This window comes from Tripterygium wilfordii, chromosome 5, assembly GCF_013401445.1.
Source record: "Tripterygium wilfordii isolate XIE 37 chromosome 5, ASM1340144v1, whole genome shotgun sequence".
Taxonomy (NCBI): domain Eukaryota; kingdom Viridiplantae; phylum Streptophyta; class Magnoliopsida; order Celastrales; family Celastraceae; genus Tripterygium; species Tripterygium wilfordii.
Genome location: NC_052236.1, coordinates 2,913,046 through 2,985,134, shown reverse-complemented (window position 1 = coordinate 2,985,134; position 72,089 = coordinate 2,913,046). Strand labels below are relative to the sequence as shown.

Sequence of the window (72,089 nt, the reverse complement as noted above, 5' to 3'; positions counted from 1 at the left end):
TTTGCCAACTTTCCACTAAGGCACTTAATCAAGTTGAATGAATCAAACATTGAGGCTATTGGTTGTGGTCTTCATGGAGATACAACTCTTTTCAATCATATGAGACAAACCTTGTCCTCTCTATCATTAGTGATATATTCTTGTTTGACATTTTCACTCAAGACATGTGCTACCAAGAAAGTTAGGTTGGTGCAATCAAACAAGATCCTTGACTAAGGGATCACTTTTGAAGTCTTTGATTCAAAATGAAGGGACAAGATGACACAGTATAATCTACATCCATGGTTGAGAATTAAAGAGAGTTTGAATGGTCAAGATTTGAAGACATACATTAATCAAAGGGTTGTGCTTATGACAACACTTATGGAAGAAAGGTACAACTTGACTTCTCTTAAGCTTCCAACGTCTATATGCTCTATGGTGGAGATTTGTTTGCTCAAATCATCAATGACCAAGATTAGGAGCTGCAATGGATGGTAGAGATCAACTCTTGAAGTTTGATCCAATGGCTGCAAGCATAGGAGAGAATTGTCTTTAAAAGAGGATCTTCCCTTTCATACAACTTGGAGAAGCCAAAATTACATTGAAGAAATTCTTGCTCTCAAAACTTTCAAGCTAGTTTGTGCCATTGAATCCAAGCTTCTACCCAAGCCACTCTAAAGGCTTCCTCACTATTTTGCTTTTGCAAAGAGGGAGTGCTTCTTATTTGGCTTCTTATTTTCAGATTCGAAAATCCTCATTATTCTTCATTTTCTATCCAACCCGTGAGGTGATATTGTGATTCTTGAGTGTTCCTCAACCCCATTTGCTTAGTGCAAACCTTGAGTGAACCATTTATACCGAACACTTGTAAAAGTCCCTTCATTGGGCAAAAACCTTGTTGAGGTTGAGTTTAAGGGAGTGCTTGAAACCCTTGGTTGTAAAGTTTGAAGATTATCTTGAAATCTTCAGTTTTAAGGGTGACCTAAAAACCCTTGTGAGTTTTGTGGAGCTCTTGAGAAAACCACATCCTTAGTGGAGGTTGGAAAATCCTAGGTTGGTGAACCTAGGTAGTAGATGTAGGAGAAGAGTCTCCGAACTACTATAAATTGCTGTGTGGACTATCTTGATTGCATTGCTTGCTTGTTGATTGATTAAGTGTTTTGATTGCAGAATTTTCTGAACCACTAGTCTGTCCGTGCACTGTTCACATAGCTAAACTTTGAATTTTAATCTGAATTTTTGATATAGTATTCATTAGGGTGTTGTGATACTGCATACCAAATTTCATTGAATTCTGACTTGATTTGCTAGGTGAAATTTGAGTTGTAAAATCTGTGCGCAGTGTGTTGTTTGAAAAAATCTGTTTTTGCAATTTCTTGATTATTTGATAATTGATCATTCACCATATTGTATCACATCTTGCATTGAAATGAATGTTGATTAGGATAATCATTAGAGTTCAAATTTGTGTGCTAATTGTTAATTGACATTGATTTCCTTTTAAATTATAAAAAGAGATTCCTATCGGAATTTGGGGACACAATTCACCCCCCCCTCTTGTGTTAAGTACGATCCATCAGTTTTCTGCGTCTAAAATCAGTTCTATATCTACCATTCTTCACATGTGTCCTAGATGTTGCATTAAAATCATATTTGCATCTTTCAAGCATTGTTTCCTTTGGCTGGACAACACTATAACCTATACCAATTTTATCAAGAAATGGTTTTTGACTTGACAATAATAAATTCAGTTTTTCAAAACTGGTATTGAACTTCTGAAAGCATTCTTTTAGTCTTTTATTTTCAATTTTTAAGCTTGCAAGTTCTTCTATTAAAGCTACATTATCAGGAAGTAAAATCTCACATTTATGATTCCTAAGCATTTTTAATTCATCATTCAATTCTTCTAACTTCATTTTCAGCTTAGTGATTTCATTTAGAATCTCAGCTTCTTTACTTATATCACATGCATTTTCTTTCTTCAAAATTTTATTAACAGATATCAATTTTTCATTTTGCTTGCAAACATCTTGAAATGAATTAAATAGTTCTTCAAAGCTAGGATCATTATCATCATCATAGTCACTTATCTCATTTTCATTGCAATGTGATTCTTCTTTTGCTACAAGGCAGAGATTTGCTTTGATGTCTTCATCATCTGAAGATTTTGATTTTGATGAGTCCCAAGTTGATTTTAAAGCCTTCTTGAATTCTTCTTTCTCTTCTCCTTGTGTTGTGGCTTCTTCAATTTTGGACAGTCAGGTTTGATGTGTCCAACTTGTCCACATTTGTAGCTGATTGTTTCCTCTCTTTCTTTATTTCTATCACTTGCCTTTTCTCTTCTGAAATTTCTTTTTCCGTACTTCATGAATTTTATGATGTTCCTTGCTAGTGAGCAATGTTTTCTTTATTTTCATCTTCACTGAGACTTCTTGAACCATGAGCAGCAGTCAGTGCTATTGATTTTTTGACTATTGGATTGCTGTAGCTTTAGCATCTCATTCTTTTGGTAGTGACCTTAGTATCTTCTGTACCTGTTCAGCACTAGAATAGACTTTGCCAAGACCATTTAAATCATTCACAATGTTAATCAATCTACCATACATATTAGAAACACTTTCACCTGATTCCATTTTGAACAATTCATAGTCATGCACAAGCATGTTTATTTTGGAATCTTTTACCTGATCAGTGCCTTCATGTTTTACCTCCAACATTCTCCAAATGTGTTTAGCAGATTCACGAGCACAACATTCCAACCTAGAAACAAAAAATAATGGTCAACCATGTTGAACACAAGAAAAATCTCCAATAAACACCTCTTGCCAAAAGGAGGAGGAACCATTGACCAAAATAAGGGAAAATCATCAGAAAATGCCTCTTTAGCCAATAAGTGAGCACAATTATTTGAAGAGCAACGAACATATTGAATTGCCCACCTCTTCAAAGACTACAATAGATGATTGACCTCCTAAATCATATTACTCCAACTTCTTAAGAAACCATAACCTCCATGTATTGCTTGGACTATGATAGCAGAGTCCCTTTCGAATTCAACCTACTTGTGCTCTAATAACGAAACAAGCTTAACTGTTTCCAATAAAGCTGTGGCCTCAACATCATTCAGATGGAGATCATTGGACCATGACCTCAATAAGGTAATAATAAACCTACCTTGATCATCTCTAATTATACACCCTACCCCAATAGTGGAATTTTGAGAACTAATTGCAACATCTCAAATAGCTTTGACGTAGCCCATCTTAGGGGTAGACCAAATCGTAGAACTAGGACCATTGACATCCCGAGACTGATAATGACATCCATCAATAGTGGGTACTTCTCATGCTTGGATATATGCTAGAACTAATTGCTTGACCATAGTATATACTTGCATTGGATGAGTAAACGCCCTATCATGGATGAAAGAATTCCTCTTATGCCATAGTCCACGAAAAATGGTTGCATGAATGCCTAGATATGCTCATGACAATGCTGAATCATCGATTGCCATAATACAAAAAGATGAAAATGGGACCTGTAATTTTTGTAAAGCAGATAGACCACAACTAATGACATCCCTAGTGAGTAGTAACCGGACATTGCCACAATATATGAATAACAAATTCTGGCATAGTAAGACAGATGGGACACATATATTCGTTCAATGTACCTCTGTTCATTAAGTTCAACTTTGTAGGTAGTCCATCATGTAAAGCCCGCCGAAGGAAAATCTTCCTGGAGTTATGAATATCCATCTTCCATAAATGTTCCCATATGGAAAAATTCGATTGACTTGTAGAAGTCGAAGGAGTGGACTGAAACAATATCTCCATATATTTATGATATCCATTCCTTATGGTTTACATACCATCTTGCGTACCTGTCCAAAATAAACGATCTGGTACAAAAGGATGAGGGACTGGTTGCTTGGGTATCATCTTTGCCTCCTCTGGTTGAAAAAGGCTCTGCATCAAGGAAACATTCAACCAAGAAATATTAGGGTCACATAAATCATGCACACTACTCTAGGGTCGTAAACCAACTTCATGTGTCACATCTGTAAAAAGAAAAGGATTTGATAGCTATTTATCTCCCCATATGCGCACTGTCTTACCATCCTCTAGCCTCCATCAAAGTCTCTCTTGAATGAGACTCTTAACAGATAAAAAAACTTTGCCATACATAGAATGACTGTACTCCACTGGTTGCTCCAAAATAATCTGTTTACTGGAAGTATTTGGCTTTAAATAGATGTGTAACAACCCTCTTTTACGGTGTCACATGGCACGGTAAATTGTCCAAAAGTCAACTAAACTCATCAAAGTTTATCAAACAACCAAGTCCCCAATCAGTTTTCATTCAACCCAATGATTCTCAAAAGAAATATTAAAAAACAATTTTCATTGAGTAAGAAAATTTTCAAAGCAAAATAGGGTAAGGTTGGTTAGCTAAAAAACAAAAATGCTTGTATTTAGGCATAAAAAGTGTATTAACGGTGAAAATATGTAAGGGTGGACAAAAAAGATAAACAAACAAATCAAACAAGGCCTACTTTCATTTCTCCAAATCAACATGATCATCATAAGAAAATTTCATAAAGACACAAATTTACAAAAAGTATTCTTAGTAAGCAATCAAAACAAGGAATATGAGATATATTGCAAGAAAACATTAGTACGAAAGAAATTATGGAGTCAAATAAATCCCTCTCAAAAAGAATGAATGGCTCCAAATCTCATCGGGTATAAGTCTCCACAATTATGTACGTGATGAACAACACCATGCAATTTATCGACTTTACATGCAAGTTAATGATTCACGAAAAATTTAATCTCCAAACAAAAAATTCAAACAAACTGTCCTCAGAGTAATCAAGGGGCACAAATTAATTTCATCATTGTAAAGGAGCGAGTAACCCAAAAACACGAAAACAAGAACACTAACTATTGTCGTAGGGAATCCCGATGGTACATAACACGTACCACAAGCCTTTAAACCCAAGCCATCCCTAGTGGGCAAGTTATAGTCTCGTGAGGGCTTACCAGGACGATATCCACAAACATCACAATCTTTTATTTTTTTAATTTTTTTTTGAAAATGAAGAACGAGACCCCCACCCCCACACTTCAATCATGCAATGTTCTTAGTGCATTGAATAAAGAAAATGTGTTGAGTTAGAGTATCACAACCTAGAAACAAAGACATTCGGGAAGGAATTTTCAAGTAGACTTTAGTACTGAGTAGTCGTTACAAAACTGTCAATTTCTCCTTCATTTAAGTTCGGATTGACGAACCGTAAAAGTTTGTAAAAACTAAACATTCATAGCTTTCTTAACATATAGAGCTTGTATGATGGTTCATCTTAAGCTCCTCCCAGAAAATTTTTGAATTCAACACATCGGCATAGTAGTTTTTTCTTCAGTAATTGTTGCGTCATTAATCAAATTCAATTCAATGTGGGATGAGTACTCTTCTATAACGAAGTAGAAACAATATAAAATAAAAGGAATGAAGTTAACTAGGTTGGGCTTCCTTACAGCAAGCATTTTATTTAACGTCTAGGCGAGACATAACTCTTCATGTAGCAAGGTTGGTGAACTTGGAAACCCACTTTTAGTTCATTGGGTTGTAGCAATTATCTTCTTCTAGCCACACTCACATCAATCTCTGATGTATGCCTTCTGACTCTCATAGTTGCACGAGCAATAAGGTCCTCAAGAAGATCGGAATATCCTTCTTCTTCTTTTTTTCTTCTAAAAATCACTTGTTGAATTTTAGCTTGTGATGCTTTCACAATGGAGGGGAACAACTTGTTCGTAGATAAATGAAAGGAATCAAAGGCGAGAGTATGCTTATCTCTCTCGTATGGAATGACTCTATGTACATTCACTTACTCAACCTTAGTTGGATGTCCTCCTTTTGTCACAATTTATTCTTTAATAGTAAGTACATTCTCCATCGATTTCTCATCTTGTTCTACCTTGGGCTTGAAGATCATTGTATCTTCATTGTTCATCATTGTTAGAGTACCTTCGTATATATCAATTTTCATCTTTGCAGTCTTCATAAATGGTCCCCCAACCTCTATTCGACTCTCTATGATTTTCCCTACTTGTGCTTCTAGTTTCTAATGATTGATCGCCAAATGTCACACCATGTCCTCCAATGTGAAGGATGTTGAATTGAGTTGATTCTGTGTGTTCTTCCAAGACCCGTTTGTGGAGTGGTTATGAAACTTGATAATGAATTACAAGTTTACTGATTTACTTTGGTTTATCATTGGAGTACTCATGATATTATTCATAAGGTAAAAGAAGCCCAGATCTAGGCATGCATGTCAATTTTGGAGACTTGTGGAGAACTATAGAAGTGAATATAACACAATAGAGAACGATTGTGTATTAAATATATATATATATATATAATAATAATAATAATAATAATTGATCATTTGAATTGTAAAATATAATGGTTTGTGAGTTGATAAAGAAAAGTGTGGTGTTTATGATTGTTGTAGTTATGAATTACATTATTTTCGTACAACTATATCAGTTAAGAGATGGTATGTTAATTAGACCAATGTAAGTTTGGTTTTTATACTTTCAATCATATGAAAACTTAGTGCATCATGGTCGGGATATATGTGAAAATTTAAGAGAAAACGTTATAGTTGTATTGTTAAAATTATATCTTTTTATGTATAGAAAATATGGAAATTTTTGTCCCATGTAAATTAAGAGGTTCCAAATGTTAAATATAAGTAGAGAAATGGACAAATATGACTAGGTATCGGTTTAAAAATAAGAAAAAAATTTCTGGAAAATATGGTATGTCAAATTGGAACTAAAGGAATTACTTGATTAGGAACTGAGGACGTCGGACCAAGTCTCGTGTACAATAAGAAGAGAGGGAAAGCACCTGCTGAAAATTGAGAGAATCGGCAAAGCTGAGGGTTGCTGTTGCTACAACATTTAAATGTTTTTAAGCGAATTATTTACTATTTGCTATGTTTAAGTGAGGGTTGCCTATGCTACAACATTTAAAAATGTTTTGCCGCGATATATAATTTAATTGTTGTGCCTATTTGACGTGGTGAATTCTATATAAATAAAGAAATTATTTATTTATGGAAAATACGTTTTATTTGGGCTTAAATGCCAATTTGTGGTTTGTAATGAATTTTGGAAAAATACCTATGGACAGTTTATATAGATTGTAAATTTGAATTGTGTGACATGGTTTGCCAAATAAATGATGAATGGAGATTGCCATGAATTTTCGAGAAAAGAAATTTTATTTTGAGATGATACAATTTGTTAGAAATGTTCATGTGATTTCAAACTCCCTGTGCTGAAAGAATATGATTATATTTGTTAGGACCTTAGGCTTAATACAAGAGCGGGTGAATTGTATAAAGTAAGTCTTTTTAAAACTCTTTTTGGTTCCTGTGATTGCTAGACTAGGTTTTCTTCTGGAAACTAATTGATGCTATCACGCCCCTCTCTCCTAAGGTATACCGAAGTGTAGCTATACCCACATGAACGTGGCCGATAGGAGACCCTATCCCCTGAACCAACCCTTAATCTAATAGAAAAATGTAATAAAACATATAAAGTGATACAACTCCTGAAACATGATGTGGAAACAGTCCCTCTAAAATACCATATATACACCCACCGAAACCATCGGAGTATCTATACAATAGTGGAAATAAGAAAACATATCTACCCGAGTTTAGACTGAGTAAATAGGTAATATATACAAAATACAATACCCAAAGTCCTCACCTCGGCTAAAGAACAACTCGAGACTACACACCAGCTCATGCGTCCCGCCGCTGACCGTCATCACCTATATCCAACTCACCTAAAAGGAAAATAAGAAGAGGGGTGAGCCAAGAAGCTCAGTAGGACATAGAAAGGGAACATTGATATCCAAAATAAAGAAATCAAAGAATATGATACAGAATATGAAGTTCAATAAATATATAACAATCAGTAATCTAACCAGGTAACATAACAGCCAATAAGGCTATACAACACTGTAACCACAAACACCGGTATTCGATAATCCATAATCCACCCCTACCCCTGGACCCACCCTAATTCCTGTAGGGTGTCTCCCAGTCCAGGTCCACACCGAAACTGGATGAGGATCGGATATCCCGATAGCAAGCCTACACCAGAGAGTGTCCCCTGCAATGCACCTCACTCCAAACGGTCTACAGGTACGTACCCGATCTATTGTATAATCCATCATAATCCAATATATTGGGCTCCTATATGGGCCCCACAGTCTACATCAACCACCTCCAATCACCCCACTCCTAAAAACATACCAACAATGATAATCAACAGAGAATACGTATAAAACATACAAACAAGTCGTATTTCCACCCCCGGAAAGCGACAAAATCATAATATAATAAGAGTTCGTGAAACTGGAACTCTAGAATCACACGCGAGAGACATGGAAACCCCTACCTAGAAATCAGAATGCAAATACCAAGCACGCATCCCCAACTAACCCCTAAATCCAAAAGTCAACCCGCTCCAAACCTCAACCGGGATCACCGTCTACATCAAAAAACACGATATACGAAAATACAGTTAAAATACGTTCGGTCAACTATGGTCAACGGTCAAAGTCAATGATCAACAGTGGTAACCAGGGTCAACCAGTGTCAAATCGGGTCAAACAGTGAAAACTGGGTCAGACCGGCCAACACACCAATCAACCGAGTCAACTCGCTCAGACTCGATCAACTCGTACAGACTCGACCAAACTCAATCGAAACTTGGCCAACATCACCGCCGGCGATCCGGCCATCCAAACCTACCAAATCTTACACCAAATCGAAGAGCTCGAAGATATGAACTCATACATACCAAAATTGGGTCACACCGTCGCCGAAATCGACCGGATCGACCACGAAAAGTTCATGGTGGCCGGAGCTTCAAAAAAGATTTCTCCCAAACCGAAGCTCCGTTCAACTTGATTCAAGTTGGGTTATGCTCGTCTCGTCCATACGCTCCTTTTGGGACCAAGGTCAACCATCACCGTCATCGAAAACGAGAGATCACTGTTGAACCCGTGATGTAGAGATAGAAAATGTGGGAGAGAGAGAGTTGCGTAAGATGAGGGTATTTTTGCAATATTTTTTTATTTTTTTTCTTTCTTTTATACAATCTTTTACTTTCAAAAATACCCCTCTTTCAAAAACACCCCTTAATAACATGTTCAATTAACTTCAAAAATTCATAATAAATCCAATTTAAATCCGATTTGAGTAATTCTTGCGCCAAAACTTTTCTTTTTAAATCCCCCATTTATTGAAAATATTTTCATATTTTTATCTTGATTTACTTTTTATTCTCCTCAAATCCCGATTCATGAACATCGAGGTTCACTCCACCTCGATCAATGCGTCAAAGTACTATGAACAGTATATAATCGGGTCAGGATATTACAAATGCTAAAATTATTCTAACAGAGAATATTCAAATAATGTTCACGCAATTTGATCAAACAAGTAAGCATAGGAAGAGCAGAGCAATAACAGATAGTAAAACACAATCAAACAATGTAAAGGCTGTAAAAAGTAAGGGTAGAGAGAGTGCAAAGGATTTTAGAGTGGTTCAGCCAGAAATGGACCTACTCCACTACTCAAGATCCTCCTTGAGATTTGAAAATCCACTATGACAGCTTGTTGATGCAGAGACAAGCCCACCTCTTTACACAGCTGGTTTAGGCTCAAGTACCAACCACACTTTTACAAATATGTTTTTTTGATATGGTTAGAGGTTTAGAAACTAAATTTTGTGTGTAAAGAAACTCTAACAAAGAGTAGGAAACAGTAGGCTAGAGATATGAATAACAAGAATTGCTTGGAAGCTCGTATGAAGTTTCTCTGTCTTGTTTTAGGCAGCCTTTGAGAAGATTATATAGGACTAGGGTTTCTCTCTTGACAGTTTGAATCATGTCCTTGATTGTAGGAGTTGAAATCATCCTAATTTATCTCCATTCCCTTCCTATCATTTCTTCTTTCCTTTCTTGTCTTCAAGGAATCAAATTTTCTTTCTTTGTCTTCCAAGAATCTTCTTTCCTTTTCTTCTAGGAAATCATCTTTGATTTACAATTTCTTCCTTGACTTCCAGAAAATATTTCTTTTGATTTCTCTATCAGCTCATATCTTTCATTTTGCTTTGATCTTGCCATAATCAGTGTTTCCAGCTTTACTGTGATTCTTATTGCTTTCACACTTCTAAAATCTACACCAATTTCATGGCCTATTATTTGAGCTTAGTCAGCAAATGTTGAGGTCAGCAAAGATCTTCCACGTCATGTGCTGTCATAGTAGATTTATATAGTCCTGAAACTTGACAGCTTGTAAGCTTATAAGTAAGCTTCATGTCTTTGATAAAAGTTAGTCAAAACTATGTATAGAGTATGCAAGAAAACATTTGACATTATGAAGACATAATAAACTTAATCATATAACATTAACAACCCAAGAAATACGATCATAGATACATACTAAGCATAACAAATAAGTATATTTTGTATCAAAACATACCTGAACATTCTCCCCTTTTTGATAATGACAAAATATACAATGAACCATTTTTCTCCCCCCTTTTGGAATAATCAAAAAGATAGTTCTAAAGCTCCCCCTCAATTGATGCATGAATTTCTAAGGAATACAAAGCATCCCTAATCGTTTCTTAAGGAGAGAAATCTTTCAGCATTCAAAGGTTTCGTAAAAATATCTGCAAGTTGATGATCAGTGTCAATATATTCTATGTTTACATCCCATTTGGTAACATGATCTATAAGAAAATTGTGTCTAACATCTATGTGTTTGGCCTTAGAGTGATGTACAGGGTTGTTTAAAAGATTTATGGCACTTGTGTTGTCATATTGCATAGGAATTTTAGTGTAATTCAGTCCAAAATCTTCTAATTGTTGCCTCATCCGTAAAAATTATGTGCAACAACTTCCTAAAGCTACATATTCTGCTTCAGTTATGGATAGAGCTACACTACATTGCTTTTTAGAACACCATGAGACTAACATGTTCCCTAAAAATTGACATGTACCAGAAGTGCTTTTTCTATCAATTTTACAGCCTGTATAGTCTGCATCAGAAAAACCATGTAAATCTAGGGTAGATCTTCTACATCCTATAATCCTAGGGTTGGAGTTTCTCTAAGATATCTAAAATTTCTTTTTACAGCAACAAAATGAGTTTGTTTAGGGCATGATTGGAATCTAGCACATAAACAAACACTGAAAAGTATATTTGGTCTACTAGTTGTCAAATATAATAATGATCCTATTATAAATCAATATAGTTTAGAGTTTACCTCATTTCCTTCTGAGCCTTTGTCAAGCTTTGTAGAAACTGACATTGGAGTAGGAACAGGCTTTGCCTTGTCCATTCCAAATCTGAAAGGGAGATCCTTAATGTATTTGGCCTAACTTATATGTGTGTCCTTAGGAGTCTGTTTTACTTGTAATCTGAGAAAGAAGTTAAGCTCTCCCATCATACTCATCTCAAACTTCCCCTACATTCTTATAGCAAATTCCTTGCACAAGGATTCTTTAGTGGCACCAAAAATCACATTATCTACATACATTTGCACAATGAGCATGTCTTCAGTTTCAGTTTTGATAAACAATGTGTTATCTATTTTTCTACATGAAAAACCACTTTCAATCAAGAATTTTGATAGCCTCTCATACCAGGCTCTGGGAGCCTGTTTTAGTCTATAAAGGGCTTTGTTCAATTTGAAAACATAGTCAGGATGTTTTAAATTTTCAAAACCTGGTGGTTGTTTAACATAAACTTCTTCATTTAATTTTCCATTTAAAACTGCACTTTTGACATCCATTTGAAATAATTTAAAACCTTTATAACATGCAAAGGCAATTAAGAGTCTTATTGCTTCTACCTTAGCTACAGGTGCATAGGTATCATCAAAATCAATACCTTCTTCTTGATTATATCCCTGAGCAACTAATCTTGCCTTATTTCTTACAACCTCTCCACTTTCATTCATTTTATTTCTATATACCCATCTAGTTCCAATTATTGTTTTATTTTCTGGTTGTGGGATTGAGTTCCATACCTTATTTCTCTCAAATTGACTTAGCTATTCCTGCATTGCTATTAACCAATAGTATCTTGTAATGCTTCAGATATATTCTTAGGTTCTATTTGTGAAATGAGTGTAAAAGAATCAGAATTATCAGATATGGAAATTAGTGCAAGAGAATTGAAAGCATCAGATAGAGAGGACCTTGTTGTTATTCCTTGAGCTAGATCACCAATAATGTGCTCTTGAGAGTGATACTGTGCATACCTTGGCCTTTTAATATTGTTTGTTGCTGAGATTGAATCTCTGATGTTGTTCTCCAATTTCTGCTTATGTGAATCTTCTGTATGACGTATATTTTGTACAATCTGAAGTTCTTCATCATCAGTATCCTCTTGTTCTTGTGTGTCACATGTCAACATTTGATTTTTCATTTACTTGACGCAGCAATTCTTCAATACCTGTTTCTTTCTCAACTTTTTGCTCACAAGTGTTGATTAGAGTAGAAAGTTCATCAAATTTAACATGTATTGACTCTTCAATAGTTCTTAATCTTTTATTGTACACTCTATAAGCTCTACTGGTTAATAAGTATCCAACAAAAATTCCTTCATCAGATTTACTATCAAATTTGTCTAAGTTATCCTTGGTATTTAGAATAAAACAGTTGCAGCCAAAAACTTTAAAATAATCTACTTTATGGGGTCTACCATGCCACAATTCATTTGGTGTTTTCTTCAATATAGGCCTAATAGTTTATCTATTTGATACATAACATGCAGTGCTCATTGCCCCTGCCCCAAAAGAACTTCGGTAAATTATATTCTAGCATCATAGTCCTACCTAATTCCTGAAGAGTCCTATTTTTCTTTCAACTACTCCATTTTGGTATGGAGTTCTAGGAGCTGAAAAGTCATGGATGATTCCTAATTCATCACACAAATTTTTAAAATTATGACTCAAATTCTCCACCATTATCACTTCTTATTTTTGAGATCAAAAACCTGTTTCATTTTGAAGTTTCTTAATCAATTTTGAAAATGCATTTAGTGCTTCATCTTTGTATGCAAGAAACAATACCCATGTGAACCTTGTGAAGTCATTAACAATTACAAAAGCATAAGTTTTTCCTCCTAAGCTTTTGAATCTACTAGGTCCAAAAAGATCTAAATGTAGCAATTGTAGTGGTCTAATTGTGGAGACAATATCATTGGATTTGAAAGATCTCCCAACTTGCTTTCCTTTTGTGCATGTTTCACATATATGCATTTCAGTATTGTTTAGTGTAGGCACTCTCTAATTAATTTCTTGCTAACCAATTTTAACATTGAAGTTTTTCCTATAGGACCAAGCCTCATATGTCAGGTTTCAAAACTTAAGTTAGATGCAACAAAACATTTTAGAGAACTAGACTTCAAATCATGCATATCTATCATGTATACATTTCCACTTCTCTTACTTTTGATTACCATATTATTAAACCTACCAGAAATGAGACATTTATCACCATCAAAGACTATTATGTATCCCATATCAGCTAGTTGGCTAATGCTAATTAGATTGAAAGACAAAACAACAACTAATAAAACATTTTTAATATGAAAAGAAGAGGGATTACCAATGGATCATTTACCAAGGATCTTTCCCTTTGAGTTATCTCCAAAAGTGACACAACCTTCATTTTTCTTTTCTTTGAAAGAAGTAAATAGATCTGAGTTTCCAGTCATATGTCTGGAACATCCACTGTCTAGATACCAGTGGCTTTTTGTGAGGCTTTCCTGGAGACATACCTGTAAAGGAATTACCTTGTTTTAGGTACCCAAACTTTCTTGGGTCCTTAATGGTTAGTATCAATAACATATGTTCCTTAGGAACCCAAATTTGAACATGTTTTTGTTGGACAAAGATTTTATTCTAGGGTATAAAGAACACTGTCTATTCCATCTGCAACAGATCCAAGTTGTACTGTGATCTCAGTGATTGCTTCGTGCAATTTATCTGGGTCATGAGTACTTGCTTGTCTGCCCCATGACATATATCGAACACCTTGTATGGCATACCTTGAAACCATAAGTTGCCTTTTGTAGTCTTGAACTTTGTCGGTTGCTTTTTTAAGTCTCCTTTTGGTTTCCCTCAAAGCTTCTTGTAGAGATTCGATAGTTTTCTGGGGATCGTCCTCGTATACGTCTTCCCTTATAGGGGAGAGGTTGAATCTGGGATCACCTCCACCTTCTTCTTCTTTAGAAGTAGAACCTTCATCAGTTCTAGACCTTTTTACAGGTGGAGAGTTAGGAGTATCCATCCTTGAAGATTTCTTGAGAAAGATATTGGTTTATGATGATTCTTACTTTTGAATATTTATACGAATGGAATATGAAGAGATTGTTGGACCAGGACTTAGTGTCTAGTCAACATTGTGTTTTTGATGATTGTGTATGATTGTATACTAAAATGTGTGTGAGCATGCTTTACTTGAACATATCCTAAAATGCTAGAAAACATGCTTAAATGGTTATTTGGTTAATTGTTTAATATCTTAATTGTGCATATACAAATGAAGGCTTATGCATATCTCTATGTGAATTTGGTATCTATATATTTTTGAGATAGTGCTGGAAATTAAGTTTTGAAAATAAATATACAAGGACTAAGTTAGGGTATTAATCTTCTAATGATCATAATTTATCTTACTTAGGTCCAAATTACTTGAAACTTGAACCACATGCACATGAAGGTTTAATATATGTTCTAGGACTATAATCATGAGAAATTAAGTGCATCACATATATATTTGGTCATATGCTTAAATTCCGCCAAAACTAGGTTTTACCTAATTTTGTGCATATGTGTTCTTTGTGAACGTAGTGAACCAAATGAACTCCGATTTAAATGAAATTTCGTGTGCATCTTAGTTTCATCACTATGAACATATTTGATTTAGTAAAGTTCAAGAGAAAAAGTCATTTACACTGAGTTTGCAAAATGACTTTGAATTTACACTTAGAATTTATCGGTTTCACTATTAGTGATCAAATTGCTTGGTTGAGTGACCAAACGATTTCCGATTGTTATGAAATTTTACATGGACATTCTAATACATATAAAATGATTTATCATGCAGTAATATGAATTTTCTGGGTTGTTTTTCTAATGTAATTAACCTATGCGCTCTATATGAAGCTCTTTGAGCTTACATGCAATTGGGGAGTTCTACCTCCTATTTCCTTGTAGGTTAATCATCATTGTGGTCTCATATGTCTCAGAATTCAGTATGTTCAAGAGTGGTCGAAGTGCTGTTTCTAAGAATGAGCTTGGAGCTCTAGGAAACTATGAAAAATCCTATATTTGCCAACTTTCCACTAAGGCACTTAATCAAGTTGAATGAATCAAACATTGAGGCTATTGGTTGTGGTCTTCATGGAGATACAACTCTTTTCAATCATATGAGACAAACCTTGTCCTCTCTATCATTAGTGATATATTCTTGTTTGACATTTTCACTCAAGACATGTGCTACCAAGAAAGTTAGGTTGGTGCAATCAAACAAGATCCTTGACTAAGGGATCACTTTTGAAGTCTTTGATTCAAAATGAAGGGACAAGATGACACAGTATAATCTACATCCATGGTTGAGAATTAAAGAGAGTTTGAATGGTCAAGATTTGAAGACATACATTAATCAAAGGGTTGTGCTTATGACAACACTTATGGAAGAAAGGTACAACTTGACTTCTCTTAAGCTTCCAACGTCTATATGCTCTATGGTGGAGATTTGTTTGCTCAAATCATCAATGACCAAGATTAGGAGCTGCAATGGATGGTAGAGATCAACTCTTGAAGTTTGATCCAATGGCTGCAAGCATAGGAGAGAATTGTCTTTAAAAGAGGATCTTCCCTTTCATACAACTTGGAGAAGCCAAAATTACATTGAAGAAATTCTTGCTCTCAAAACTTTCAAGCTAGTTTGTGCCATTGAATCCAAGCTTCTACCCAAGCCACTCTAAAGGCTTCCTCACTATTTTGCTTTTGCAAAGAGGGAGTGCTTCTTATTTGGCTTCTTATTTTCAGATTCGAAAATCCTCATTATTCTTCATTTTCTATCCAACCCGTGAGGTGATATTGTGATTCTTGAGTGTTCCTCAACCCCATTTGCTTAGTGCAAACCTTGAGTGAACCATTTATACCGAACACTTGTAAAAGTCCCTTCATTGGGCAAAAACCTTGTTGAGGTTGAGTTTAAGGGAGTGCTTGAAACCCTTGGTTGTAAAGTTTGAAGATTATCTTGAAATCTTCAGTTTTAAGGGTGACCTAAAAACCCTTGTGAGTTTTGTGGAGCTCTTGAGAAAACCACATCCTTAGTGGAGGTTGGAAAATCCTAGGTTGGTGAACCTAGGTAGTAGATGTAGGAGAAGAGTCTCCGAACTACTATAAATTGCTGTGTGGACTATCTTGATTGCATTGCTTGCTTGTTGATTGATTAAGTGTTTTGATTGCAGAATTTTCTGAACCACTAGTCTGTCCGTGCACTGTTCACATAGCTAAACTTTGAATTTTAATCTGAATTTTTGATATAGTATTCATTAGGGTGTTGTGATACTGCATACCAAATTTCATTGAATTCTGACTTGATTTGCTAGGTGAAATTTGAGTTGTAAAATCTGTGCGCAGTGTGTTGTTTGAAAAAATCTGTTTTTGCAATTTCTTGATTATTTGATAATTGATCATTCACCATATTGTATCACATCTTGCATTGAAATGAATGTTGATTAGGATAATCATTAGAGTTCAAATTTGTGTGCTAATTGTTAATTGACATTGATTTCCTTTTAAATTATAAAAAGAGATTCCTATCGGAATTTGGGGACACAATTCACCCCCCCCTCTTGTGTTAAGTACGATCCATCAGTTTTCTGCGTCTAAAATCAGTTCTATATCTACCATTCTTCACATGTGTCCTAGATGTTGCATTAAAATCATATTTGCATCTTTCAAGCATTGTTTCCTTTGGCTGGACAACACTATAACCTATACCAATTTTATCAAGAAATGGTTTTTGACTTGACAATAATAAATTCAGTTTTTCAAAACTGGTATTGAACTTCTGAAAGCATTCTTTTAGTCTTTTATTTTCAATTTTTAAGCTTGCAAGTTCTTCTATTAAAGCTACATTATCAGGAAGTAAAATCTCACATTTATGATTCCTAAGCATTTTTAATTCATCATTCAATTCTTCTAACTTCATTTTCAGCTTAGTGATTTCATTTAGAATCTCAGCTTCTTTACTTATATCACATGCATTTTCTTTCTTCAAAATTTTATTAACAGATATCAATTTTTCATTTTGCTTGCAAACATCTTGAAATGAATTAAATAGTTCTTCAAAGCTAGGATCATTATCATCATCATAGTCACTTATCTCATTTTCATTGCAATGTGATTCTTCTTTTGCTACAAGGCAGAGATTTGCTTTGATGTCTTCATCATCTGAAGATTTTGATTTTGATGAGTCCCAAGTTGATTTTAAAGCCTTCTTGAATTCTTCTTTCTCTTCTCCTTGTGTTGTGGCTTCTTCAATTTTGGACAGTCAGGTTTGATGTGTCCAACTTGTCCACATTTGTAGCTGATTGTTTCCTCTCTTTCTTTATTTCTATCACTTGCCTTTTCTCTTCTGAAATTTCTTTTTCCGTACTTCATGAATTTTATGATGTTCCTTGCTAGTGAGCAATGTTTTCTTTATTTTCATCTTCACTGAGACTTCTTGAACCATGAGCAGCAGTCAGTGCTATTGATTTTTTGACTATTGGATTGCTGTAGCTTTAGCATCTCATTCTTTTGGTAGTGACCTTAGTATCTTCTGTACCTGTTCAGCACTAGAATAGACTTTGCCAAGACCATTTAAATCATTCACAATGTTAATCAATCTACCATACATATTAGAAACACTTTCACCTGATTCCATTTTGAACAATTCATAGTCATGCACAAGCATGTTTATTTTGGAATCTTTTACCTGATCAGTGCCTTCATGTTTTACCTCCAACATTCTCCAAATGTGTTTAGCAGATTCACATGCAGAAATATGATTATATTCTGATCTACTTAAAGCACAGTACAAGAAATTCATAGCTTTAGTATTACAAGAGAACATTCTCTTATCATCTTCTGTCCATTCATCCCTAGTCTTTTCAACTAAAGATTCCTCTTCTTCCCTATTCTTTTTTGAAGTTTTAACTGGCTTGTAGTGAACTTCCTCAATGATTCTCCATAAATCAGGGTCATGTGCATTTAAAAAAAAATTCATACTCTGCTTCCAGAAAGCATAGTCATTTCCTTTTGAAAAATGGTGGTTTGTTTACTGACATTCCACACTCCTTTGTATTTTTAGAGCCCATTTAATTCTCTAGAGGTTTAGTTCTTCTAAGAATTATAGACTTGTCTTCGATACCACTTGTTAGGACCTTAGGCTTAATACAAGAGGGGGTGAATTGTATAAAGTAAGTCTTTTTAAAACTCTTGTTGGTTCCTGTGATTGCTAGACTAGGTTTTCTTCTGGAAGGTAATTGATGCTAAAACTATTCTAACAGAGAATATTCAAATAATGTTCACACAATTTGATCAAACACGTAAGCATAGGAAGAGCAGAGCAATAATAGATAATAAAACACAATTAAATAATGTAAAGACTATAAAAAGTAAGGGTAGAGAGAGTGCAAACGATTTTAGAGTGGTTCAACCAGAAATGGACCTACTCCACTACTCAAGGCTCCTCTTTGAGATTTGAAAATCCACTATAATAGGTTGTTGATACAGAGACAAGCCCACCTCTTTACACAGCTGGTTTTGGCTCAAGTACCAGCCACACTTTTACAAATATGTATTTTTGATATGGCTAGAGGTTTAGAAACTAAATTTTGTGTGTAAAGAACCTCTAACAAATAGTAGGAAGCAGTGGGCTAGAGATATGAATAACAAGAATTGCTTGGAAGCTCGTACGAAGTTTCTCTGTATTGTTTTAGGCAGCCTCTGAGAATATTATATAGGACTAGGGTTTCTCTCTTGACCGTTTGAATCATGTCCTTGATTGTAGGAGTTGAAATCATCCTAATTTATCTCCATTCCTTTCGTATCATTTCTTCTTTCCTTTCTTGTCTTCAAGGAATCATATTTTCTTTCCTCGTCTTCCTAGAATCTTATTTCCTTTTCTTCTAGGAAATCATCTTTGATTTACAATTTCTTCTTTGATTTCCATAAAATATTTCTTTTGATTTCTTAATTAGCTCATATCTTTCAATTTGCTTTGATCTTGCCATAATTAGTGTTTCCAGCTTTACTGTGATTCTTATTGCTTTCACACTTCTAAAATCTACACCAATTTTGTGGCCTATTACTTGAGCTTAGTCAGCAAGTGTTGAGGTTAGCAAAGATCTTCCACATCACGTGTTGTCATAGTAGATTTATATAGTCCTGAAACTTGACAGCTTGTAAGCTTATAAATAAGCATAACAAACAAGCATATTTTGTATCAAAACATACATGAACAATATTGTTTGCCTGTGCACATGGCCGCCCCAACCTTAACCCAGCTATGTTTCTGCTAGCTAGTCCCAAAGTGCGACTAGAGATTTTTTCTATACGAATTTTTTTTATATTTGAAAACGATTGGTCAAATGAGTTTTGATAAATGTTTGAAATTTTCTCTGATTGGGTACGTTTAGCTTGACTAATCCTCCTACATGTTTTCCATACATGTAGATTAATGGGAGCTAAGTTGAGGAAGAACCAAGCTAAATAAAGATCGAGATAGTGTAATATTCTGCGGTGTCTCTAGTCGCCTTTCTTGGACCAAACCCTCTCACACCAGAGAGGCCTTTGCGGCTCTTCAAGAGTTCAACATCTTGGACCAAAGCCTCATACAGGGCGTCCACCTCAACAACATCAACAAGCACATTGTTAAACACCTCGTCGCCTACAAGGAATGGAGAAACAAGATAAGCTAAAACCAAAAAGAAACACGCAGAAGCCAGTGATTCATTACGTTTCAGTGAGCTTACTTATGTATCTCCACAACACAGATCTCTCTAAGTTGTACTCCGCCAAGATGTTCTTACAGGACCTCTTATGCTTACCCAAGCTGTAAAATGCGTTCACCCGATTGGCTACTTTTGTATTCTTCTTCCAAGTCTTCTTCGCGTTTCGAGACACGGTCAAGAAAAATCACATAAGATTCAGTAACACTAACTAATAGCGTACTGTTATACTTGTCATTACAAATCCAAGTGATTAGATTAGATTAGTGTCCTCTTTTCCGTTTTACCTCCGATTATTATTCTTACTCCCGGCCTTTTAATTCTTATGTGCCCCCCTTTGTATGTCTTTTATGAAATAAAAGACAAACAAAGGTGTAGTCAACCGAGTTTCGTACGGGAACTGAAATGCGCGGGATCACTGTGGCCATTCCCGGCTTGGCCAACTGTTTGTGCAGAAAAATAAAGGGCACGGGATCACAAGGCCATTCCCGGCTTGGCCAACTGTTGGTGCAGAAAAATAAAGGGCACGGGATCACAAGGCCATTCCTGGCTTGGCCAAATGTTGGTGCAGAAAAATAAAGGGCACGGGATCACAAGGCCATTCCCGGCTTGGCCAAACGTTTGTTTGAATTTATGCAAGAAATATCCATGAGTGTATGAATGCATGAAGAAAATTGTATTTTCTTCTATTTTTCTCATTTTGAAAATTTGATTTTGGTTAATTGTCGTAAGCACCATCACCCCTATCATCCTACAATCATCCATCATGAGAAGACTGCATCTTTTGATTCCACCCTATTCTTCAATCTGCCCTGTTATGCTTATTCCTGTATCTTTCATTCTCTTTTTGTCTAGTCTTTCCATTGATTTACTGCTTCCATCTTATTTCTATCAAATCCGACATACCTTTAATGCCAAACAAAAGCTTTTCGGCTCTAAAATCTCTTGGGTCCCGCTATGTCTTTTAACATAATATAATTTCTTTTAACTCTCTTGGAATTAAGAACACCACAATCTCTTTAGCTCCACCATGCTTTTTTAGCACCATTTAATTTCTTTTAGCTCCTTTACAGTCAAGAACACAAAAATCTCTTCAGCTCCACCATGCCTTTTAGCGTCATTTAATTTCTTTTAGCTCCTTTACAATCAAGAACACCAAATCTCTCAAGTTCCTGCTAAGAACAATGTCCTAATACACTTGTCGTGATTCTTTTATTACTTTATTTAACTTCCAAATAAATTCGATAGTATGGCAATGCTTGTACTACATGAGATTTCTGAAGGCAAGATATACAAGCAATAAAAATCGTGAAGAACACAAGCGATGAATAAGGAATTCGGAAATGAACTGAATAACCTCAGAGAGTTTTATTTAGAATAAATAGATAACAGGAGAGACTGATCGAGTATATATATATGATTCAAGAGGGTTAAAAATAAAGGAAATAGCATAAATCTTTATAGGATATAAAATGAGATAACTTTGATACCGCACAAAACTGCCCCAGTTTTGTGTGCCCCCCATTTTGCAATTATTGAATCTGACTACTTTCATATCAATCTTCTCCTTCACAGACTCATCATACCCCTGAACATAACCAATTCACCCGTGTACAGCCTTGCTGTCTGTCATTCACTGTATTGTCCCATATTCTTCTCAAATCCTCAAAAGGCCTCTGCCTCATCCCCTTAGTTGCTTTCACCACACCTTTCTGATCTCAATGTTATTTGAAGCTCCCAGGAAGGATTTTCACTATAGTAGAGACTTTTCTTTTTTCCCTAATTTTTGCCTGAAGCGCCCACGAGGGGTTTTCACTCCAGCGGGATTTTTATGGCTCTAATTTTTGCCTAGATCGCCCTTTCGGGTTTTCAATCTAGCGAACTTTTAATCTCTAATTTTTGCCTAGATCGCCCTTTCAGGTTTTCAATCTAGCGAGTTTTTTTTTTTTTTTTTTTTTTTTTAACTCTAATTTTTGCCTAGACCGCCCTTTCGGGTTTTCAATCTAGCGAGTTTTTTTTTTTTTTTTTGCTATGGGTAATACTTTTTGATGACGTCTGCATTCACCGGATTAGGCAATTCTTCTCCATCCATTCTTGTCAAAATTAATGCCCCTCCTTCAAAGGCTTTCTTCACCACATATGGTCCCTCATAATTCGGTGTCCACTTCCCTCGGTGATCCTTTGGAGGCGGCAAGATCATCTTCAACACTAAATCTCCTTCCCTGAAACTGCGAGGTCGAACTTTCTTATTATGTGCTTTCATCAATCTTCTTTGATACAATTGCCCTTTACAAATTGCTCTTAGTCTTCGTTCTTCAATCAAATTCAACTGCTCGTAACGCATTCGAGTCCATTCTGATTCTTCCAATCCTGCCTCCAGAACTACTCGAAGGGATGGAATCTCCACTTCTATAGGCAAAACCGCTTCCATACCATACACTAAGGAGAAAGGCGTCTCCCCGGTAGATGTCCGTATTGAGGTCCGATAACCATATAGAGCAAAAGGGATCTTCTCATGCCAATCTTTGTAATTCTCTGTCATCTTCCCAATGATCTTCGGACGGTAAGGAGTCGAATTATGGTGATAAATTTTGAATTGGTCACAAAAATCCTTCACCATTTTTCTGTTGAAATTCGTGCCATTATCAGTGATAATTCTTTCCGGGACTCCATATCGACAAACAATTTCTTTTCTTAAAAACCGAACAACCACGCTACTCGTCACATTAGAATATGAAGCAGCCTTCACCCATTTGGTAAAATAATCAATAGCAACCAAAATGAAATGATGCCCATTAGAAGCCTTTGGCTCAATTGGACCAATGACATCTAATCCCCACATTGAAAAAGGCCATGGTGATGTCAACACATGCAATGGATTAACTGGAACATGTGTTCTGTCTGCATAAATCTGACACTTGTGGCATCTGTTTGCATAACTTATACAGTCCCTCTCCATGGTTAACCAATAATACCCTGCACGTATAATCTTCCTTGCCATTGCATATCCACTGGAATGAGTCCCACATATTCCTTCATGAATTTCCTCCATAATTAGTTTAGCCTCCGCCATATCGACACAACGCAAGAAAACTACCCCATCATTCCTTTTATAAAGCACATTTCCATTCAAGAAGAAAGATCCCGCCAATCTCCTGATGGTGCGCTTATCATTCTCTGATGCCCCTGATGGATATTCTTTCTTTTCAATGTACTGTTGGATATCATGATACCACGGTTTACCATCAGGCTCTCCCTCTAAATTTGAACAGTAACCTCGAACTTCTCGTTTCTCAATTTTAATTAGCTGCACTTCCCCTTTTGGGTCTACATCAAACATTGCCGCCAAAGTTGCCAAAGCATCTGCTATTTGATTTTCTTCCCTGGGGATATGATCAAACTCAATCCAATCAAAAAACTTGACTAACCTTTTGATATGTTGGTAATATGGAATGAGCTTGTCATCTTTAGTTTCCCACTCATCATTCAATTGCCTAATCACCAACTGTGAGTCACCATAGACCTGTAGCCTCCTAATCCTCATATCGATAGCAGCTTGAATTCCCATCGTACATGCTTCATACTCAGCCACATTGTTAGTACATTCGAAATACAACTTAGCTGTAAACGAGATAATATTCTCATCAGGTGATATTAACACTGCACCAATTCCACATCCCATGATATTAGAAGCCCCATCGAACAACATAGTCCATTTTGCCAAATCCCTTTGATTCCCCTCTTCTATCGACACAGTCATGACATCAATATCTGGAAACTTCAAATCCATAGACTGAGTATCATCAATTGCTCCATCTGCCAAATAATCTGCTATTGCACTCCCTTTGATTGCCTTCTGTGTAACATACAAAATATCATATTCTGATAACAACATCTGCCATTTTGCTATTCTCCCTGAAAGAGAAGGTTTCTCAAAAATGTATTTGATAGGATCCATCCTGGAAATCAACCATGTAGTATGATAAAGCATATATTGTCTAAGCCGATGTGCAGCCCAAACCAAAGAACAACAAGTTTTTTCCAACATCGAATAATTTGCTTCACAACTAGTGAACTTCTTGCTTAAGTAATAAATGGCATGCTCTATCCTTCCCGATGAATCATGCTGTCCAAGCACACATCCCATCGAACTATCTGAGACAGTCAAATAGAGAATAAGCGGCCTGCCAGCTATAGGAGGCATCAACACTGGAGGACTTTTCAAGTATTGCTTGATCTTTTCGAATGCAATCTGGCAATCTTCGTTCCACTCAGTAGAGTTACTCTTACGCAATAATTTAAAGATAGGTTCACAAGTAGCTGTCAACTGTGAAATGAATCTGGCAATGTAATTTAACCTTCCCAAGAAACCCCTAACTTCCTTTTCTGTCCGAGGGCGTGGCATCTCCAAGATCGCCTTCACTTTATCAGGATCTACCTCAATTCCTTTCCTGCTTACAATAAAACCTAACAACTTCCCCGAGGTCGCCCCAAATGTGCACTTAGCTGGATTCAACTTCAATTGATGCTTCCTTAATCGATCAAACAACTTCTGAAGATTCACAATATGATCTTCATCTTCTTCGGATTTTGCTATCATATCATAGACATATACTTCAACTTCTCTATGCATCATGTCATGAAACAAAGTGACCATGGCTCGTTGATAAGTAGCACCGGCATTCTTCAGACCAAACGGCATGACTTTATAGCAAAAGGTTCCCCAGAGGGTAATAAAAGTCGTTTTCTCACGATCCTCTGGTGCCATCTTGATCTGATTGTAACCCTAAAATCCATCCATGAAAGAGAAAGTTGAATGTCTAGCTGTATTATCCACTAAAACATCAATATGGGGAAGTGGAAAATTATCCTTCGGGCTTGCACGATTGAGATCTCTATAATCGACACACATCCGCACTTTTCCATCCTTCTTGGGAACAGGTACAATATTTGCCACCCATTCAGGGTATCTAGCCACTGCTAAAAAACCAGCATCGAACTGCTTCTTCACTTCATCTCTTATCTTCAAAAGCATATCTGATTTCAATCTCCTTAGCTTTTGTTTCACTGGGGCACATTCTGGAATCAATGGTAACTTGTGAACCACAATACCTGTATCAAGACCGGGCATGTCCTGATAAGACCATGCAAAGACATCCTGGTAACTATGCAACAAATCTATCAATTTCTTCTTATCCTCTCCTTCGAAGGCAGCTCCTACCTTAATCTCCTTTTTCTCCGTTTCAGTTCCCAAATTAACAACTTCAGTTATCTCTTGGTGCGGCTTTATTAGTTTCTCTTCCTGATTGACTTGTCTTAACATTTCCGGTAAAATCTCAATTTCTTCCTCTATTTCATAGTCAGATTCAACATTGTTAATGGGTGCATCAAAATCTGGTTCATTAAGTTCGTCATCTTCGTTATCATCATTTTCAATCCTGTGAAAGAAATGAATAAAAATGGTTTTGAGAATGGAGAACAAAACTTAAATGGAAATGGAGAAACATGAATATGGATGACTGTCAAAAGACTTTCATTTCATGGAAAAGGGAATATGTACAAAGATTGAACATGCAATCGCCATACTATAAGATTTATTGAAAGCAAAGTAAAGCATGCTCATTACAAAAGACCCAAACGAAGGCCGTGAGCTGGGCCCACGATGGTAGTGCACTCGGGATTACTCTTGCAGGTTCTTGAGAGATACTGGGAGCTCCAGACTGGTCCAGTTGCCTAATTTGAAATTTGAAGGACGCGAGATGACAAAGCAAGGTCTAGCAGCCGAACTCTGTTCCTCTTCCACCACAGCAGTCGAGTTTTCAACTGGCAGTTTTCCAAAAACTACCCCAGTATCAGCCAAACTTATCTTGTTCTACATCCCTCCATACACAAAACTGTCATAAAGCCAAGGAATCGATTTCTTTTCGACTTCCAGCTCCTTTCCTTCCAGACGAGCAAACCTCTTCGCCTGCTTTTCTGCTTGTGCACGGTTCCTGTCAGCTCTAGTTGGCTTATAACCCAAACCCCAACGTTCTGGATGTTTCACTATTTCTACTGGCTTCTTAATTCCTTGTTGATTCTTACCAAGTCCTTCTCCTGGGCGAAACCCCTTTTTCAACATAAATTTTGCTACATTCTTCGTAACCTTGGATACTTGTGGCTTTAAGGGAGAAAGTCCTTCCTTCACATAGCTAGCACTAGCAATTTCAAAAGATTGGAATGAACTCTCAATCCCTTCTAGGGCTGTTACTGGTATGGTAAATTATCCATTGGTATACCATTACCGACGAATTGGTTACCGAAAATAGCAGAAGATTGGTATACCGTTACCAATTGTTCGGTACGGTAAATTTACCGATGATTTCGGTAACGGTAACGGTAAACAAAGTTCAAAACCGGTAAATTTCCCGATTACCGACATATATATTAAATATATATTAATATTATTTTTAGTTTTAGTTTTAGTTTTATTTAATTATGACCATTAGATTGATCTAATTTAATCTAGACCATTGATTATTTTTAGGGTTATCATTTATATATCACTTGTAGCAATTTCATTAACTTTAAAGCAGTGTTTGTTACATAACAAAATGCTTTGTTGGTATTGATTACATGTTTTTCTCCCTTTCCATTATGGTCTTTTATCTTTATTTATCTTGTTTCTTCTAGCTTTCCTGCCATGGAGTTTAAAACACTTCTGATACTAAAAATAGATTTTCTGTTATAGATTGTTGGAATAATGTTATGTGAATTATCCTTTCTTTTTTTCACTGATTGATAGGTATTTTCTCTTATTCACATATGGCACAATGATCCTTCTCATTAATCTATCATTTTTATTTCATACAATGACTATTAAGCACAATGCTACTTGATGCATTTTTTTTCTTTTCTTTTTTAAATAGGTTTTAAGAATTGGTAAATTTACCAATTACCGACTTACCATTACCGATCGATCGGTATACCGACCATCGGTATACCGACTCTTCCGGTAACGGTAACGGTAACATTTTTTGAATTACCGAAAGAATTGGTATGGTAACGGTATTCCGTGATTGGTAACGGTAACCGTACCAATAACAGCCCTAATCCCTTCTGTCGGAGCATCAATAGGAGAATTATTAGACAAACTAGCAACCATCCATTCTGACTGGCCCTTTACTATATAAACCCTTCCATCATGAACAAACTTGAGCATCTGATGCAATGTTGAGGGAACGGCTCCTGCAGTGTGAATCCAAGGTCGTCCCAACAGGCAACTGTAGGTCGGTGAGATATCCATTACCACAAATGGTACATTGAAAGTTACGCTTGCAACCTGTAAAGGTATTTCAATTTCTCCCATAATCTCTCTACGTGTTCCGTCGAATGCCCTTACTACCATCGGCACTGGTCTTAAATAAGATCTGTCAATCGGCAACTTTTCAAAAGTCTCCTTTGGTAAAATATTGAGCGATGACCCATTATCCACCAAAATACTTGCTAATTCCTTTCCACGACACATGGCTGAAATATGCAAAGCTTTGTCGTGCCCCATCCCTTCAGGTGGAATATCATCCTCAGTAAAGGACAACAAATGGGACGCCAACACATTTCCCACAATGCCATTAAAAGAGTCTGTAGGAATCTTGTCTGATACATACGCCTGATTTAACATTCTCATCAAGACTTGTCGATGCGGTTCAGAACTCATTATCAACTCCAAGATCGAAATTTTTGTAGGGGTTTTCTTCAATTGATCCACTATCATGTACTCACTCTGCCGAATAATTTTCAGGAACTCCTGGACTTCCACATCAGTTACAACTTTCTTTTTCTCCTCTGGGCGTACAAAAAGACCTTCTTCTGGAATAGAACCTGATCCTTCAACTTCAGGTATTGCTTTCCCTTTTCTTTTACGTTCAGCTTCAAGATCCACTATCGGATTCCCTTCTGGCTCATTTCTCGTGTAACATCTCCCACTCCGGGTAACTCCACTAACACCAGAAATATTATCTACCATTTCTCCTTGCTTTCCTCTAACTTCAGCCTCATAATTCCATGGCACAGCCTTGTCATTCTTGTACAAAGGATCTATCTTTGGTTTGAGTGGCCCAACTGGTGGCGCATCTTCCACATAATACTGCAAGACAAATTGCGGAGCACGATTCGGCCTAGGCCCTTGATAATATCCTCCTATAACACTGACTTCATTTGATTGGCCTTTCACCTCAAACTTTATTATCTTCAAATCCATCAACTCTTGTACCTTCTCCTGAAAGCCACAACAATTCTCAATAGCATGTCCCCTTTGTCCTCTATGGAACTCACAAGTCTTCATGTCATCAAAAAGTCCACGTTGAACAGGCATATCCATTGCCACTTCCTCAACTAATCCTTCTTTCCTCAACATCATAAACAACTGGCCCAACGGCATTGCAATCTCTGATACCCATCTTTTTGTAGCACAAAATTCTTCAATGGCATTCACCCCCTCTTTCTCATGATTAGGCAATGGATTGTTGTTGACATTTGGTTTATTGATTGCACTAAGATCCAGCCATTTCGCTTCAATCATCCCCTGGACTATCCTTTTGAATTGTAAACATCCTTCAGTTGAGTGCCCGGGTGTACCCCCATGATATAAGCATGTGGCATTAGGATCATACCAATGGGGATATGGAGGTTGGTGGACCCGTCCCGGAACAGGAGCCACTGCTCCTTGCGCTTGAAGTTTCGTGAAACATTCAGCATAGGTTATGGGCAAAGGATCGACATGCTCAACGGGCCTTCTGGGTATTTGGTTTTGGAAATTTGGACGAGGGTTTTGGTAAGTGTTTGGGTTTTGAAAATTTTGGTAAGTGTTTGGGTTTTGGAAGTTTTGGTAAGTGTTTGGGTTTTGCGAGTATTGATTGGGTGATGGTGTATTGAATCGGGGTGGATAAGGATTTTGGGTGTGGGTATGATTATAGTAGGCTCCTGGGCTTGACATCCTTGGGGCATTGCTTCTAGGGCGATAATCTGAAGTAGGCACACCATAAACAGCTGGATTTGAATCAAAATTCACAGAATGCACTTCCGCCTTCTTGCCTTTACTTGCTTTAGCCGGGTCTGATTTATCAAGGGTGGGATAATACGGAGTACCTCTCTTCATGCACCGTTCGACTCGTTCGCCTGCTTGTATCATATCAGCCAAGTTATTATGGCCACCTCCCGCCAAATTGGCAGTATAAGGCTCCTGAAGAGCATCAATGAAAGGGTTCAACAAATCTTTTTCTGAATGGGGTGGAATTATCTGGGCTGCCAAATCCCTCCATCGATGGGCAAATTCCCTAAAGCTTTCCCCACTCTTCATTGTTGTGTTCTGCAGATCGTAAATGGTAGGGATCTTTTCTTCATTATGCTTATACTGATTCATAAACATTTCAGCCAAATCCTCCCACGAAGCTACTGATGAAGGATTAAGGGTATTGAACCACCTTTGAGTTGCCCCAGTCAGACTATCTTGGAAATAATGCATCAACACTTTCTCATCGCTTGCATATGGCTGCATGCGCCGACAATACATCGTTAAATGATCCAAAGGGACTCCAGTGCCATCAAACAAGCTGAATTTTGGTAGTACAAAGTCATGTGGAACATTCAAATTCTTCACCAAGCACAAATTGGCTGGGTTCAGCATACCTGCAGCATTGAAACCCTCCATGGCTCTTAATCTCTTCTCCAACTTCTTGATAGCATCCATTGAGCTACTTTCTTCATTCTGGACTCCTTCAGTTACTACCCCACCAATAAAAGTTCCCGCGGTATCAGTACCAACTGGGAAGGGATTCTCATGCCCATGAGGATCAACTTGATGAATGTAAGCTGGGTTCTGAGTCGTTGCCTGTTGAGAAACATATTGATGCTGGTGTAAACCAGGCAAAGATGGGTTACGGACAGGAGTGAACCCTGGTGGGTAAACTGGTACTTCTTGGTGCAAATGATTCTCAGGAACCTCTGGTGTTTCAGAATTTTCAACTACTCCCTTTCCTTTCATCAGCAACGCCATATTCTTCATTAGTAGGGCCATTTGCTCTTTCAGTTCAGCTATGTCCTGATTCTGACTATGCTCACCCATTTCCTGCTCCATATTATGAATAATTCTTGATTGTAGGCGAGTCTGATAGGGGTGTCGATGGTGCTTCTTGGGCGCTATGATTACTTATGATTTTTCTGTGCATTATGAAAACAACAACATTAGTTCTCATTTATTTTAATTTAAAGATGTGCATGCATGTGATTATTATTTATGCAAGTCCTAAGAAATCTTTGCAATCCAAGAAAAGATAATATTGGCAAAATATCATTCCATTCAAAATATTGTAGCTCGAATTGTTTACATCTTTACTCATCATCAATCTCAATAACATCAGAATTAGCTGACTACGTTTGAAATATCTTCTCCCTAAGTACATACAAGTCTTTGTGTAAATCTGTCAAAAACAAGGAAACCCCAACCAATTCTGGCGCCTTAAATGCCCGATTTACTTTCAGATCTTGTACCCGTTTTTCATGGCTGTGAGCCCATTCTGATAATTGCAATGCTCGACTCATAATTAACTTGATCTTGTCCTTTGTGCCTTGTTGCTTATGTTGAAATTCATTCAATTCATCATGTAAGAAATCATTCTGTTGATTCAATTCTTCTACCTCTGCCTCTTTTTGCTGAATGAAATCTTCGTCTGCCTCATACAACTTCTGGAATTTTTGACTTTCTGAAAGGGCATATTCCATTTGTTCTTTCAGAGAGTTGATCTCCACCTTATTCCTCTTTAACTTATCAACTTTGTCAACTATCTCCTTCTTAGCATTGTAGCTTAACTCCTCCAATGTCACAATTGTTCCCTTCATTTGAGTAATTTCCTTTCGCGCCTCTTGAAGTTCTCCTTTCATACTTCTCACTTGCTCCTTCATCTTGGTATACTCTTCCTGAAGATTGCCCCTTTCTTTTTCCATTTGCAAATCTTCTTGCAGCTTCATTTTCTTGCTCTTGACAAACTCAGCTTTCATTCTTCTAAACTTTCCTTTATACTTTTTATATTTCTCAGTCATAGTTTGCAGCATTTTCCACATTATCTTCGCCTCTTTGTCAGGATATCCAGATGGTCCTCTAACCATTTCATCATCACTTGATGTGTCCTCCGTCTGTAAATCTCCATCCATTTCCTGAATTTCTTCTTCCACCATTACTTCTACACCTCTGTCTGGGACAAAATCTGGATAAGAAACCCTTCCATCCTCATCTTCTTCCTCAATGACCTCCTTGAGTATGGCTTCATTTTCCTGAGAATGCTTTTCTTCCCCATTATCTCTGCCACCTAACTTTCCTTTTCCTTTCCTTCTTCCCTCATCAGACATATCATAATCTGTATAAGATTTTCCTCTTTTTGCGTGCCATGCCTTGTACTGAACAGTTCCATAAATATTTCACGGACATTTTCTTACTCCTTGAGGGGTACTCCAGGCCTCCACTATCTTTCGTACTAACGCCTTTGCCTTTTCCTCTTCAAGGGAGAATTCAAACTCCTTCAACTGAAAAGTGACTGGTCTACATGGATTCCCACCTATTTGTTGGAGAAACATGGCCGGTGCTTGACTTGTAATTCCCCAAGGGCCTATAAGTGGAACCCAATCGAAATCACCACACCTATAAATCAATCCGTCTGTTTTATGCCATGGGGCTCTCATGTATACCTTCTTTTCATCCAAACTAGACAAAAAACAACTCCACTTCTCCATTGAAGGCTTTAAAGGCTGCAATCTTGCCTTTTCGAAATCACTAATAGGATCTCTCAACTGACAATCATCCTTTTGGAACTGCACAAAAGGAGCCCCAACTGTCTTGTCATACTTTAGGTGACTAATAAGCCAGATCCCAAGCAACTGAGCACACCCAATAAACCTCCCTTCCGTAGAAACACGACAGTGATTAAGGGACCGGAAAGTCTCACATAATATGGTAGGCACTGGAGTCGCTTGATGCTTAACATGATTAACCATCTTAATCACACCTCTATCTATATTTCCACCGGCACATGGAAAAATCACGGTACCATATATGACAATTGCAAAAGCAAATCGTCCTTCTTCCTTGTGAAAATTCTCTTTAGCAAAATTCATCAATATTTCTTCTGGAAAAGTCCACCTTGCACCCTTTGTACTTCCCATTTCTTTAATCTTCTTCACTGGTAAACCCAAAAGCTTAGAGATAACTGCTTCTGCAAAAGTTTTTTCTCCTGGGTTGTAGATTTTATTAGCGTGCAAGGTGTACCCCAATAATTCGGCATACTCTTCCATCAATGGTGATAAATCTATTGACCCAAAAGTGAAGCAACGGTATGCTGGATCCCAATACTGCATAGCCGCCTTCAGGAGAGTTACTGGCGTCTGGATAGTCAACAGATGATCAATTCTCCCAAACATACTCCTAAACGCTTTCTTTGTATTCATATCCTGCTTCTGCCAAAACTCAGACAAAGCTTCCGGTGCTCGAGTCTGGAATGAAACCTTCTTCATTGGTCTCAACGACTGATCTTCTTTCAAACTATCTCCCAACTCTTCTTGTAGCTTATCTAACTTGTCTCTGATTTCTACTGGATCACCCAACTTCACCGTGCTTGTTCCTATAGGCTTAATCATTATGCCAATATTATCTAGTTAGATTGCAAAGATGTGCTCTAACGTGTATGCATGATCAATGATAAAGAAAGAAAAAGAAAAAGAAAAACAATCATGGATATTAACCTGCACAAGTTAGGTTAGGATACAAGCAAAACAATATACAAGAGGGAATAAGTTACACCAAAAATAATGAGCATGATTAAGGCATATAACAAGGAATATAACATGCGAAATAAATAGTTAGGGATAGAGACGCCCCCTTTGTTCCTAAGATGGGTAATACCACCTAAAAATTTCTGAAGGTCTAGAACCGTGACTAAGGTTTATCTATGGTGCATATGGGTGGTTTAACTAACTAATCACGAGGTCTCTGGATCAGGTGGCTTTTGCTCCATTGGATCACAAAAGCCCATCCCTTAATGTCATAAGAGGACGTCAATCCAGGAAGGTGTCTTCCCCCACCCATACAGGGAAGTGAATCCCATGAAAGTGCTAGGTCAACCTTCACTAATCACTAAGTAACCCGGGTATAGGGTTATGTGTGTATAGTGATAAGTGAATGTGTGTGCGGGGGCATACAAACCAATATCCCTAACATTTAAATCTCACAAGGCCCATATCTGATGAAGAAATCTACAACATTGAACAAATCCATCAAATTCTTCAAATTTAATATACAAATACAAATAGGAACTAACATAAAAACTATACAAGAAAAGCACAAAAATCAATCACACAGGCTCAACCCCTTTGGTATAAAAACCAACGTCCCCAGTGAAGTCGCCAGTTGTCGCAACCGGAGTCACAACGCGGACCGGCGATGAAAGAATGAAAAATGATTTAGAGTCGCCACCAATTGATTTAAGTGCAATTGGACACTAAAAATGGTCTACGAACCAGAGAATAGGTAAGGGGGTCTGTTGAGTGTGGGGAAGGTGTTAGGCACCCCACAACTCCCTAAAATGTTAACTAGATTGATCTATGTGCTTTTTCTTGAAAAGTTGTTTGTCCAATATAAATGATATTTTGATTTGAAAAGATAACGTAATTAAAGCATAGGCAGGAGCTGAATGTCATCAAGTCCTCCTCCTAATTAACTTCAATTTAGTTACCATTATTTTTTGAGTACAAATGATACCTTAATTTGAAAAGATAACATAATTAAAGCCTATGCAGGCGCTGAATGTCATCAAGTCCTCCTCCTAATGAACTTTAATTTAGGTATATAGTAAATGAATTTATCATTGTGTTTAGAAATACAAATGACACTTTAATTTGAAAAGATAACATAATTAAAGCATAGGCAGGAGCTGAATGTCATCAAGTCCTCCTCCTAATGAACTTTAATTTAGGTATCTAGTAAATTAAATCACCATTTGCGTTTTGTTTAAATAAAGATAGCAAAATTAAAGTATAGGCAGGAGCTGAATGTCATCAAGTCCTCCTCCTAATTGACTTTAATGTAGTATCCAATAATTTGTTTATGTGAAAATTTGGTAAAGACGCGGTTGTTGAATTGACAGATTTGAGGAAAATGATCTACGCATACGATTTTAATATCCATTCTAAACATGCATCATAAACTAATAACCCCTAACATGCATACTAATCAATTTAAATATGCATAAATAAAAATTACACTACTCTACACTACTTTTCATTATTTTTCCACTATGCTATTACATGGCTTACATTTACAAGGATATACATGCCAAACAAAAATAAGACAAGAAAATATACAAATAATAAAATATAAAGGTAAAAAATACACATATAAATATGGCCTATGGAGCCCATTAACTGCTCAAGCCCGGTCCAATCTCCAAATGAATTCTCCGACCCAAGTCCAATCAAGTCCGGCCCATAAAAAGTCGAGCCCGGTCCACATTCAGAAATCAAACAAGATAAGGGGGGGTCAAAAACGGATATCCACATGCTAATCAAGAGATCAAATTCACATATATCCATAGATTTAATGAGATTCACATATAAACATTTGTTTTTATACCAAATCTGAACCTATCATACAAGCAAAATTCATATTCAAATACAGCCCTGCCCAATCAAACAAATCAAACAAGTAACTCCCCTTTAACATCTGAACACAAACACAAACATCCACAATATAAATTAAGCCAACTTCAAAGAAATCAACTCATCCTCAACATCTCAGATCAAAAACACAAGCAAACCAAATTAAGCGGGATCCCTGCATTTCACTTTGTGTAAGACTGCTCACAATCAGACTAACTTACAGACAAACAAACTTAAACTCCATTTCATTCAAATCCAAACATAAAACCACAAATAGAATAGTGGCATGATCAAATCCCAACATAAACCGATGAAACAACTTCAATAGGCAGGATCTAACAGACATAAACAAAGCAGCCATCTCAGCTTAATCAAGCCATAATGCAGATAATTTCCACCCAAACTCCAGCAAAGAAAATCAAATCAAACATAAACAAACCCCACTTCAAAACCGGAAACATGAAACCCATTTCAGAACCCACTTCAAAACCCATTTCAGAACATGTATCTTTCAGAGGAACAAAACCATACGTAAAACCGGAAATGGAAACAGAGAAATGGCAGAGAAATAGAACAAAGAAAATGTACCGATTATTACCTTCTCATAGAAATAGAACAAACGAAACCCTCTTTTTCTCCTTGCTCTCTTTGTTGTGCAGCAGCCAAATCTCCTCAAAGAACACTTCCTGTAGTTCCTTTTTTATTCTCATCTCCCTTTTTTTTTGATTCTCCGGCTCCCCCTCTCTCCCCCCTTCTTGTTGTGCGGCTGCCTTCCTTTTTAAATTATCTCTATTTCAAAAAATCCCAAAATGCCCCCAAAAACCCTATTTATCTCTCCTTCTCTAAAACCCTCAAGACTTACATTTTGGTCTTTTCCTTATTTTTGTGAAACCCTAATAAAGAAACCAACTTTCTCTCTTAAGGATTTTCTTTTGTTTATTATTTATTTAAATGTCCTATTTTTTAGATATTTTCTAGTGTTTAGTTATATTGGGCTTGGGTTGGAATTTTTATGGGCTTATGGTCCAAGAAATTGGCTTTAGGATTTTTGCACGCTTATGGGTACAAGAAACAGGCTTAGAATTTTTTGTGAGATTATGTTCTCCAGAACGGGATTTTGAATTATTATTATTATTATTGTATTAATTAATTTAAATTTTTTTTTAAATTTTTGAATTTTTTTGAATTTTGAATTTTGAATTTAATTATTATTTATATATATATTTTTTTTGGGCCGGACGAAAACTGGGTACTACATTATGTTTATTGTCTTATAGTGAATTGGACATTGTCTTGGTATTAATAACGTTAACCAAATTGGTGTTATGGGAAACTTTTTGAATGCTTTATGAATATTGTAGCTTTTGAATTGATTCGCTATTGTCTTTTTGTTGTCACTTGGGCTACTTGTTGGTTGATTGGGACCTTTAATTTTCTTTTTCATTTTCATTCCCTTGCAGAAGTGATCATTGTTGTCTTATATTTACTCCTGAAGATGAGGACTTCGAATTGTAATCATCAGCTTGATAACCCAATGGATCTCACCGCAAAAGAGCTTGATTGCTTCACCGAAATTGGCAAGAAACTTGCCGATGTTTCTCGTGAAGTTATTGAGAGGTTCTATAGCCAAAAAATCAAATTTGATGATAAAAATGGCGATGGTCCTGTAACAATTGCTGATATAAAAGCAGAGGAAGCTATGGTTTCGATTATACTAGAAAACTTTTCATCTCATGCAGTTTTTGGGGAGGAGACTGGATGGACTTGTAAAGAGAAGTTCTCAGTTCCAGACTTTGTTTGGGTTTTAGATCCTATAGATGGGACACAGAGTTTTATTGCTCATAGATATGAGTTCGGTACCCTAATTGCTCTATTATACAAGGGTAAACCAGTGCTTGGCATCATTGATCAACCGATTCGAAAAGAAAGATGGGTAGGGGTGAAAGGGAGAAGAACAACCATGAATGGAGAAGAAGCATCTCTACGCACTTGTGAAGAATTGAAACAAGCATATGCGTACTTGAAAGCCCGACATTACAATGATGATGCTGAATTTGCCTGTGATAGCCTTGCATACAAGGTAGATGAGATATTCTACGACGGGAATTGCATTTCTTATGCTTTATTGGCTTCGGGGTTTATTGATCTCGTTGTTGATTGTGCATCGATCCCTTTGATTTGCTTGCACTGATACCTATCGTTGAGGGTGGTGGAGGTATGATAACTGATTGGGAAGGAAGTGAGCTTTGCTGGGAGGTTTCTCCATCTTCGTGTTCAATTCCAGAAGGAGGTTTTAAAGTATTAGCAACTAGAGATAAAAGGATTCATGAAAATGTTGTACTCGAATTATCGTAAGGTTTAGTAATTTCCTTTTAGTAATTAGGAGAGTTCTTGATTTTGCTCGAATTATCAACTGTTGCTCAGTGATTTTCTGCTAATTCAATTCCATCTCTTATATTCATTACAATAGACTCTCAGTTTCAGATTTAAATGTTTAGATATCAGTCCTCTCTCTCTCTCTCTCTCTGCTATGGAAATTAGCTTTCAGACCAACACTAACTAGATACTAATGTTTTATGGATTTATTTTTTATGATCTCAGATACTTGTAGTAACGGTCAGTTTCTGCAATTATGGTTAGGGTTATGCATCCTTAAAAGGTCAAATACTGGGGAGGCACTTCAAAGTAATTTATGTTTTCTCCCTATGTTAAATTCGTTGTTTGGACAAAGAGAGGGATGCAGCTTACAACAAATGAGTGATTTTGTTATGCACTTCAAAGGTCTTTTTTTTTTTGGGATAAATACAAATTCTAACGATGTAAGTCGAATGCAAAATAATCTTGCAAATAAATATGAATTTGCTCTACACCGTGCTTAAGAAGATAAGCTGAAGATGAGAATTGTGCATTCCGTCATCTTTGAGAAATCAACACACATGCTAAGATAATTTCAGTTCCTCACCATTAACCATGTGTTTTATTGGAGGAAAACATCCCGTAGTAACTTCGCAATCAAACAGTGTAAGAATAATGACAATGATATTATACTTATAATACGGAAAATAATTTAAAGGATCGATACTGTGTACCGTTGTTTGTCATAATGATGGATGAAGAAGGTGCTCCAAAGATGCTCCAAGAATAATGTGAAAAACACACTTAACAAACTTCTTCTCTCTCTCTGTGTTTTAGCACTCAAACTTTACTGATGGAGAAAGTATGTACGCGTAACAATAAGTATTGAACGTGCTCTTTAATAGAGGAGAGAAGAGGGTTAAGATAAGAATAATAGATAATCACTAAGAGTAACCACCCATCATGGTTCCATAATTTTATCTTACTAGTTATTATCTCATATTCAAATTCATATTAATTGGTAATTTCATAATCAGCTTTTCCTCAATGATAAGTCCAAGTTAAACTAAAATACTAAAGAGATAAAAGGTTAGTGAACCATAATTAAATAAATATGAATAAAACATTTACATTCTCCACTTGGTCCACTAAACCGATATTTAAATCAAATAATTTTGACTCACTTGGACTTTATCATAAAACTTAACACATGATCATGAATTTGTAATTTGAAAAATATAGCTGATAAACCAATTAAAATGATTATATAATATTGTAATTAGCTTAGGTTAACAATATGAGTCATAGCGGTTAGACAACTTATATGTCATACTCCCTTCGATGTACTACAATATTGACAACCTTCACTAACACAATCTTTTACGGTGTATCAACCCCTATAATTTGTGTTGTTAAGACATTTTCTGTCTATCAATGCAAAGATAATATGTACATTCAAAATTGAAACAGAAAAGACATAAACATATATAAATGTGAATGTGTCAACTCATAACCACTTTAAATCCAAAAAAAGAATAACAATCATAGATTGCCTAAAAGACCCATCCTAATAACATGTTCCTTATAAGCTTTGGGAGGCAACCCCTTGGTCAATGGGTCGACAATCATTAAAGTGGTGTTAATATTTTCAATGGACACTTATTGTTTTTGGACCCTTTCTCTAACAATCATGTACTTTTAAGTCTATATGCTTTGTACCTTTAAAGTACTTTCCATTCTTAGAGAAGAAAAATATTGCAGTATTGTCACAAAATATCTTCAGCGGCCTGGCAATTGAGTCAACAACACCAAGTCCTGAGATGAAGTTCGCAACCACAAAGCATGACTCGTAGCCTCAAAACATGCTATGAACTCAGCTTTCATTGTAAATGAAGCAATGATTGATTGTTTGACACTCTTCCAAGAAATTGCTCCACCAACTAGCATAAATACAAAACTTGATGTAGATGAAGCAGTGATTGATTGTTTGACACTCTTCCAAGAAATTGCTCCACCAACTAGCATAAATACAAAACCTGATGTTGATTTCATACTATCTATGTAGCCTGCAAGATCCGCATCTGAGTAACCAATCATACTATTTTTGCTGCCTTCCAATGCTCAATTCCTAGATTACTTTGGTATCTATCTACCTAGCATTCCCACTGCAAAACTAATATCTGGCCTCGTACAAGTTTGTGCATACATTAAACTCCCAATAGCAAACTCATAAGGAAATTTCTTCATATATTCTTGTTCCAAATCATTTTTCGAGCTTTGATTTTCATTGAATTTGTCACCTTTGACAATAGGAGCATCGTTACTTCAACAGAATTGCATATTGTATCTTTCCAAGATTCGATAAATATAACCTTTTTGAGATAATCCTAGCAATCCTTGAGATCTATCCCTAAATATCTCTATGCCAATAACATAGGATGTCTTATCCATATCAACCATCTTGAAATTCTTGGCAAGATAATCCTTAGTTTCATACAATAAACCGAGGTCACTACTGGCTAACAAAATATCATCCACATATAGAATTAAAAAGATAAACTTACTCCCACTAAATTTCAGATATATACATTGATCAATAATGGTCTGGAAACTTTTTTAATCAATATCTTCCTTATGATTAAAGCCCTTGGCAATGAGTTTGGCCTTATGTCGTTTGATATTGCCCTTTGCATTGCGTTTGGTCTTGTAGACCCATTTACAACCGACTTTCTTGCATTTTGTAGCCAATTCGATGATATCCCATACACAATTTTCTTCCATTGACTTTAACTCATCATTCATGGCATCGATCCATTTTCTAGAATCATCACTTTCCATGGCTTGTGAAAACGTAACCGGATCTTTTTTAATCCCAATATCATAATCAGACTCTAGTAGGTACACCACATAATCATTTGAAATGAAAATTTTTATTTCTCTTTGAGATCTTCTCATAACTGCAGGTTGTGGTGGTTCTACAATATTTTCATTGGTGATATTCTCTTGAAGTGGTGGAACATTTACATTTTGTTGTTCAACTTCCTCAAATCGTTGACTAGATTGAGGAGTAATTGTGATTAAAGGAACAATAATATTTTGAGGAGTTGAGGGTAATGAGATATTTTCCCTTACTTATTCAAGACTTACTTTTCGTAATTCACCACTCCCACTAATTTCACATTTTTCTAGGAATCAGGCATTTCTGGTTTCAACTATTCTCGTACTATGGTTTGGATAGTAAAATCGATACCCTTTAGACTTATCTGGATAACCAATGAAATGACCAGATATTGTTCTGGATTCTAACTTGCTTTCATGTGGGTTATAAATTCTAGCTTCCACTAGGCAACCCCAAATATGTAAGTGTCTTAAACTAGGTTTCCTACCAGTCCATAACTTGAAGGGAGTTGATGGAATTGCCTTACTAGGAACTCTGTTTAAGATATAAATTACAGTCTTTAACGCTTCTCCCCAGAAAGAATTTGGTACCTTGGAGTAACTCATCATACTCCTAATCATGTCCATGAGTGTACGATTACGCCTTTTCAGCAGCACCATTCTGCTATGGCATTCCTCCCATTGTATACTAAGCACGAATGCCACAATTTTCTATGAATTTGGCAAATGGGTTAGGATTTTATCCCCACTCATCATATTTACCATAATACTCATCACCTCTATCTGATCTAATAAGCTTAACCTTACTATCTAATTGTTTACCGACCTCAGTTATGTACACCTCAGGGATGTCAATGGCTTGAGACTTTTCATGTATTAGATATACATAGCCAGAACGTGAAAGATCATCCATAAAAGTAATAAAGTACTTCTCTCCATAAAAACAAAGAATAGAGAAAGGTCTGCAGATATCTATATGAATAAGTTCAAGAAGCTCATTGCTTCTTATGACACCTTTCTTATTGTGTTTAGTTTGCTTCCCTTTAATGCAATCTACACACAAGTCGAAATCAGTGAAATCTAGTTTTTCCAAAACTTCATTTTTAACTAATCTTTCAATCCTTTCCATAGAGATGCCCAGTTGTCTGTGCCACAATATTGAATATTTATCATTAATTCTACTACATTTTGAACCAACATTTGAATGCAAGGCCATTAAAGATTTTGCAAACTCACAATTCGAAGAAACTTTATATAAACTATCACATAAAGTACCAGAACCAACTGTTATTGAATTAAACATCAAATTGAGTTTTCCCCAACTAAAATAAGCTGAATATCCAGAAACATCTAATCTAGATAATGAAAAATGAAATCAAATTGCTAGAAATAGAGGGCACATATAAAGTGTCTTCAAGATTCATCTCATGACCCATTTCTAGGAGTAGGCGATAAGTTCCAATAGCTATCACTTCCACCTTGAAACGATTCCTCATACAGACCAATCATTCACTTTGCCTCAGTTTTTGACTTGTAAGGAATCCCTACATTGTGTTAGTTATATGTGTCGTAGAACCAGAGTCAATCCACCAAGTATTAGAAGGAACTTCAACAAGATTTGATTCGTAACATACGAAAAAAAAAGATTCTTACCTTTCTTTTCGAACCAAGGCCACAATTCTTCTTCGCATGTCCTTTTTTGCCATAGAAGTAGCATTTGACAATAAATTTTCCTTTCTGCTTCTGATTAGCTTTTCCAGATGCATTATTTTTCTTTGATGGAATTCATTTACCTTTCCACCTTTTCTTAGTAGCTTCTTGAGTTGCAAGTAATGCAAAATGATTTCCCTCATGTTTCAACCTTATCTCCTCTTGTTTACACATGTTTGTCAGTTCATTCAAGCTCCAATAATCTTTATTGGTGTTATAATGGATCTTGAATGGACCAAACTAAGTAAGAAGTGAATTCAAAATGAATTGAACTAGAAAGGAATCACTTACATGCATTCCCAAAGAATTTAGTTTTGCAGTTTTGCTTCCATCTCGATAATGTGCTGTTGAACTCCTTTACTATCGTCATACTTCATGGTAGTTAGTTCCGCCATAAGTGTGCCCATAAGTGACTTATCTACTGATTTGAAACAATCTTGAATTGAAGCCAAAAGTTCCTTACCATTTTCTGTTTGCGTAGAGAGGTTTTGATGTTTTTTTGCTATTCATTCTTATAAACATCAAACTGAGCTTGTTAGATTTCTCTCAATCCTTCATTTCAATCACTTCTTCCTTAGTACTGTCATCAAATTTGTCAATGAGCCCGACGATTGTTGTTCAACCGTAGGCACTCCGACGCTCAAGTTAGCCTCCAAGACAATTACCAGCCAAAGTAATCACAATTAAAGCTTTAAAAACCATACCTTAAGGCTTTACATCCTTTTTATAGTGGAAGAGTTTCATTCCTTGTACAACTCACTCAGAGTAATTTTAGGGATTTCCTCCAATCAGTAAATTACCTGATTTAATGGTCAATTAATTTTTGAAATTATATACCTGTTCTTAATGACTTGGTCAACCTACGAGAAAGACTAATAGAATTACGCCACATGTCCTTCTCAAAATATTCCTCACATTTCCCCCTTAAAGGCCCGTTTGGAAATGTCTTAATTGGACTTTGTTGAGAGATTTCTGTTTAGCTTGGACTGGTTGCATTCTGTGTTTGTGTGTTTGACTTCCTTCTTGGGTACCTATTCGTGCGTTACCCCTTTGACTATAAATACTTGTGTCTTGCTAGTGTGTCTCACTTCTTCACAACTTCTTTTACTAGACCCTTTGTGCCAAAAAGAGAGAATAGAAAGAGTGAGAGAGAAAGGAGAGTTGGTTGCATCATGATTATCCGCTACTGCTGCACATAGGTTAGTTAGCCGTGCAGATCGACCGTCTGCGAAGTCTGGCCTAACCCGGATCGGCTATGTCTGGTACGACCCGCAATAGCATCTCAAGTCGGGCGCACTTCCAGTTTAGTCGTACCAACAACCCCGATCAGCCACGTTTCTAGATCGGCCGTTCCAGTAGCCCAGATGGATCGTATCCTCAATCCAGATCTATCGCACCCACACTTCTAAATTGGCCTGCTCCTACCTCTGCCCGTGCCTAGTTCGGCTAATACCTAGGTCGATTTTCCAAGCCAATTCACATTTCTATTCAGTTTGGCCACCGAGAACCCAGGCTTCATCCCAACTTTGACCCGTACCAAATTTTGTGTAGGATTCCTTTTAGTTGTGAGGTTTGGCTTGTCTTTACTTCCTTCGTGGAACTTTTTTGACATTTGTTTAGAGCTTTCGATTGCTGAATTTTCTCTTGGATCAAAATTTTTGCAGTAAGTTTCTCGTTCCTTACTCTCTTTGGTTGGTTTTGGGCTTTTCTTACCATGGGAAAATAAGCTAGTTTTGTTGGAGACTTAGTGGAAGCTCCGTAGATGGGCAAGTAGTTATGGCTTTCTTTCTGATTGTGAACTCGAAATTGCCCCAGGGGGCGATCCTCCTTTTGAATGGGTAAAGTTTCCCATAGTAGCTATAATTGAGGGTGGCCTTCGGTTCCCTCTTTTGGAGTTCTTCAAAGAAGTGTTGTCCCTCTATGGTCTAGCTCCTCATCAGCTTAATTTAAACTTTTATAAAATCGTTAATGGTGTGGACATTCTCAATATGATTTATGGATTTGGTGTGGGTCTGACTGATCTTGAGAGGGCGTATATCATAAAACATTATAACGGGTGGTAGGATAAATTCCATCTTTTCCTGAGAGACAAGGATAAGCATCTCATACACTGCTTTTCTTCTTCCGCTAGGCATAACAAGGATGAGTTCTTTTCGATTAGAAGACCCAGTTGAGGATTTGGTCTTAATGTTGAGAGTGGGTCAAATGTTGTTCCTCGAGTCAACAGCTCGCTAGGTTACTTTATTTTCACTTCAGATTATCTCAACTCTTTTTTTAAAAGTATAAGTAAGTTTATTTTTTGTGAGCTAACCAACCATGATTTTTTTTTTATTTTAGGTCCTTTCCCTACCTTTCAGAATATTAAGGTTCGAGGAGAATGTTTAGCCTTTGATGAGCTTTGTAGGCACTTTGGCCCTACGAAGATTAGTTCATTTGGTCGTTCTACCCCATATGTACTCGGATACAGGCCAACCTTGTTGCCAGATTCCACTTGTCCTCCAGAGGCGCCTAAGGCGGCGATTATAGAATTTTTTAGAACCTTTAATCATGAGGATAGACTAATCAGTAGTATCTCAGTCTTCTCAAATGAGACGGCCCACTCATTAGGTTCATTTGAATTTGGGGGTTCAACGTCTATCTTGGACTTAGATAATTTGGGTGTTGAGCCCGGTGAAGTTGGTCTCCCTGATTATGATTTTACTTTGCATTATAATAGTATGTTCTCCAGTTGTTCATAAGGTGTTGTACCTTATAATATTCGTCTTTGGCCCAACTCTTATTTTATTCTTACAGGTTTTCCCCCATTGTCGTTTGAAGATATGATTAGGATTTAACTGCACTTTTCTCCAGGTTGACTCTTGAGGCTCGTTGGGATGGTGTAGTATCCTCTGCGACACCTCCATTCGCTGCCCTTCCTCATCATCCAGTCAGTTTCAAAAAGAGGCATAGGTATGAAGACGTTGCTCATATATCCAAACGCGTGAAGAAGGAACTCGCCTTGCGCTGTTCTAGGGAGACTCATAGGAGATCAACTTCTCCTAGCCAACCCAGGATGAATGATTTGGTACTTACTCCGAGGGTCAGGGATCCCAAGGTCGACCATGCTCATCTAGTTGCTACTGCCATTCTGGGAGACCAAAGTCGTTGGGAGCTTTTCTCTTAGGCTGATCTCAAGGAGAGCTCATCTCATTATACCTTGTAGGTACTTTGAAGCCCTTTTTACTCTTTTTTTGTGATTTGTTTATGGCACTGATAATTTTTGTTTTGTAGTATGCCTAGTTTCTACATGGGTGTCAGAGGAGGTACGAGATTGAGTGTGAATGGCATGCGCAGACTATCTAGGATTATGACAGTGTGAAAACCTACCTAACTGCTCTTATGGTCAATCTATCTATTTCCAAAACTGAAGCCTCAGCTAGGACAACCGAGTTGGGGGCTTTCTGAATGATTGGTATGTTTGGTCCATTGGCCTATATGGCCATGTGGCCTAGTTTATTGGCCCTTCTGAACAATTGGCCTTTCTGGCCTTGTAGCCTACCTGAGCACTTGGCCTATTTGATTGGCCTTTTTGAACGATTGGCATGTCTGGCCAATTGGCCTATTTGGCAGTATGGCCTACTTGAGCGCTTGGCCTATCTTATTGACCTTTCTAAATGATTAGCCTATCTGACCAATTGGCCTATCTGAACGTATGGCCTATCTGAGCACTTGGGAGGTCACATGGGCTCTTGGACTGTTGGCCTTGGCCATTCTGTTCAACCCTCAGGAAGGAATCCCTTACGTCAAACCCAAAGTACTTGGGAAGTCCCATGGACTTTTTTGGACTGTTGACCTTGGTCATTCTGTACAAACCTCGGTGAAGAACCCCTTGGGTTTTTTTTTATCAAACCCAAGGTACTTGGAAAGTCCCATGGACTTTTTTGGACTGTTGGCCTTAACCATTCTGTACAAACATCGGTGAGGAACCCCTTAGGTTTTTTTAGCAAACCTAAGGTACTTGAGAAGTCCAATGGACTTTTTTGGACTGTTGGCCTTGGTCGTTCTATCCAATCCTTGGTGAGGAACCCCTTGGGGTTTTTTATCAAACCCAAGCTACTTGAGAAGTCCTATTAACTTTTTTGAACTGTTGGCCTTGACAGTACTATCCAAACCTCGGTAAGGAACCCCTTGGTTTTTTTTATCAAACCCTAGGTTCATGGGAAGTCCCATGGATTTTTTTGGACTATTGCCCTTAACCGTTCTGTCAAAATCTCAGTGAGGAACCCCTTGCCCTTGAGTTTGTTTTATCAAATCCAAGGTACTTGGGAAGTCCCATGGACTTTTTTAGACTATTGGCCTTGGCCTTTCTATCCAAACCTCAATGAGAAACCCCTTGGGTTGTTTTTTTATCAAACCCGGGGTACCTGGGAAGTCCTATGAACTTTTTTGGACTGTTGGCCTTGGCCGTTGAGTCCAAACCTCAGTGAAGAACCCCTTGGGTTTTTTAATCAAAAAATTCATGATTGCATAATTATGGATCCAAACTTTGTCTTTATTTATAATAATTTAATTCAAAGAGGGTAGGTACACCCAATGGATTCCTCTGTTTATTACAGCAAGGATTGATAAATTTTAAGCATAAAACTTCCTAAGGTTTGTTGCATTCCAAGGCCTCCAGACTGTCTTACGTGCAAAATCCTCGATCTTGTACGCTCCTGGTCCACTAATGGAAACCACCTTGTACCCATTTTTCCATCGTAGGGATTCTTGGTCCCAACACTTTCCTATGGATAAGATCTCCTGGATGAAAATTTTTGGCCTTCACCTTCCTGTCATGCAGTTTTGCTAACTTATGTTGGTATGAAGCCAATTTCAATGCTACTAGCTCTCTCTTTTCTTCTAAAAGATCAAGGTTGATGGCCAGGGCATTGTCATTCTCGCCTCTCTCAAGTGCCAATGTCCTAATGGCTGGCAGACCGATTTCTAGGGGGATGGCAACTTCCGTCCCATGAGTAAGGGAGAAAGAAGTTTGTCCAGTCAACCTCTTGGGGGCTAGTTCGTTATGTCCAGAGCACACTTGGGAGTTCTTCCACTCATCTTCCCTTGGCAGAATCAAGACGCTTCTTTAGTCCATCAAGAACTATCTTGTTAGATGCCTCAGCTTGTCCATTCCCTTGTAGGTACGTCGGTGTTGAGTATGTATTGCGAATGTCGTATCATTCACAAAATTCTCTGAAGGCCCTGCTATCAAACTGAGTTCCATTATCTGACACCAGAACATAGGCAATGTCAAACCTTGTGATATTTGATTCCCACACAAACTTCTTAGTCTCAAAAATCTGTGATTTTGGCAAGGGGCTTGGCTTCTATCCATTTGGTGAAGTAATCTATACCCGTTATGAGCCATCTTCTATCACCAGTTGCCCTGGGCAGCGGGCCTACTAAGTCGAGACCCCATTGAGAGAATGGACATTGGCTCATCAGGGGGCTAAGTTTAGTTGCTGGCTTTCGAGGAATATTTGAGAACTTCTGACACTTCTCACAGCTTCTAGCATATGCCTTTGAGTCTTCGTGCATCTGCGGCCACCAATACCCCTATGAGACAGCCCGTTGAGCCATCGACTTGCACTTAGTATAGGACCCGTAACTTTCCTCGTGGATTTCACACAACAACTGATCTTTCTTCTTTGGATGGACATAGAGCAAATATGGGCTAGTGAATAACCTCTTGTACAATTTTCCCTTCGGAGACAACCAAAAGCGTGATGACTTCATGGTGATCTTCCTAGCTTCTTTATTGTCTTCCGAAAGGGAACCATCTCCAAGAAATGAATAAGAGGGTCCTTCCAGCTTAGGCTGAGCTCAGCTTGGGTCACCTCGAGCTGCTCGGCTAGTACACTTGGTTTCTCTTGGACATCAATAATGATAGTTTGATGTGAGATTTTGAACCACTGAAATTATAGCGATCCCAAACTCGAATAATACTCGTATGCGCACGAATCAATAGTAGCATAGATTGGCAAAACGAGTGTTGTATCCACAAGGACTGAGTATTAGTTTAACTTAGTTCCAACGTTCACTAAAAAGAATTATCGACTAACAAGATAAAAAATATTGTGAACACGAAGTTCCAAATTATGTCGCAAGCAGCAAATCAAAAGTTGAATGAAAAATCGACATGGTAAAAGTACTAGAGGTCTAATTTCACCATCTCCATTATATTCGATTCCTTTGGTTGTTAACTACCAATTCAGTCATACTTGTTAAAGATCAGGTCTCCTAACTCATGTAGTAGTCATGGCGTCTAACTTACTACGTCTATCCTTACTTTGCAACTACCTATGGCGTCTAGATTTGTTTAACAAACAAGGATGCATTAGGATCAATGGTAACCTTTAGCACGATCACATAAATCCTGGCATATGATGTCTATGTCTAGGCAGTTATGGTGTTGAATTGCGAGAAGCTAATCTCAAATTGAGTATGGCGTCTACAACAATTTGCATCAAAATAATCAAATCCTAATGGTGATCAATCATCAAGATTCAAATATCGTTCAAGTATAGCAATTAACACTCAACAAAGCATGAATGAATTAACAATCAAACCAAAATCCTTGAGCATAATAGAGTGGCTACATCATTCCCCTAGTAGGAGGATTAGTTCCTCATGCTAGATTCAAAGAAACAAAGCAAAGAAATTGATTCCATAAGGGTTAAGAAAAGCCAACACAATTGCAGAAAATTGATGAAAGATCCCCTCCTCTTCGCTGCCTATCGATTAACTTCCTTATGTTGTTGTTGTCTCCTAGTTTCTTGCTCCTTTTCACCTTTTTCTTTATCCTTCTTTTTATGTATCCCACAGTTATACCACTTCGGGTGGTAATGGCATTAAGTTGTTCTTTGTCTTTGGGATTAATTTCAGCTTGGCTTGGAAGTCTTCCAGGTTCTCTTTCACTTAATTGCGTGGCAATCTGACCAACTTGGACTTCAAGTTTCTGGATGAAGGCTTGTGTGTTGCTAAACTGTTGGTGATATTTGCTATTATGCTGTGTCACCTTCTACATGAAGTTGTTTGTGTTGAGAGCCATTTGTTCCTCCAATGATGGCTTCTTAGATTCAGTTGGGACTTGTTGCGCATTCTGATTATATTGCTTGTTCTGATTCTGATTCTGTCCTCCCTAACTGAAATTCGGGTGATTTCTCCATCCCAGATTATAAGTATTCAAGAATGGATTATTATTGGGATGGAAACCACCTTGCCCCGCATAGTTAACATGTTCCTACTCTGAAAAGGAAGACATGGGGCACATTTCTGTAGTATGACTGGTTTAAGAACAAATTGCACATACCTCAACCGAGATTGTTTATTGGATGGCTCCAATGTTCTGAGCTGAGAATGCGTTCACCAACATATCAATCTTTTTCTCCATAGCTTGCAACTGAGGCTGCTTCTTTGCATTGGTGTGGACTTCATAAATGCCTCTTGGAAGTTTCAGCCCTTGTTTCCCTCTAAATGAAAATTGTTGAGATTTTTCACTGAGAATCTCGAATAAGTCGAAAGCTTCCTCACTACTCTTTTCCGTAAGTACACCTCCATAGGCTGAATCTATAACGTTTGTGTTATTTGCATCCAACCCTTCATAAAAAGCCTGAACTTAATCATCTTGAGATAAATTATGGTGCGGGCACTTTAGAAGAAATTGCTTAAAATCATCCCAGGCGTCATAGAACAAATCACCATCTTTTTGTTGCCAAGTTTGAATTTCTCTTCTCAATTTCTTCATTTTCTACACTGGGAAAAACTTTTTTAGAAATTTTGTGGCCATCTGTTCCCATGTAGTGATTGATCCCGGGGCTAAATAATTGAACTACAGCTTGGCATTGTCCTTGAGTGAAAAAGGAAATAGCAGAAGCCAAACTTCTTCTAGAGTTAACCACTGAACATGTTGAGTCTTGTGGAGCTCAAAGAATTCTCTAATGTGTAGATATGGATAATCAGATGATGTGCCTCTAGAGTGAGGTACTGCATTCAGCAAATTAGGAGGGAATCTGACATTGCCCTGAAAGTTTGGTTGAAATGCAATACTGAACAGTTGTTCCAAATTCTACGGCACAAAGGAGTTCTTTATTGGCCTTCTAACTGGGTCAATAGCAGGAGCAGCCGCAACTCTTGCAAGAGCATTCTCACCATGCTCATTCTCTGGATTCTCTAAATTCGCCATATTTCCTCTCGCTTTTGCTTCCCTTCTCAATTGTCAAGAGTCTTCTCAATCTCCGGATTGTAGTCAATTAAATTTTGACCTTGAGATCGACGTCCTAGCATACACTGTAAAACCCAGTTAATGAAGATGATTAATTAACCAACAAAAATCGGTAATTAGAAAGGAAAGATCGAAACTAAATATAAACCAATAACTTCAGTCCCCGACAACGGCGTCAAAAACTTGATGTGAGATTTCGAACCACTAAAATTATAGCGATCCCAAACTCAAATAATACTCGCAAGCGCACGAATCAATAGCAGCATAGATTGGAAAAACGAATGTCGTATCCACAAGGACTGAGTATTTGTTTAACTTAGTTCCAACGTTCACTAAAAGGAATTATCGACTAACGAGATCAAAAATATTGTGAACACGAAGTTTCAAAAATTAAGAGTAATCAAATTATGTCACAAGCAACAAATCAAAAGTTGAATGAAAAATCAACGTGGTAAAAGTACTAGGGGTTCGATTTCACCATCTCCATTATATTCAATTCCTTTGGTTGTTAACTACCAATTCAGTCCTACTTGTTAAAGATCAGGTCCCCTAATTCATGTAGTAGTCATTGCGTCTAACTTACTACGTCTATCCTTACTTTGCGACTACCTATGGCGTCTAGATTAGTTTAACAAACAAGGATGCATTCGAATCAATGGTAACCTTTAGCACGATCACTTAAATCCTAGCATATGGCGTCTATGTCTAGGCAGTTATGGTGTTGAATTGCAAGAAGCTAATCTCAAATTGAGTATGGCGTCTACTAAAATTTATCAAAATAATCAAATCCTAATGGTGATCAATCATCAAGATTCAAATATCGTTCAAGTATAGCAATTAACACTCAACAAGGCATGAATGAATTAACAATCAAACCAAAATCCTTGAGCATAATAGAGTGGCTACATCATTCCCCTAGCAGAAGGATTAGTTCTTCATGCTAGATTCAAACAAACAAAGCAAAGAAATTGATTCCATAAGGGTCACGAAAAGCCAACACAATTGTAGAAAATTGATGAAAAATCCCCTTCTCTTTGTTGCCTGCCGATTAACTTCCTTGCCAAGAGATAAGTCTTTCCCCATTTTCCAGCCCTTTTAGGTCTACAGCCTTTGTTGAAGAAATGACATTGCTGCCCTTGTAATGGGTTGGGCTGATTGGCCTTGAAAAAGCTTTAAGAGAATAGAACAATGATTTGGGCCTAAATCATCTGCGAAATTCCAGCTTGGTGTACCAACTTTGTAACTCTATAACTTCGTTAATTGTGAACGAAATTCAATGAACTTGATATCAATGCGAATCTTGAGAAGTCTACCCTTCAACGTCACTGAAAATTCCAGATTCGAAGGTTTGTAGTGAAAATTCTGGGCATCCGAATATCGGCCTATCAATTGTCTTATTTTAAACCCATGTTGAAAATAATTGCTCACACCTACAAAAACGCAAAATAGACCAAAATCATAGGGAGAAATCCGAATAATCATGCAAAAGTCCATATGAAAACACAATTATACCTATATATTATTTGACTTATCATAGTTCTTCTGACTCTCTCCAGATCGGCCAAAGCTAAGGTTGCTAGGGAGTATGTATGATTGTTCTGTCCTCTTGGGACTTGCTGAATCTCAAAGTCTTCTAGTTTCTCAATCAATTTCTTTACTTCGACAAGATAGGCAATCATCACTTTTGTCTTTGTTGCATATTCCCCTGTAAGCTAGTTGGCTATTAATTGGAAGTCCAAAGAAATCTTCACTCTCTTTGCCCCTAACTTGAGTGCGCTTCATAATCCACACAAGAGTGCTTCATACTCAGATTCATTGTTGGTTGCGTCAAACTCCAACTTGATGGCCTACTCAATGGTAAGGCCCTCTAGGGAGGTCAAGACTACCCCAGCTCCACTCCCCTTCCTGGTTGACGAGCCATCCAGCATGAGTTCCCAAGTATTTGCCAAATTGATTTTCAGGGTCCATACTTCCACAACTGGTAGTTCTGGTGGATTGAAAATTTCTACTACGAAGTCATTCACGACCTAGGCTTTGATGGCCGTTCTCGGGATAAAATGAATATCATGTTGGCTGAGCTCTACTGCCCATTTAGCAATTCTGCTAGAGAGGTCGACCCAACTGAAGATGCTTCTGAGTGGGTAGGCGGTCACAACTTCAATGGATTGACCAAGAAAAATCATGATTGAGTTTCCATGAAGCTATCACCAAGCAATAAAATAAATTTTCCAACAGTGTATACCTCGTCTCAGCGTCCAGGAGTGTTTTGCTAACTAATAAATTTGTTGTTCGTCCTTCCTTTTAACTCTCACGAGAACAACACTCAATGCAATTTCTGACACTGCCAAATACACCATCAGCTTCTCTCTCGGGATAGGAGTGGCCAAAAGTGGGGACGATTACAAATAATCCTTCAGTTCGGCAAAGGCCTTCTCACATTCCGTATCCCATTCAAACTTCTTAGCTCCCCGCAAACTTTTGAAAAAGTGGTGGCATCTGTCAGAAGACTTGCTAATGAATCTATTGAGGGCAACTACCATCCTAGATAACCTCTGCACTTCTTTGATTGAATTTGGACTTCTCAAATTTCTGATGGCCGCGATTTGATCCGGGCCAACCTTGATTCCTCTTCGAGTCATAAGGTGCCCAAAGAACATCCCAGAACTAACGCCGAAAGTACATTTTGATGCATTAAGCTTGAGTTTGTAAATTTTCAACACATCGAATACAAATTGGAGATATGAGAGATAGTCGTCCTCTCTAATTGTTTTGACAACCATGTCGTCAATATAAACTTCGATCGTGTGCCCAGTCATTTCTTCAAACATCTTCGTGACTAGATGCTGGTAGGTTACCTTTGCGTTCTTCAGCCCAAAAGGTATTACTTTGTAGGAATAAATGCCTTTCAAAGTGATGAACGATGTCTTCTCTTCATCCTCCTCACTCATGGGAATTTGGTGGTATCCCCTATAGGCATCAAGAAAACTCATCCTTTGACTTCCAGACATCAAGTCCACCAACTGATCAATCTTGGGCAATGAAAACAGATATTTTGCATAAGATTTATTAGGATCCGTGAAATCCACACAAACTCGCCATGTTCCATTCTTTTGCTTAACTACCACCATATTTGACAGCCACTCAGGGTAATCCACCTCCCTTATGGCTCCTGTTTCAGTCAATTTCTCTACTTTCTTAACCATCGCTTCAGTATGTGCCAAGGCTGACCTCCTGGCTTTTTGGATGATCGGCTTCGAGTCAGGCTGGAAATTCAATCTATGGCTCGCCACCTTTTGATCAACTTTTGGCATTTCCTGAGGAGTCTAAGCAAAGACTCCGATATTTCTCAATAGTAGTCCCAGAAGGGACTCTGTCTTTGCTGTTGACAGATTCTTGCCGATGAGAAAGTACTTGTCAATGTTAGACTCGTCAATTTGGACTTTCTCAACTTCCTTAGTAAACTTCTTCTATGGATCCATTATCGGTTCAAGCTCAACTGATGTTTCCTCTACAAGGGTTTCAACCTGACGAGTCTCCTTTATAACTCAGGTACTAGCAACCTGATTGTGTTGCTCTGGACAATCTCCCTTCATATCATACATATCATTGTTATAAGGAAATCAGAGAGTCTGGTGATAAGTTGATGGCAAGAATTTCATGGCATGAAGGCAAGAAATTCCCAAAATGGCATTATTGGTAGTTCTCCCCTACACCACCAAGAACTCCGTGTCTAGAGTCTTCGGTCCTACACGAACCCTTGTTCGAATTCTTCCTAAGGGGGTAAACCTTGTTACCATTAAATCCGACCAAGCATGTTGTTCACGACACTTCCTTAATCAATCAGAACTCACTTAACATCATAGTTATTGGCCCTTATAGTGATCTTGAGGGCACAATTATGTCTACTCCAGTCCTTCTAATTTTCTTTACTTTTTGGCCATAGGCCACGTGCCCCTGCCTTTCCAACGTAATCACATTGACTGTCCCATTTGGAGCACCATCACCATGCCTCTTGCCTGCAATAGCTCTCCTGGCATTATCCAGAGTCTTATTGTTATCAGTTCCCTTGTTCTTTATATTCTTTGCTAGCTTCCCTTGTCTTGCTAACTCTTTTAGGTGTTCCTATAAATTTTTGCACTCTCTTGTCATGTGATCGACATCTTTATGGAAGGCGCAGAACCTTTTTCTCTCCCTTCGGTCCGGATCCCCCAATAATTTTGGAGGTCAAAATATGAACAGTTGATCACTGATCTCGTAGAAGAGCTTATGAATTGGCATGTTGAACTCAACAACATTGACCAAACTCCTCCCTTGCTTACTGTGTTTGGCCCGGCTTGAGACCTTTCTACCATCTTGTCCAGATCGGTTGTTTAGGGAATCCTTTTCCTCCCTTCTTGGAGAAGAAGATCGTTTAGCCTTTAGAACTTCAACCTTTGTGTACCTCCAAACTCTGTCTTGTAAGGTAGCTATAGTTTTAAGCTCATACAATGTTAGAGACTCCTTGAGCTTACATCCGTCTGACAGCCTAATCTTAAGGGACGTGATAGTCATCTGCTCAACACATCCTTCCACCTCCGCACACACCTCTAGGTACCTAGACAAGTAGTCGGAGACCTCTTCTTCGCTATTCGACTTCATGGTAAGCAAGGTATTGAGGGTCTTTGGCTCTCATGCCATGATAAAATTGAGTTCGAAAGCAATTAGTGGAACCACCGCGAAGCGATCGACCCCAAGTAAGATGGGAAGACATTGCATAAAATTAGCTCGTCTACTTCCCTCAAAATCATTTTTCACATAAATTGGTCCATGTGAGCAACTAGATCAGCTCAGTCATTGAACTGTTCAAACATTGGCATGATGAGCCTACTAGGAACCTTTCTCTTTCTAATCTCCCGCATGAAAGGAGTTGTCATTTTATCGAGAGCCGTCATTGCTCTTTGTTGTGCATCATAGATGAGGTCAACCTTCATAGCGTCTTGCTCATCACTGTACTTGGCTGGCCTTTCATCCCAATGCTTGGTCTCCTGGGGATTGATGTTAGCATGATGGGAATGTCAATCCTAGCCGCACTTTTCCTCTCTCCGCTGAACCTTTTCCTGGGTTTGCCTGTCATATTCCCTAATGCTGCACAAATGTCTACCTCGTGAGTGTCCCCGCTTAGAATGAGATCCACTTCTTCTCTCGAGCACCTGCTCGTCTGCTGCATGAAGCGGGCTCTTAAGGGCGCATTTGCCTTTTCACCTAACTTTAGTGAGCCTTTGTCTCAAGGAATCTAAATACTCAGTTCTACACCGGATTTTTGCCTCAACTTGGTCCTCGATTGGAATTGTTTCCTTTGTGACCTCATCGACTTGAGTCACGTTGTCGCCAACATTTTGGTGACAATCATCTCCAACCTCCTCATGGTTGTTTCGCTGTTGGGATCCTCATCCCCCCAGCTTCCAACTCAGATCGTATGGTCGCCATGTCACTTTCGGCTTGGTTGTTGGTGTAAAACAGATCGCCTCCCTCTATGGTCGCCAAAATGTTGTGAATAAAATCTGATCACCACGTTGGCCGAACACTCCTCAATACAGGTAGGGCTGTTCGACTGACTATTCCTCCGTGATATGGCTGCCCTTATCCTGAAAACAAATATTGTTAGTGAGTCAGACGATCGTTGTTCGACTATAGACACTTCGACGCTCAAGTTAGCCTCAAAGACAATCACCAGCCAAAGTAATCACAAGTAGAGCTTAAAAAACCATGCCTTAAAGCTTTACCTCCTTTTTATAATGGAAGAGTTTCATTCCTTGTACAACTCTCTCAGACTAATTTTGGATTTCCTCCAATCAGTAAATTACATGATTTAATGGTCAATTAATTTCTAAAATTATATACCTGTTATTAATGACTTGGTCAACCTATGAGAAAGACTAATAGAATCACGCCACGTGTCCTTCTCAGAATATTCCTCACATACATAATTTGGTATATATATATACATGCATAATTGAAACAAATAAATAATCATGCATTACCGTAAATGACTGCAGATATCCGATTATGAACAAACCCACAAAATCGAATATTTATTGGTAAACCGATTCAACCCAATCAGATCGAAGATATAGGCCTAGTTTGGTAAACAATTTTTAAAGTACCAGATATGTTAGCAGAAATGCTGAACAATTTTAATAGCAGATATGCTGCTTGAATGCTTGGTAGTGTTTGGTTAAACTTTTGCTGGTAATAATTATGTTATGTAGCATATTGTGATAATTTACGTGTAAGGGTATTATGCATTTTAGTTGCAATGAAGACATAACTGTATTTAAACATAAACTTTAGATATATAAAATAAAGATAATTAATTTAAAAAACATAAATAAATAATTAATTTCGTTATAACATATAATTCATTAATTATATAATTTATGAAAATAGTGATATTTAACAAAACCCTTACTTAGTAAGTGGAAATACTTCACTTTAACATCTTTTTGCCTTACAAATACATATAAATATATCCAAATAACTTCATACTTGTCTCCATAAATGAATAACTAACATACATCACATGCTCATTAGTTGTTGCACCACAAAATCACGAAATTGACCCATGTTAGCGTCGTCAATAACCAAATTTTCCTCACCTTCTTCCACCACATTCCCTTCCTCTGTATCCACCATGCTCTCCTCCTCTACCGCAGATGTAGACCAAACTTCATTAAAATTAATGTCAAGTTGTGAAGAGCCATTCAAGCAATCACAATCCTCACTTGTGTCTTTGTCTTATATGAAGTCATTGACCCCAATATTCACCACTTCTTCTTTGTTACTCCTAATGTCCTTTTGATCACATTTCTTAGCTTTGCATGAGCCTTGTCGAAAACTTCACGTGATCCTAATGCAAGTGCTCCATTCTGATAAACAGGGACATGGTACCTTTCCTCTTTGTACGATGCCAAGAAACTGGTCTTGTTTGCTTACCCCGCGTTCACCAAATAATATTTACCTACGTGCAAATATGTATTACTATCAATGAATATATAATGATATGATTCTTTAGAAAGATAGAGATATTCATTATTGGGTTGTACCTAGAGGTGGTTTCAGAAACTCCAGATGCTCAATACGTAAGGAATGTTCCAAAACCTGATTGTCATGTGTCAATCCCTCCCACCCAGTTGACACATATCTATAAAGCATGTCAAAGTCATAGACTGCTAACACATTCTGCATAGACACACCTTTCCGCTCAATATAATTTTGCCTCCTCTCTGGATCAAGGACAATCGGTATATGTGTACGATCCAATGCCCCAATGCAATCCTTAAAACAAATACGGTACCCGATGTTGGGAGCCAATTCGGTTTCTGAACTCCTAAGTCTATTGAACAATTGTCAATTCTGTTTCATGTTGTCATGTTTAGATTTCAATTTCACAGGCGAGTAGGAGAATCCACTAACCTTCTTGAATTCTTCAAAAACCTTATCTTACTTGACTACCCAATATTTTTCTTCTTTCATACAGTCAACACCTCTAGAAAAGTTTTTGTATTGTTTGTACCCCACTTAAACTTTTCACTGGCAGCCTCTACAAATGGTTCTTTGCCTTTTGAAGACATTTTTCATATACTAAACTCATAACAGAGGCATACAACCAGTTATGCTAAAATAAATCACCATAGAATGCACACACAGTAAATGCACAACACCAAATGTTTAATTTATTGTGAATGCACATTATATAACTTTCAATGTTAAACATGCCAACTATCCTAAGCAGAGATGAAGCAACAAAGAGCGAAACATAGATAGGCAAAACTTGTTGAACATAGTAAGTACAGAGGCAAAAATTAGCTAGGCATCACTAGTTGAACATAGTAAAAATTGATATAAAAAATGAACAAGGCAATCCAAATATGGTAAAAAAACCCTTACTCAAACAGATCGACTAGAGCCACTAGTTTAAAAATTGTAAAACATGCAGTAAATATTAGCTAGGCAATCCAAATAACCTATGCAACAATGACTCAAACAGAGCCACTCGAGAACACTAGTTGAACAGATTTAAACATGAAGCAAAACTGATTTATTCAATCCAAATGACATACATGCAACAATAACTGAAACAGATTCAATCCATAAAAGTAGTTGAACAAAGTAAACAATTAGGCAAATATGAGCCAGTCAATCCATAGTTTAGATTAGCAACAAGGACTCAAACATAGGGAAATTGAGGTACTACAATTATGCAATCACACCAATCTTGAGTCATGTTGAGGCACTAACTGAGGGAAATTTGACTGTAATTGAGGCAAACAGGTGAGATATACATGTTTTATGCAGGGCACGGAAAGAGTTGAGAGTCTTGTGGTTTACTTTTGCAAAATATTCTTGTATTTCGTTAAACCATAAACAATTTCTCAACCAAGAACACATGTTTATCATCTCACCTTTGCACGGTGGAGAGAAGAAATTAACCTAGAATCCACGGTGAAGAGCATAAATTAACAAACATTGTAGATAAACCCTAAACTATCGATCAATAAACCCAGAAATGTGAAATGTTACAGATTCGAATATCAACCCTAAATGATCGATCGATCTATCCACGGTGAGGGAGAGTAGGAGAGAGATGGCGGGACATTACCTTTGTTTGTCGAAATTTTGTTTTTTTGGCCAGTTACGGTGGCCGTCGCTTTTTTGGTCGTTGTGATGACATAAACAGCGATGACCTTCACTCTCCAGTACGGTGCAGGGAAGATAACCCTAAAAGATTGTTGTTCTTGCATTAACAAATAGTCGGGGTATAATAGGAATAAGAACAAATAATGGAGACAAAAAAGACAAATATTAGGCAAATGCTACTAAAATGCTTGAAATTTGTAGCATTTCAAAAACACAATAATATGCTAGGCAAAGTCTCTCGAATTACATGCACAAAAAATGTCGTTTGGATGGGTCCTAGCATTTATACTAGCAAGTAGTATAAATGCTTGTAAAAAACCCTTACCAAATGGGCCCATACATGAATAAATGAGCCCAGAAAAAACTTAAATATTTCCAAGACATAATAATATTAGCCCACACTTATATGACAGGACCAATAAACTGAAACATAATTGAACTAGACCATTAACATACAGAGGCTTACCACTACAAACATTCCACCAAAGAGAGACAAAAAGCATACCTTCTATTAAATCCCAAACAATTTGTCCATACTTTAATTGAAAACAAAACACAAATAGGCTAGCAACCAAGGGCAGAAGTGGGGGACTGCACTGGGCTGTAGCCCACTGTAGATTTTGAAAAAAAAAAAATATATATATATATATACACCCACGTAAATAGGTATACTAATCTGCTGATATGCGTATTAGCATATATACAATTACACAAATAAAAGCCTAAAAGGTATATGCCCATTGGCTATTACCCATATGTCCCATCTAAAGCTAAAGCCCATTGCCCAGCTAAATAAACTAAGGCGTAAATTCCTAATAAACTGAGGCCCATGACCATCTTAGGCATTCACAATCACAGCTCTTTCCAATTTTCTCGTTCTTGTGCGAATTCTATTGGTGATCGGCCATTTGGCTCTCCATTGTGCGACACGAATCGTGCCTTCCTCTAATCGAGTAATTGTTTCTTTGCTGGTACAACGAGAAATCAATGGAACTTATTTCTCTCAGCTTTGCTTTGGATCCGAGTGATTCCTTCAAAGCATTTAAAATTGAAGACATATGAAATCTTACAAGCAGATTTTATCCTCAATATTTCAGTTCACAAGAAATCCTTGCTTTGAGATGTGAGTTGGAGCATTATCAGTATAATGCAATACTTGACCCTGAGTTTCAAAGAGTGTCTACACTTTCCGAATTAAATCAAACCTATAGAAGAAGCTATACCTCTTAAAGAGGATCATGATAGCTTACAGTTCTCATCTCAGAAGTTGATCTCTGCTTATAAGTAGAAGTACAATTACCTTCATCTAGGTATGGTGCAGGTTGCCTTTAAGCCTTTAACAATGTTAGGATTAAACACCTCAGCACTAATCTTAGTACATGATATTCGGCACAATAAAATTGATGACTCCTTATTAGGATGATAGATTATGTGTCTTCCCAGATCCTCCTCTTCATTTCCTTCTGCAACTTCCAGAAGTCTTCCTCTTGCCCTTGGTCATTCTACATCTTAAAGAGATGGGCCTATTATAGGTCTCCAACTTTTGGGCTTGTAGGTTTATTATTGGGCTTGGAAGTTCTATTTAATTGTTATTAAGTTTGGGCTTACTAAGGCTTAAGCCCAGCATATATTTACTTGTTTAAATATTTTTCTTTGTAGTGTTAATAGCCTGTACCGACCGTTGGTACAGTGACTGTTTTTTATTCAAATAGGCTTCATGCTGTTGTAATTGATCAAATGTTTCAATAATATTGAATGTTTCTTCTTCAACCTCAAGTTCTTTTCTCTGTCTCTCTCTAACATTCTGCAACAAAGCAAACTCAATTTTTACTACATTGAAATTATATCATGGTATCGAAGCTGGGTTCCGTATATCCTCCTCTACCATCAGAACCTTACATGGTTCCTCCTCTACCTCCAACAAATGGAGACAACACAACTAATATCAGTGGGTTGTTGAGAAGTGCAGAGACATTCCCCAGCAACCTGAATACGAGCTTCGTTATTCCTACATCTGGAATACTTCCTCACCCAACTTCTTTGCCAAACCCTGTTTATAGCATGTCCCAACCTTACATAGCATCATCACAGCCTCTATATGGCATGCCTCAATCTCAGCCTTATCCTAACCTGCAAAACACATTTCCAAATACAAATATTAGCCAAAATTTCCAAAACCCATACAATTTGTTTCCTAATGATTTTTTCATAAGTAAATTGATTACTTTGGAACTAAACAACACTAATTACCACCTCTGGAGTTCTACCTTCATTGATGCACTTGAAGCTAGAAACAAATCTGGTTTCATAGATGGTTCCCTAGCTACACCAGAAGTTACAAATCCAACTTTCCAATTTTGGAAACAGTCAAATAGCCTCATCAAGACTTCGTTGTCCAATCCAATATCTACCAACATCCTGCAAAGTGTATCTACTTGGAAATCAGCTAGAGAAATTTGGCTGGATCTCAAAAATAGGTTCTCAGTAGTCAATGAGACCACAGTTTTTCAGGTGGTAAGGGAAATATCCAATATTCGACAAGGAGCTTTAAATGTTATTGATTACTACTCAAAGATCAAAGCTTTGTGGGATGAAGTAGAAGAAAATAAAGATCAAAGCTTTGTCTAACCATATTGAATGTCTTGTCCTCATGGGCCTTAACGAAAGCTACAGCAATATCAGTAGCCAAATCCTTAACAAAGAGCCTTTCCCAGATGTGGACATGGCATTCAATTTGGTTAGACAAGGTGAAAGAAAGCAAAACATGTCTCAACATGTACACATAGTCACTCAAGAAGCTACAGCAATGGCAGTAAAGAAGTTCAACCAATCAAACATCAATGGAAGTCAAAAATCAAAGAAGGAATATGACAATTCCAAGTACTACTTGCCAAACAAAGAGGGGATATTCTGCACAGTATGCAAGATGACAAATCACACAGCAGATAAGTGCTATAAAGTACATGGATATCCCAACAAAAGACCAAGACAGAGTTCAACAAACAACAACAACAGTAGGAATGCATCAGTCAATCATATTGATGGTGCAACTGTAAATTTGCAAAATCAGAACTCAAAAGTGGAATTGACAGTGGATCAATACTAGCAACTCATGTCTCTGTTGAAACAAGGAGGTGATGCAAACAAAAATTCAGGGACACAAAATCAGTTTCAAGTGGGAACAGTTGCATCTGTTCAAGGTAACTTTAACATTTACAGAAACAGAATTTACATAAGTGGTTAATAGATAGTGGAGCAAGTGATCATAGAGTATGTCATGCATCACTTTTTGATACATTTCATGATATGCATTCTAAAGTTTCTTTGCCTAATGGTGTGAAACATGAAATCACTCACATAGGCACAGTTAAATTGACAACCAAAATCACTTTGAAAAATGTTCTATGTGTTCCTAAATTTAACTTCAATCTGATTTCGGTTAGTAGACTCACACAAGACCATAACTATGCAATCATATTTACAAAACACAAATGTGATGTGCAGGATATGGACACTTTGAGCAAGAATGGCATGGGAATGATGCATAACAACTTGTATCTGCTCAACAATCAAGCTACTGGCAACCTAGGACATTTTGTAAACAATGTTAGTCATGATATATGGCATAGAAGGTTGGGACACCCATCTGAGACTGTGTCCGGATTAATTAGTGTTGTCCCAAGCCATAATACCTTCGATTGTAAAGAATGTATTATGGGAAAAATGAAAAGGTTATCTTTCCTTAACAGTACAACCAGATCAGCTGAATGCTTTGATTTAGTGCATATGGACATTTAGGGACCTAATCACACACAATCAGTAGATGGATACAAATATTTTCTCACCATTGTAGATGATTTTCCTAGAATGACATGGGTATATTTAATGACATCAAAAGCTCAAACCAGAACTTATATAATGGCATTTATCAACTATGCTAAAACACATTTTCAGAAAAGAATAAAAGTCTTAAGGACAGATAATGGTGAGTTTGACATGAAAGAGTTGTTTATTAATGAAGGAATTCAACATCAAAAGACACGTCCCATATACTCCACAACAAATGGAGTAGTTGAAAGGAAGCATCAATATTTACTAAATGTTGCAAGAACACGAAAAATACAAAATGGAATTTCAGAAAATTTATGGTCTTTTTGTATTTTAACAGCTGCTTTTCTTATTAATAGACTCTACCTAGTAGGGTTCTAGACAACATATCTACATATCAAATACTATACCAAAAGGAAGTTGATTACTCAAGTCTAAGGACTTTTGGTCTAAGGACTTTTGGATGCTTTTGTTTGGTTAAAGTAAAAAACCACAAAGTTCAAAGTTTGAACCTAAAGCTAAACCTTGCATTTTCCTTGGGGATCCCTTAGGCAAAAAAGATTATAGAATGATGGATTTAGTTATTAATGAGATTTATGTTAGTAGGGATGTCACATTTTATGATAGTGAGTTTCCCCTTAAGAATAAAGAAATTAGTGAATAAAATCATGTATCTAATGAGAATTCATCTATATTATACATAACAAATAACACAAACAGTGGGAAAAATAAAGAACACAAAAGAACAACAAAAATACCTTCATACCTTGCAGACTATGACTGCATCACTATTTCTGATTCTCACCAACATTTTATAGCTGCCATCTCCATGCACATAGAACCTAAATCATACAAAGAAGCTGTAAAAGGCAATACTTGGTGCAATGCTATGATCTAGAACTCAAACTGTCACGCCCCTCTCTCCTACGGTATACCGAAGTGTACCTAAACCCATAAGAACGTGACCGGCAGGGGACCCCATCCCCCAAACCAACCCTTAATCCAATATACCTAAATCAATATATAAAATATATAAAATAGTAACAACTCCTGAAATATAACATGGGCATAATCTCTCCAAAATACCACATATATACACCTATCGAAAACATCGGAATATCTATACAACAGGGGAAATAAGAAGACTTATCTACCCGAGATCAGACTGAGCAAATAAGTAACATATATACAAATACAAAACCCCAAATCCTCAAAACCTGTTAAAGAAACAGCTCGAGGCTACACACCAGCTCATGCGTCCCGCCGCCGAACAGCATCACCTAAATCCAACTCACCTGAAAGGGAAACAAGAAGAGGGGTGAGCCAAGAAGCTCAGTAGGGCATAGAAAGGGAACACCGATATCCAAAAAAAAATATGAAATCCAGGGATATGACGCATAATATGCAGCACAATAAATATACAATCATTGCAATTCAACCAAGTAATATGGTAGCCGATAAAGCTATACAGCACCGTAACCACAAACACTAATCTTCAGTAATCCATAATCCATAATCCACCCTTGGACCCACCCTAATCCCCGTAGGGTGTCTCCCAGTCCAGGTCCACACCGAAACTTGATGAGGATCGGATATCCCGATAGCATAGCCTACACCAGAGAGCGTCCCCTGTGATGCACCTCATCTCAGACGGTCTACAGATACGTACCCAGTTTACTGTATAATCCATCATAATCCAATATATTGGGCTCCTATATGGGCCCCACAGTGTACCTCAACCATCTCCAATCACCCCACTCCCAAGGACGTACCAACAATGATAATCAACATAGAATACGTATAACTCATACAAACAGTTCGTATTTCCACCCTCAGAAACTGACAGAACCATAATATAATAAGAGTCCATGAAACCGGAACTCTAGAATCACACGCAATATACATAGAAAACCCCTACCTGAAAATCAGAAACCGAATACCCCGCACGCGTCCCCAATAAACCCCTAACTCTGAAAGTCAACCTGCTTCAAATCTCAACCGAGATCACCGTCTACATCGAAGAACACATTATATGAAAATACAGTTAAAATACGTTCGGTCAACTATGGTCAACGGTCAAATGGGTCAAAACCAGGTGAAGTGGATCAAAACCGGGTCAAATGGGTCAAAACCGGGTCAAACCAGGTGAAATGGGTCAAACCGGGTTAAATCGGGTCAAACTGGGTTGAACCGGTCAACACATCAGTTAACCGAGTCAACTCGGCCTGACTCGGTCAACTCGGCCGGAACCCATTCAACGTCACCGCCGGCGATCCGGCCACCCAAACCTGCCAAATCTTATATCAAATTGAAGAGCTCGATGAAATGAACTCATAGGTACCTGAATCAAGCCAAACCGTCGCCGGAATCGATCGGATCGACCAAAGAAAGTTCACGGTGGCCGGAACTTCAATCTCAGATTTCTCCCAAACCAGAGCTCCGATCGACGTGATTCAAGTTGGGTTACACTCGTCTCATCCGTACGCTTCTTTTGATACCAGCCTTGACCGTCACCGTCGCCGGAATCATGAAATCACAGTTGAACCCGTTTTAGAGAGAGAAAGAGGAGAGAGAGAGAAAATCGTGAGAGAAGGGGTTATTTTTGCAATTTTTTATTTATTTATTTATTTTCTTTAATTTTTCTTTTATACAATATTTTACTTTCAAAAACACCCATCTTTCAAAAACACCCCTAACTAAAATGCTCAAATTAACTTCAAAAATTTATAATAAATCCAATTTAAATCCGATTCGAGTAATTCTTGCGCCAATAATTTTCTTTTTAAATCCCCCATTTATTAAAAATATTTTTATAGTTTTATCTTGATTTAATTTTTATTCTCCCTAAATCCCGATTCACGATTACCGAGGTTCACTCCACCTCTATCAACGTGTCAAAATACCATAAATAGTGTATAATCGGGTCAGGATATTACATCCTCCCCCCCTTAAGAAAATAATTTCGTCCCCGAAATTAAAATCGTACCTAGGTAGTGAATAACTCCGGAAATCTAACTCGCATATCAGACTCCAACTCCCAGGTCGCCTCCTCAGCACCATAGTGCTGCCATATCACCTTGACTAAGGGTATGGTCTTCGATCGTAGCTGCCTCTTCTGTCTATCCGCAATCCTAATAGGACGTGTCTCAAAAGTAGCGTCCTCACCAATCTCCAAGGTAGACCAATCTAATATATGAGAAGGGTCCCTATGATATCTCCGTAACATAGACACATAACACACCATGTACCCCTGACAACTGTGGGGGTAAAACTAATCGATAAGCTACTGTCCCCACTCTCTCCAAAATCTCAAATGGTCCTATAAACCTCGGAGCTAACTTCCCCGCTCTCCCAAATCTCTGTACCCCTCGCTTCGGACTAACCTTCAGAAACACGTGATCCCCCACCTGAAACTCTAGAGGTCTACGTCTCCTATCTGCGTAACTCTTCTGACGTGACTGAGCTGTCAGAAGTCGCCGCCGGATTACTGTCACTACCTCAGTAGTCTGCTGCACCATCTCTGGACCCAATAATGGTCTGTCACCAACCTCTGACCAGCATAATGGTGATCTACAAGGTATCCCATATAATGCCTCATATGGTGCCATCTGTATACTACTCTGGTAGCTATTATTATACACAAACTCCACCAGAGGAATATGAGTCTCCCAATCTCCTCGGAAGTCTACCACACAAGTCCGAAGCATATCCTCCAAAATCTGAATAGTACGCTCACTCTGCCCATCAGTCTGAGGATGAAAAGTTGTACCGAAGTTCAGTTTCGTTCCTAGAACATCCTGAAAACTGCCCCAAAACCGTGAAGTAAATCTGGGATCCCGATCAGACACAATACTCAATGGTAAGCCATGCAGTCAGACTATCTCTCGTACATACAACCTGGTCAACGACTCTATCGAATCTGTCTGTCGAATAGGCATAAAATGAGCTGTCTTTGTCAACCGATCAACAACCACCCAAACCGCATCATGCCTCCGCGGAGTCATAGGTAAACCCATCACAAAATCCATAGTAAGATGCTCCCACTTCCACTCAGGTAATGGAAATGGTTGTAACAATCCTGCGGGTCGTCGATGCTCTGCCTTTACCTGCTAACAGGTAAGACATCGAGTCACGATCTGTGCAACATCTCTCTTCATGCCACTCCACCAATACTGTCTCCGTAAATCTCGATACATCTTAGTAGCACCAGGATGCATCGCAAATTGTGAATGGTGTGCCTCCCGAAATCTCGGTATCCTCTGGGACCACTAACCGACCCCGGAATCTAACTCCACCATCGGTGCCTCTGACCCATCCCTCAATATCCTCAACGTCATCAAATAGTGTATCCCCCAACTGTGCATCCAACACCTGTTGTACAAGTGTCGGACGAGCAATCAAACTCCGTAAACTCAATGAGTCTCCACGCTCCTCCATATCCAGTCGATACTGACTAAGCGTATCCACTAACTCAAATTCACGGAAAGCCAATTGAGCTACAACCAATCTTCTACTCAAGGCATCAGCCACCACATTGGCCTTGCCTGGATGATACTGTAAAGTAAAATCAAAGTCCTCAAGGTACTCCATCCATCTACGCTGTCTCTGGTTCAGATCTATCTGAGTAAACAAATACCGGAGACTCCTATGATCTGAGAATACCTCGAATCTCTCTCCATAAAGATAATATCTCCATTGCTTTAATGCGAACACAACAGCAGCTAACTCCAAATCATGCACCGGATAATTCCTCTCATGCGGCTTCAGTAGACGTGAAGCATACTCAACCACTCTGTTCTGCTGCATCAGCACACAACCCAATCCAACTCCTGAAGCATCACAATATACCTGATAACCAATATCTCTGTCTGGTGTCACCAACACTGGTGGAGACGTGAGTCGAGTCTTTAACTCCAGAAAAGCTTGCTCACATTCGTCTGACCAGACAAACGGAGTATCCTTCTGGGTCAACTGCGTCATCGGCGCTGCAAGCCGCGAGAACCCCTCGATAAAACGTCGATAGTACCCTGCTAACCCCAAGAAACTACGAATTTCTCCTACATTCTTCGGTCTCCTCCAAGCTATCATTGCCTCCACCTTAGCTGGATCCACTGCTATCCCCTCCTGGGATATCACATGCCCTAAAAATTTCACCTAAGTCACCCAAAATTCACATTTGCTCAACTTGGCATATAATCTATGCTCCCTGAGCGTCTGCAACACAATCCCCAAATGTCTAACGTGCTCCTCCTCAGTGGCTGAATAAATCAATATGTCATCAATGAACACAATCGCAAACTGATCCAGATATGGCCTGAATACCTTATGCATCAAATCCATAAACGCTGCAGGTGCATTGGTTAGCCCAAATGGCATAACCAAGTACTCATAATGGCCAAACCGTGTACGGAAAGCTGTCTTCGGAATATCCTCCTCCCGGATCCTCAGCTGGTGATATCCCGACCTGAGATCAATCTTGGAGTAATAGTGGCTACCCCTCAATTGATCAAACAGATCATTAATTCTCGGCAATGGATATTTATTCTTCACTGTCACCCGATTCAGCTGTCGGTAATCCACACACATCCGCATCGTACCATCCTTCTTTTTCACAAACAGAACAGGTGCTCCCCAAGGTGAAGTGCTCGGCCTAATAAAACCCAACTTCTGTAAACCTGTCAACTGAGCGTCTAACTCCTTCAGCTCTGCTGGTGCCATCCTGTACGGTGGTATAGAAATAGGATCTGTACCGGAATACAACTCAATCACAAAGTCAATCTCCCTCTGCGGTGGCAACCCCGGTAAATCATCAGGAAAAACATCCATATAGTAATCCACCACAGGTATAGGAGTCAAAGACTCCTCCCTAGACTCTGAGGTAATCAAACCTGCTACAATACAATAGGTGTACTGAGGATTATCTAAAAAATGTGGACACAGAAGAAGTCTCGTCCCACGAAATCTAACCCTCCCCGCAAGTGTGGTCAGTGTAATCCTCCTCTCAGCACACTCTATAATTGCCTCATACTCAGTCAACCAATCCAATCCGAGAATAACATCAAAATCAGTAAATGGCATCACAAACAAATCTGCTCTAAACTCATGGTTTGCAAAACTAAATACACAGTCCCTACAGATACCACTAATCACGGTACCTGATCCTAGGGGCGAATCAACTATAAATCTCCTTGCCACTCCTGTAATCCCTAAACCCAATGCCTCCTCAAATGATGCAGAAATAAAAGAATGCGTAGCACCAGTATCAAACAAGACACGTACCCAAGAACTGAATAAGAGAAACCTACCTCCCAAATGATCTCGCTCTGCTGGTACTGCATCAGGCCCGAGTGCATACACTCTGGTGCCGGAGCTAGAGCTGGAGCTCTCTAACCTCGAGGTGCTGGCGGAGCAGGTCCTCCACCCTGTGGGCAATCTCTCCGAGTATGTCCTGGCAAGCCACACTGAAAACATAACGGGTTGTTTGCCATAGGACAATCCCAACGCATATGGCCTACATGACCACATGCATAGCAATGCTAGGGCTGCTGATCCCGTCTCAGAGCCTGACCTTGCTGATCCAATCTCTGCCTCTGCTGACCCTGTCTCTGCCCCTGCTGACCCTGTCTAGGACCCTGCTGTCCCTGCCTAGGTCCCCGATAACTCTGTCTCTGACTCTGAGAACTCTGCCCCTGACTCTGCTGCTGCACACGGGTATCAGTACTCTGTCTGCGCTGACTACTCTCACCAGTAGTAGATGTAGAACTCTCAAGCTTCCTCTTATGAATCTCCCAATAATCCTTAATCTCCACTAAAGTACTCTCAACTCCGAGTGCCTTATCAATACACTCGCGATAGGTGGTAATAGTCTGAGCCGCCAAGTGAGGTGAAATCTTTGGAGACAATCCTCTCTGAAATCTCATTATCTTCTTTTCCTCAGTGGAAATATACTCCTCCCCATATCTCCCTAACTCCTCAAAGCGAGCCTGATACTGAGTCACTGTCATGTCCGGGGACTGAATCAACTCAAGGAACTCCTTAGCTTTAGCTACACGCACTGCATCACTATTTCTGATTCTCACCAACATTTTATAGCTGCCATCTCCATGCACATAGAACCTAAATCATACAAAGAAGCTGTAAAAGGCAATACTTGGTGCAATGCTATGATCTAGAAATCAAACTGTCACGCCCTCTCTCCTACGGTATACCGAAGTGTACCTAAACCCATAAGAACGTGACCGGCAGGGGACCCCATCCCCTGAACCAACCCTTAATCCAATATACCTAAATCAATATATAAAATATATAAAATAGTAACAACTCCTGAAATATAACATGGGCATAGTCTCTCCAGAATACCACATATATACACCTATCGAAAACATCGGAGTATCTATACAACAGGGGAAATAAGAAGACTTATCTACCCGAGATCAGACTGAGCAAATAAGTAACATATATACAAATACAAAACCCCAAATCCTCAAAATCTGCTAAAGAAACAGCTCGAGGCTACACGCCAGCTCATGCGTCCCGCCGCTGACCAGCATCACCTAAATCCAACTCACCTGAAAGGGAAACAAGAAGAGGGGTGAGCCAAGAAGCTCAGTAGGGCATAGAAAGGGAACACCGATATCCAACAAAAAATAAGAAATCCAGGGATATGACGCATAATATGCAGCACAATAAATATACAATCATTGGCAATTCAACCAAGTAATATGGTAGCCGATAAGGCTATACAGCACCGTAACCACAAACACTAATCTCCGGTAATCCATAATCCATAATCCACCCCTGGACCCACCCTAATCCCCGTAGGGTGTCTCCCAGTCCAGGTCCACATCGAAACTGGATGAGGATCGGATATCCCGATAGCATAGCCTACACCAGAGAGCGTCCCCTGTGATGCACCTCACCTCAGACGGTCTACAGGTACGTACCCAGTTTACTGTATAATCCATCATAATCCAATATATTGGGCTCCTATATGGGCCCCACAGTGTATCTCAACCATCTCCAATCACCCCACTCCCAAAGACGTACCAACAATGATAATCAACATAGAATACGTATAAATCATACAAACAGGTCGTATTTCCACCCTCAGAAACCGACAGAACCATAATATAATAAGAGTCCGTGAAACCGGAACTCTAGAATCACACGCAAGATACATAGAAAACCCCTACCTGAAAATCAGAAACCGAATACCCCGCACGTGTCCCCAATAAACCCCAAACTCTGAAAGTCAACCTGCTTCAAATCTCAACCGGGATCACCGTCAACATCGAAAAACACATTATACGAAAATACAGTTAAAATACGTTCGGTCAACTATGGTCAACGGTCAAAGTCAATGGTCAACGGGCAAACCAGATCAAATGGGTCAAAACCGGGTCAAACCGGGTGAAGTGGATCAAAACCGGGTGAAATGGGGTCAAAACCGGGTTAAACCGGGTCAAATGGGTCAAACCGGGTTAAATCGGGTCAAATTGGGTTGAACCGGTCAACACATCAGTCAACCGAGTCAACTCGGCCTGACTCGGTCGACTCGGCCGGAACCCATTCAACGTCACCGTCGGCGATCCGGCCACCCAAACCTGCCAAATCTTATATCAAATTAAAGAGCTCAATGAAATGAACTCATAGGTACCTGAATCAAGCCAAACCGTCGCCGGAATCGGCCGGATCGACCAAAGAAAGTTCACGGTGGCCGGAACTTCAATCTCAGATTTCTCCCAAACCGGAGCTCCGATCGACGTGATTCAAGTTGGGTTACACTCGTCTCGTCCGTACGCTTCTTTTGATACCAGCCTTGACCGTCACCGTCGCCGGAATCATGAAATCACAGTTGAACCCGTTTTAGAGAGAGAAAGAGGAGAGAGAGAAAATCGTGAGAGAAGGGGGTATTTTTGCAATTTTTTTATTTATTTTTTATTTTCTTTAATTTTTCTTTTATACAATATTTTACTTTCAAAAACACCCATCTTTCAAAAACACCCCTAACTAAAATGTTGAAATTAACTTCAAAAATTTATAATAAATCCAATTTAAATCCGATTCGAGTAATTCTTACGCCAATAATTTTCTTTTTAAATCCCCCATTTATTAAAAATATTTTCATAGTTTTATCTTGATTTAATTTTTATTCTCACTAAATCCCGATTCACGATTACCGAGGTTCACTCCACCTCGATCAACGTGTCAAAATACCATAAACAGTGTATAATCGGGTCAGGATATTACACAAACCACTAGTTGAGAATAACACATGGACATTAACAACACTTCCTCGAGGAAGAAAAGCCATAGGATGTAAATGGATTTACAAAATTAAATACAACTCAGATGGTACTTTAGAAAGATATAAAGCAAGATTAGTGGCACAAGGTTTCAATCAAAGTGAAGGCTTTGATTATAAATAAACCTTTGCACCAGTAGTTAAAATAACTACTGTAAGACTATTTCTTGCTCTAGCTAGTTCACAAAAAATGGCATATGTATCACTTAGATGTTCACAATGCCTTTTTAAATGGTGATCTAAAAGAAGAAGTTTACATGAAAATAGCCCCTGGTTACAATGTCAAA

The 72,089-nt window shown here is 38.1% G+C and overlaps 1 protein-coding gene, 1 non-coding gene and 2 pseudogenes across 2 annotated transcripts; 2 read left to right on the top strand and 2 right to left on the bottom strand.

The window, feature by feature from the left end:
• Positions 1 to 17,907: 17,907 nt before the first annotated feature.
• On the bottom strand, positions 17,908 to 18,475 carry LOC119998540. The gene is made up of 2 exons (XM_038845891.1): positions 18,444 to 18,475; positions 17,908 to 18,343 (listed from the first exon to the last, which is right to left on the bottom strand). Exons 1-2 carry the CDS (start codon positions 18,473 to 18,475, stop codon positions 17,908 to 17,910), a joined length of 468 nt encoding a protein of 155 aa, XP_038701819.1.
• Positions 18,476 to 19,867: 1,392 nt separating this feature from the next.
• On the bottom strand, positions 19,868 to 35,150 carry LOC119998539 (annotated as a pseudogene).
• A 902-nt stretch (positions 35,151 to 36,052) lies between these two features.
• Positions 36,053 to 37,185, top strand: LOC119998907 (annotated as a pseudogene).
• A 12,219-nt stretch (positions 37,186 to 49,404) lies between these two features.
• Positions 49,405 to 49,511, top strand: LOC119999178. The gene has a single exon (XR_005468353.1). It is a non-coding gene; the product is annotated as a small nucleolar RNA R71 (small nucleolar RNA).
• Positions 49,512 to 72,089: the final 22,578 nt, after the last annotated feature.

Bases quoted from the DNA above. Each gene is read 5' to 3' on its own strand.
- LOC119998540 (XM_038845891.1), bottom strand. From the start codon at position 18,475: ATGGGCTCTAAAAATACAAAGGAGTGTGGAAT. The intron at 18,344-18,443 runs GTCAGTAAACAA...TGATTTATGGAG, and splicing joins AATACAAAGGAGTGTGGAAT to AATCATTGAGGAAGTTCACT.